Raw genomic sequence first — 71841 nt, forward strand, 5'->3', positions numbered from 1 at the left:
ACTTTAAGTGACAAATTTAAACTTTATTATACAGTAGAGGAATAAAAATTAAACACCCTTAGTATCCATTGATGTTTTCTATGAATTGAATAATTTTGGTAATGAATTGTGTGTTTCGCCTTAATTACATTCTAAGTAAGGCTAAAAAATTCATAATTAGGCATTAATAAACCATTGCTAGAATTGGTGAGTCCTAATAGGGATCGATGCACTGCACATCAAGATCTACACAAGTTTTTGCCAAATACTATATTGCAGTAGTGGAATGGACTAGTTAGTTATAGTAGTTATAGAAGTCGTTTATCATAAAAGTAGCAACTTTACTTGTTTTTACTTCTTCATGTTTGTTACTCTGTGCGCTCACCCGCACCGGAGCATTTCTCGTTGTATACGAATAGCTGGTAGGTTTGTTAATGGCTGTTTTCACCCTCTCCACCTCTTTCATTTTCTTTAGGTTCTAAATTCGTAAATTATAATGCTGTAAAACCCTAATTTTTTCCATTGAATCGATTTCCCAGACTTACTATTCTCTCCAATCCCCCCGATTCTATCTCTCTACATTGACATGCAAACTCACACAATCCCTTTAACTCCACCAAATCATTCATTAGTTTTCCTTTAATTTCGATTGACTTATCCCAGGATCGCTCAATCCCTCCATTGAAATCTCTATTTTTGGTTTCTTAGTAATCGATTCTCATTTTTTTGCGATCTATTGGGGTTTCAGGACGTAAGGCTGGCGATTGGCACCGCGCGTGGGTGATGGCGGGTCCGCCACAAGTCCGCCGAGAAGTGTTGTTTGATTCTTCAATTTACTTTGTTATAGGGTTTGGAAAGACGGCGGAAGCAGAGGGCGAGGCATTGAAGAAGAAGAAGAAAAAGAGGGCAAAATGGTGACTGTGCTTCGGGTGCACTTGCCGTCCGATATACCCATTGTTGGATGCGAATTGACTCCATATGTGCTATTGAAGCGTGCTGATAAGTCTCACATTTCTGATGATATTACTGAGTTCAACCCCATCGACGGCCATTTTTTGAGATATAAATGGTCAGTTTTCCTTTGCATCCAAATATTGATATATGAGCTTCTTGATGGTATATATGAATCTGTGGTTGTAGCTGACTCATTAAAGGTTTAAGCTTTAAATTTTTTGTACTATATTTGAATTTGTGTTTTGATGATTTAACTGTTTGGAAGCTAGTTGTTTTGCTTGGGCTGCTAGTCTGCTACTAACTGCTAGTGGTTGTCGGTACAGTTAAGAACATTAAACAGTGACTTCTAGGGAAACAACTGACCTATTTTGTGAGTCCGAGGTAATTGGTCGACATCTCAACCAGCTTGTCGCCATCTATTTGTCAGCTTGTCGACATCTCAATCAGATTCTTGGTGTCATAAATCATTTGGAAGCGAATTATTTGAAATACTCCTTTAGCTTGTAAATTAGTCAGCATATTCTTCCTTTCAATTTCGGACTTCTATTTTTATCTGAATAAAGGAGGAATCATAAAAATCTTTGCTGCTATCATGTTTGGAGTACCTGTATTCTTCAACTGACTGTCCGATAATAATGTCACACGGCTTCTAATTGCATGCATCAGAATACATTGTGAATGTCTGCACATGCAAATAATTGGGTCTCCTTGCAGGTATCGCATACAAAGTGACAAAAAAGTTGCAGTTTGTAATGTTCACCCAACCGAGCAGGCTACATTACAATGCCTTGGATGTCTTAAGGCAAAACTACCTGTTGCTAAGAGTTACCATTGTTCGCCAAAGTGCTTTGCAGATGCCTGGCAGCATCATCGTCTCCTGCATGAGCGTGCTGCTACTGCTTTGAATGAAAATGCAACCGAGGAGGAGGAAATTTTTGGTCGTTTCAATACTAGTGGTAGTAATGTCAGCTTGTCAACATCTCAATCAAATCCTAATTTATCAAATGCAAGCACTACGGCAGTTACTCAGAGGAATGGTGGTGAAACGTGGGTTGAAGTTGGATACGCTAAGATGTATACACCAACAGCTGATGATGTTGGTCATGTCCTTAAATTCGAGTGTACTGTGGTAGATGCCGAAACGAAATTAACTGTGGGATCTCCCAGTACCTTTTCAACATCACGTGTCATTCCAGCACCGTCGCCCATTCCACGAAGGGTGATTCCTGTTGGAATGGATGCTTCCAGGAATTTAGATTTCGATGGGCGTATTTCATCGGCAGTGACATTTTCAGTGCTTTCATACAATATCCTATCTGATGCATATGCAACAAATGAAGCATACAACTATTGCCCTACTTGGGCTCTATCTTGGCCTTACCGCAGGCAAAATTTATTAAGAGAGATAGTTGGCTACCGTGCAGACATTATTTGTCTCCAAGAGGTACCCAGCAGTGCAGGAATTTCCATTATGTTTCCTGGAAGCCTTAAAAGTAATCTTTTTGTTTACAAATATTTTCTTTATGATTGGTGAAACTAGGAAAAAGGTTATATTTTTTGAAGCTCTTGGTCCTAAGTTGAGCAATTAGCATTTTAGAGGAATTTTGCATGTTGAGAGAATCTTTAAACCTCAGGAGACTTTTAGCACCATATGTTGTTACCCTATACTTCCTTTTCTTGACACTTCACGTTCATTTTTGTATTTGGTATGAAGTGATCAGTTTATAAGCATTTCGTTTGTAAATATATTGAAATTGTGTTACCAATTAATGAGTACTAGTGCAATAGTGTTGACTGAGATATAACTGGTAAATTGAACTTTGCATTTATTAAAGGATGCTATAATTTGAAATACTGCAATAATGTTCATGTTTTTTTGGGTCTGTGACTCTCTGTAACTATACCTCTTTCTTTTTGGTGTCTCAATATCCTGTCAGGTTCAAAACGATCACTTTGAGGAATTCTTCGCACCAGAGCTGGACAAACATGGTTATCAAGCTGTGTTTAAAATGAAAACAGCAGAGGTCGGACTTCTATTTTGAACCTTGATGTCAAAAACATGTTGTTGATGCAATAGACTGTTTTGTTCACAGGTTTTTGTTGGGGCCATGAAGACCATTGATGGATGTGCTACTTTTTTCCGTCGTGATAGATTCTCTCATGTCAAGAAATATGAGGTTACCAAATTGCCATTTCTGTATAACATCTGTGGGAACTTTGCTTATCATTTTGATACTTGGCACCTATGGTTTTAGGTTGAGTTCAACAAAGCTGCACAGTCTTTAACTGAGGCATTGGTACCAAGTGCTCAGAAGAAAAATGCTTTAAACCGGTTGATCAAGGTACTGCACAAGAAAGACCAATTTTGTTTCGGGATTTTAGATTTACTAGTCATTTGTTTCATATTAATGATAAATATATACCATCTGATATCCTTCTATTGTATAGGATAATGTTGCGCTCATCTTGGTTCTAGAAGCCAAGTATGGTAACCAGGGTATTGATAATGCCGGGAAACGCCAGCTTATTTGTGTGGTAAGATACCACATTCGCAACTATGATGCTAATTCCCCAACAAAGCTAAATATGCTAGGATATTTTTCTGTGAGCTTCAAACTTCTCTATATCTAAGAATTTCAACAAAAAAGTCTGAGTTGAAAAGTAATCATTTGTATAGGTCTTGAGACATCAATTAACTTAGGAAGGTATTTGCTCTTAAGTCTGGTGCAGATTAGAATTTGAATGTCTTTTCAGTGACTCGAGCATTAGTTTTGCTAAATTCAAAATGTCATCAAGACCTCAGGCTGCTCAAATGGCACTTGAAGATAGGTATTATAGGATCAGTGTGCTCAGAGTTCTGGCTCATGCTGCCTCCTTCCAGCCACACCCAATGGCTGCCAAAGTTGATTCCTATGATGCATTTTGTAAATGACTTGAATTTAAAAGTAACTAGAGGAAATGATAATGTGTGTTTTGCCTTCAAATGCATCACTTATTATTCTGGTGTAAGCATAACATTAACAACAGCCTTTGAGTACTTCTGTCGGATGATGTTTACTGTTAAATTACTATGTTTTTTTCTTCTTCTTTCGATATGTGTGATTTTTCTCGATACCTTTTGATAGAGTTATTCTGCTTATGTGTATTTGAGGTACTTTGTGGATCATCTTATGACTATTTTATTACAGGCGAACACACATATAAACGTGCAGCAAGAGTTGAAAGATGTCAAGCTTTGGCAGGTTATTATCAGAGTCCCTGTCCTCCTCTAAACATTCATATTCCCTCTTTTTACTGAAGTTCCTTGTTTTCTTCCTTGGTATTAGGTTCATACGCTATTGAAAGGACTAGAAAAAATTGCTGTTAGTGCAGATATTCCAATGCTGATGTGTGGTGATTTCAATTCAGTTCCCGGAAGGTGCTCTCTCTGTTCTATACACTAGTATATGGTTATCTTGGGATGCTTGTAGTTGACCTTTTGTATGTTTAATCTACGATTTGTTTATAATCACTAGTGCCCCTCATGCCCTCCTTGCTATGGGGAAAGTTGATCCACATCATCCGGACTTAGCCATAGACCCCCTCGGAATTCTTCGTCCTGCTAGCAAATTGACGCATCAGCTGCCATTGGTACAAGAAACCTAATGCTACACCACTTCCGAGTGTCGTTTGTGTTGCTGACTAAACTTATATACACATTGCATTGAATTCTTTTCAGGTAAGTGCTTACTCGTCGTTTGCAAGAGTTGGGGCCGGACTGGGTCTGGAGCAGCGAAAGAAAACGGATCCTGCTACTAATGAACCCCTTTTTACAAACTGCACTAGAGATTTTATTGGTACCCACGATTACATATTCTATACAGGTATATATTTGAGCCGTTCAATTTATTCAGCCTGCTTTTTATTTGCTTCGATGCTTCACACCCCAACCCCAAAGAAAGTGGAAGACAAGTACTGATGATATATAAATCTGTGGTAATAGCTGACTCGTTAACGGTGGAGTCTTTGTTGGAGCTCTTGGATGAGAATAGCTTGCGGAAAGATACTGCTCTTCCTTCTGCAGAATGGTCTTCAGACCACATAGCACTGTTTGCTGAATTCCGTTGCAAGCCGAGGTCTAGACGCCCATAAGAAGAGGTAACACGTGCTAAACCTTGCAACGAAAATGTTTTGAAGAGATTCTGACAAGTTTGGGAGTAACACTTGTCTTGTTCCGTGCAGGTCTGTTGTGAAGGAGAATTTCTGATATAGTATAGCTGTAGCTCGTACAATTTCAAAGAGAGAGAAAAAAGATACTGTAACGATAGTTCAATTTATAAGTGTTAACCATCTTTGTACCTTTGTCCTAGAGAAAAAATTATGATAAAAAGCATCATTATGATTATGAATGAATACAGGTGAGTTCAACAATCAAGTTGGGCTTCAAATCTAAGCTCAGTTTTTGTTTTTATTAGTTTTTTTTTTTTTTTGCGGGTGGTGGGGAAGAAATTATGTGTACACATTTAAAATTATTAGCAAATAATATTATGGCATATGTAGATTGTGGATTAATATTTAGTTACATGTTCTATTTAATAATAGATTTATTTTCAGATTAAATAAATATATAATTAATATTTAATATATTGGTTTTATTGGCCAATGAGACAATGTTATGTATCAATAACACCTTGGAGAAGAACCTACTTCTAATCTAACACCAGTCTCAAGTTGAAGGTATGATTAAGTACAAGATGAGTTTTTCAACTAACGAGCACACTATTACAATAAGAACAGTGGGTTTGAAGTGTGCTCGTGGCTAGGCTTTGGATATACAATATGATGCGTAGTACTAAGGGAATGTATGTACTCTTAATTCTGGAAAGACTGAGATTGTAATTTCATATAAGAGTTTATTTACACTGCACACTTCCTTCTTCGGAAATACATTATAATCTTGTTGATGAAAGCTTGAAGGCTTGATCACTTGTGGAATCAAATTGGCAGCGTTTTTGGTAGTCACTCCGTTGAATGCCTTAAGGTATTTATAGACGATGGTTTGAATATTTTCATTGGAGAGAACATCTTCAAATCCTCGATCGTTGACTCCAAAAAATCTTCTTGTTTGATAATACGGAAGACTGTGCTAGGATTCTGTGCATCCGTACGCTGACGACGTAGATGCTTCTGCAAAATTCTTGTACTAGGATGTACTTTCTTCTAGAAAAGCATGATACTCATTTAATGCCAAATCTGTAGCATTAAATGTCTTCTTTACTTTGTCACGCCTCGTAGATTGACTTCCGTTTTTTCCTTCTTCGGACTTTAGGACTTACATAGCATGTTTGTGTTGGGTCCCGGAGGGTCTCTGAACAGGTGTATGGGGGGGATTACACCTGTGGGCTATTTTTCAAAAAACTTTTGTAAATAACTGAAGGAGTATCAACTGATACTGAAAGAGGTTGATAGATGTGAGTAGTTAAAGAGAACTTCAGTTAAACGAAGGTTGTAGGCTGATACTGAAGTAACTTCAGTATTTTGATTTAAGTTAAATTTAGAGCTTTAACTGATATCCACGTAAGGCTTCAGTCTAGATTTTGTAAACAGAGGTGTGTTATGAATCTTACTGATTATCCGAAGATTTATCAGTTAGACTAATAACACTAGCAGCGAAAAATTAAACTTAAGAAATAGCCTTTGTGATTAACACGTTGTCAAAATAAAGTTTCACTTTGCAATTAATCAGTTTCAGTTAAGAAAGCGTTTATGCACAGATAAGAATGTAAAACTGAAAGCGATAAACGACAAAGAATTTTTATGTGGTTCGGAACAAGTTCCTACGTCCACGGTCAATTAAACACACTGACAAACACTTTGGGCTTGTACTTGCGGGTGCACAACAAACCTTCAACTGAAACAAAGTTTCAGTGCCAATACACTAGATTGGACTTCTTGTCTCTTTCTTAACTCGTAAAATCAAATACTACACTTATCTTGCGTGCGGGGGTTAAGAACTCTTGAGTTCAGACACTGGCTCGAACTCTCTATCTCAAACTCTCTTTTTGCTCAGTTGAAAAGGGTTCGAATTACCAACTAAACTACAGATAACAGACTCTCTGTTATCAGGGACTTAGGCTTTGGATTTTACAAAGTATTTGCCTAAGTAACTAAGAGAATGTATGTAATCAGTAAACTGATTTAGGTTTTGAGTATTCTCTTCTTCGATTCAAGCTTTGAAAGCAGTGAGTAGGCTGAGTTGCAATTTTGGCAGAGGTTCAGCTTGTGCGTTTGAATCGGTGAAGATTGTGGTGTTCCTCGAGCTCTATTTATAGGCAAAGTCTTGAATAGATCCGTTGGCTGAGATGGTCTTCAAGAATTCGTTCGTTGTGAGAGTAATTTGAATTTGGCTGAGGCTTCAATCTTCGAGGTTCCTAATTTGGTGAAGAACGGCGTTTCAGGTACAAGGGGTAAGGCGTCTCTGAAAAGTTTGCACCAAAAAGGAATGCTCTGCAGAGAAAGGACGATCTTCAATATCTCTGCATTTAATACGACTGTACTTGAAAGTGCGTGGCTTCCTTTTAACTTAAGAGTTTAGTCCGAGGAAGAATGTCAACTGATACTTGACTTGAGTATCAGTCCGCTAATTCCACGTGGCCAACATTAATACTTCAGTCATAACTGATCCTTCAGTGTCACTCGTCCATTCAATACTTCAGTATATGACTTTGTCTTTTCATAGCTATCTCCAGTCTTCAGAACAGCAGTCTAACTAGAAAACATGAACTCTAACACTTGAGTTCGAAAAGTTCTAGTCTATTAAAAGAAAATCTAAGAGTTTTGGTATCATCAAAACTAGGGTTAGGATATTTTATTAAGTTTCCAACTGTCTGGATTGGGTTAAACCTTTACGTCAGATGTCATCAGCTGGTCTCCTAGTATTTGAATAACTCATTGTTTCTTCAACCGACCTTGTAGACTGCTCGGCTGGTCGATTAACTCACTCACAAAATTGATATCTTGTAAATATAAGAAGCACACTCCCTAACATATGAGTTGCAGTCTACAAGATAAAATTTTGGCATATCATCATGAATTTAAGGGGTTTTGGGATCTTAATCAAAACATCATTTTCCCAACAGAGTGGACCACGAAGATTGGCGTAGCAGACATCCAAAGTTGGAGGAGCTGACAACCAAGATTAGCTATCAGTGGGGATGATCACAAAGGTTGGGATCGACGATGCTGATCACCATGGTTGGCATTTGACGGGATTGATCACAAGGTTGACGTTTGGCAGAGCTGATTATTGTTTTGTGCATTTTTGTGTTGTTTAACTTTGAGTATTTTTCTAGAAAAAAATACTTCCCTCCGTCCCACTAGAATTGGCACACTTGCCTTTTTTGTTTGTCCCACTAGAATTGACACTTTCCTAAAATGGTATGTGGTCCATACATTCTCTACACACATAAAATAAGTGGACCCTACCCACTTTACACTCTTAACCCTTTATTCTTAATCTTCGTGCCCAACTCAAAAGTGCCAATTCTAGTGGGACGGAGGGAGTACATTTTTGGCTCATTTGTTAGATTGTTTGATACTTTTGTAAGGATTGACTTTATTCCTTGGCGTTTCGATTTGCAAGGTTGAAATTTGGCCTGTTGGTGATTTTTCTCTAAGGATGACCCTACGATTGTGCCCTACCAACTCCGAGGTCTTTACCCTACGGCCGCGCCCTCTACCTCGCCGATGCACCCTCTTCAACCGTGGTTGCTCCTTGTTGCCAACTTCGTCCCTCTAAAGTTGGTCCCACGGTCGTGCCTCATCTCCGCAGCCACCGTCAAGTCCTTGGCAACGACCCCTCCTATTTCACATGTCGTCGGCTCACCGCAAGGCTTGGTCTATCCCTATTCAGGGGCCGCGGTCATGCCCTACCCCATGATCGCGGTACGGGACATATTTTGGAGTTTTCTTTGCACATGTGCTGAAGCTTTTAAAAAGGAGTTCTGCTTTTCAGAGGAGGCGGTTCTTCACATAGTAGAATTCACCTTTCACTTTAGTGTTTAGGTTAATTTTCGGAGGCATTCTTTTCCTCCCGTCTTGAACAATTTAGATTCAGTAGATAGAGATTTCTTATTTATTTGCTTTGGATTTATCAGACAAACTCACTGTAAGTTTAATTCTTGTTGCCCTAGACAAAAATAAGGCTTATACTTTACTGCAGAGTTTTGTAGTTCTTTCAAATGCTCTTCTTAGATTAATTCTTGCTTATGAATAGTTTATTGCCTAGACAATTGATGCCTTTATCATTGGTTTATGTTATTTAATTATTGCTTTCTCGAAACCTAACTTAGAACCCTAGTCTATATACTTTCATCAATTGCTTCCTATTTAATTATCGCATAGGTTTAATGCGTTTTTTAAAATATGCATTGGATAATTGGAGATTGAGTGACATACCCAAATTGAGTTTAGAGTGTTTAGGATTTTATTATTTTATGTGCGTTGCGTAAACTTTTGCCCTGTTGAACCTTCCTTAAGAATACGACTTAGGTTGACTTGCCACACTTGAATGACCTCGTACTACTGCGGATGACTTAAGGTGTTGGTTTAGCGAATTAAATTTTGATCAAGATCGATGTTTGGTGTGGCTGATGTCTAGGACTGTGTTGGGCTGAAGTGCTAGCGCTATACTGGGCTGAGGCATCAGTGTCGTGTTGGGCTGAAGCGTTAGGGTTGTGTTGGGCTAAAGCGCTAGGACTATATAGGGCCGAAGCGCTAGGGTTCTGCTGGGCTAAGCTTTAGGGTTGTGGTGGAGTTGAGCAACATGGTCGGTGCAGTGCTGAGCTCCGGGGTTATGGCGGAACTGAGCTGAGCTCTAGGTTTATGGCAGAGGTATGCTGAGCTCTAGGGTTGCGGCGAAGATAAAGCTTTTTTTTTTTTTTTTTTTTTTACTATATGCAATTGTCATTCTTCTTTGATAGTTTTTTCCCACCAAATTTGATTTTTCCCCTTAATCCGTGATTTTTATCCATTACACCTAACTCAAAAGAAAAAAGCATAATATCATCCACATCAACCACTTGCCCTTGTCTGGTGGATATACAGAGTATGTGAATATATGTCAATCATACTAAAGATCGAGAAAAGTTTTCCATGATTTCTTTGAAATAAATTGAGATATGATAACAAGACGATAACATAGAATTGATTTCTTCCCAAACCCATGTGTTCAAGGGTTATGTAGAGCTATTTTTATTAATCCACACCTTTAAGGGCTATGCATGGCTGATTCTTTCAAGCCCGCTTAAAGGTGTGCATGGCTAATTTCGCTTTGGCCATTGCACTTGAGTGTAACGCAAATGTGATTTTTATTACACCTGTCACTTAAGGTTTATTGGCTCATACCGAGCAAGGGTAAATTTCAAGAGTGTTTATTTTATTTTATTTTATTTATTTATTTATTTATTATTTTTTTCTAATTTCACTTCCCATGTGCAGAGGGGTAGAGAGCTTGAAAATCAGGGCTGATTCCCTTGCGCAACAAACTTGAGAGATTTTTTTATTTTCACTCCCGATATACAGCAGTCTTGAGTCATGGCTAAAATTCCCTCTGTGCAATAGGCTTAAGAATTTTTTATTTTTCACTCCCCATGTGCAACAGGTAGGGCTGTGCAGAACCGACCCGAAACCGTCAAACCGGACGCGGTTTTAATCAATTTCGGTCGGTTCCAAAATGATTTTCGGGCCGGGTCGGTCCCAAAAAGAAGGACCGAAATATTTTCGGTTTGATTTCGGTTTTGGGTTGCCGTCGAAAATCGAACTGAACCGGATATATATATATATATATATATATAATTTCATTTATAATTTATGTTTTCTTTCTTACAAACCCTAAGAAACTAATCTAAACCTGCGCCGCTCTCAATTTCTCTCTCCTCTGACTCTCTCAATCTCTGTTCTTGGTTCGGTGTCTCTCCTTCCCTCGATTCCTCCGGCGTCGTCTGTGGCTCGCATCCAGCATCACTCCCTCCCTATGGTGTTGGCAGTCGGGTCCCTCACTCGCGGCTCGCCATCCCCCGCTTGATTTTAATTTTGGAGACTAATAAACAAAAATTCACGAGTTTTTGAGGTTTGATTTAGAAGCGAATGATCGAAGTCTAGTGGTAGAATTTGGTTGGATATTGTACAGAAAACGAGCAATTGTAGTAGGCAAAATGGGGATAGGCTTTTAGCTTTATACTCCCCCGTCCTAACTTTTTGTATCCACTTTTAGTAGTAAATACTACTAAAAGTGGATACAAAAAGCTGGGACGGAGGGAGTATTTTTTTTGTCTCCTTTACCAGGCACCATCCTCATTTTAAAACAAAAGACATAATATCATACACATCATACATTAAGACCATGTGAAGTGATTTTCTCAAGTAATTTTTGTGACATCATCAGAAATAGGAATTATTATGGTCATCAACGTGCAGAATCTAAGGACTGAAAACGATAATCAATTTTTCCTATAAACCCAAGAAGTGGATGTAAAATTTGAGGATCTAAAAAAAATATAGAAAATTACAAAAACTTAAAACCTTTTCCTCGTTCTAAGTCTAGAAAACACACTTAACTCTCAGACTTGATAACTCGGAGAAGCGGTCCGATTTAGATTTGGTGGAATAGTGATGGCGATCATCCAACGGTGAGCGTTTAGGTCGACCCGCGATGAACCAAACTTTATTTTTAATTTATTAATAAAAGTATTTCAAGATTACATAGATATATAATTCATATTTAATACATATTGATTTTATTAGTCAACGTGGGAATGTCACATGTCAATGACACATCAAAGAAGTCACTCAAATTGTGCCACCTATGCACTAGTTGTCACTTAAGTTCTAAGACTACAAATAACAGCAACCTTTAAAACTCCAAACCAACCGCCACCTAAGCACCATGCAATAAACAAAAAAGAAAAATAAAATAAAACTAGTGATGATAGACCAACCGTGGTCTCATGGAGACACAAAAGAGACCATGTGGTCTTCAAAGGTCTCTCCATTCCTTTCATGACAAGTGTCAATATATTATTAGTTTATTAAATTTTATTTTGATTTTAAGTTACACATTGAATATATATAACATATTCTATAAAAATAAAAAATTAACAACACCAATTTTTTATTTTTTTTATTCTCTACAAATAGACATCCATATTGTTATAGTTACACACACAATATAATTCTATTATTTTCTCTTCATATAACGTCAATTTTTTCTATTAATTTTTTTTTTATCATTCTATCTTAATTTATTGTTAATATTTTAATTGGTATTTAATATATTAAAATATTATAATTAAAAATAATAATATAATAATTATATAAAATGTTGTGGTTGGATGATTGAAGTGGTCATTGATAAATCTCTTAAAATGGACGTGGTTAGTTGAAATGAATATTGGTGATGTGGAAGAGAGAGAAATCAATTAAATATTAAAAAGGTTGGATGATTGGGTAGTTGGAATGGTTGCTGATAATGATAGTCTAAAACCCATGACATGGTGGTCTAAAGCCAAACAAGCCCACACTCACCTACGGCTATAAACATGGGTGTTTGGATGAGCATAAGTAACACGTGAAGTTGGCAAAAAATTGAAGAGTTCGGAAGAATTCTCCACAAAATTCTCTCCAACATTCAAGTGCTCTTCAATCCAAATCAATTCAAATTTAGCACTCAATCCGAATACAATGTGAAAATCCTCCGAACTGGCAGTATAAAGTTTAAAGATCTTAAATGCTTCCTTACAAGTTCTAAAAGCATTATCCAAAAATCTAGAAATAAGATGAAAACTCTCTACATTAACATTATAAAGTTCAAAGGATCTTCAAGGCGTTCTTATATGTTCTAAGAGCATTCTTCAACAAATCAAATCAATTTAACACTCAATTCAGAAATAAGACCAAAGCCCTAACGTTACTAAATCCCAACACCCAAGAACATTAGAAGATTGTTCGAGAAGGAAATGGAAGAAAAGGATAAGAGGACTCACACATAAATTTAAATCTATCCATAATTTTGTATCTGTAACACCTTTTGTATAATTGAATACAAAACTTTATGTTTACAATATGTCATCTCTACCAACAAACAAACTTTCACATTACCAGAAAGAAATTGGATACTCGATACAACATCAACGGAATCTTTCTAGGGAAAATTTCAAAAGAATTACATCCAAAACTTCCAAAACATGAAATGGGATTTGAACAGCAGTAAAATTTGAAAGATACTTGTCTCCGAGCTGATGTACTCATGAACTCATCTTTGTCTGTTTCAGCTATGGACTTTAAAGCATATTAACTTGGGAAACAATTGAAGCAATTCGTCACGGCTTCGCCTCTGCAAAATTATGGACACACACTATAAATATTGGTAGTTTTAAACTATTCAAAGTATGAAATTTTATTAAAAGTAGCTGTGCTATAATGAAGGAAGATACGGTACCTTTATGCCAATACAGCCATTGACATCCAGCGTTGTAAGTGTAGTTGAACAGCAGCCTGAGAGGGCCTCCAAGCTCTTGTCTGTAACTCCCACTATTCCAAACAGGCTGCACTAGTAAATCAAATCAGAATCTTAACAGACTAGATTCTGTCAACTTAGTTCAGGGTGTCATAGTTGCAATGTTTTAGCCACAAAACGAAATCTTCAACATGAAAACAATCAGACATGGCTAGAGACCTGCAGAAACTCATAGATTGATCTTCTAAATGCTCACCTCAGAAATTCAAGAGACCTGCAGCCTTCTGAAAGAGCGATGACTCCTTGATCAGTGATGCGCACACACCTGTTTGTATAAAATGTGGGAGTTTGAGTAAGCTATTTTAGTTTCATCAAATGACAATGGGACAACCACATTCCACGTACCATGTCAAATTTAGCGAAGTTAGGTTCTTGCACTTAGCTATACAAGAAAGGCCATCATCAGACAGGTTCTGAAATGTAACTTGGAGTTATGTTTATTGAGCTACAAGTGAATTCTTTAACCAAATTAAAGTAGTTTCCTGAGTGGATTAATGTACCTGAGCACCACAGAGATCTAAAAATTGAAGGTGAGTCAAGAGCGATATCCTCTTGTAGGCAGCATCTGTGAAACTGTAGGGACGTACATACATATCAGATCTATCGTTTCTTAAGATTCTCAGTTTTGCAGATTTTTAGAAACATTTGATTAATTTTACCTGGAAAGTGCATAAAGATTCAAACTCTGAAGTGAGGAGCACTTGACCAGTACCATTTCCAAACTCTTATCCGTTAGCTTGACGCATCTAAAATACCCGTGGACGTCAGGAGACAGGATAAGGTATTACTTTTGAAAGGAAGAGATAAACTCAGCGTATTATCAAAATAATTTATTATGCAGGATATGAATATATTGTTCGATATTTCAGAATATGTCATTAGAGATGCCAGAAGGGATGACTCATTTAATGATCCGACTGAGAAAGACAACAGGAGAAACATGACAATATACTAACTGAATGATCAAAACTTATTACACATCAGAGGTCACCCAGGCCATAATACCTTGTTATGTTCAACAGCTGCAATCCTTGATAATTTTCGGCAATCAATTTTAAGCTTTCATCAGTGACATTCTGTAGTCTCAGATAAAACCACCCTATGTCAAATGATCATTGTAGTCGAAAGGACAGTGTATAGCAGCTCATACAAACAAATATATTCAGCATACCTTACAACCACTCAGGTTCAAATCAATCATGAGTTTGCAGTTATTAACCAAGTTCCTAATGCCAAGATCTGATACCCTGCAACGAAATTCATTTAGTTATCTGTCCAGCTTGGACATTCTCGTGCAAGTATAAAATGAGTCTATACACTCAAGAGGACAGCAAAGGTATCAAGTACCTGACGTTCCAGTAGATCGAGAAACCCTTTAACTTCAGGCAATTGCAGGTTATAAATTCAATTCCCACATCAGATATCTTTTGGCAGCCATTCAAATTAAGAGTCTCTATATTCTTAACAGAATTTCCACACTGCACAGAAAAGCACAGTCACTACTAAATATACATGTTTTAGAGAAGAGGATAAACACGGAAACACTGTCCTAATTTATAGAAACAAAATCATTCTTCATAACATATTTTGCAAGAACCTTATCTATAATCTCATAGTCTCCTCAAATTGTTTCTCTCTGAACTTGGTATTCCTATATTTTCTAGTTCATCAATTTGACATTTTACATGTTACGTGGATATAGTCATTGATAGTTCTAATGTACTGGATTCAGATAAAAAAAAAAGAAAAGGATTTTTCCATCACGATGATCAACTCAGACAAAATGATCAGAGAGTCAAAGAGATATGGAAGCACCCAATAATGACTTCCAATGACCACCTTGTTTTTAAGATTTTCAAGATGCTTGTCTTCAATATCACGGGCGAACTCAAGGTTTACATGCTTCACATTCTGGTATCTCGGCTGCAAAACAATTACAATTTACACATGCAGATTTGTCAAATGCTACTCCAGTAAGTAATGTTGTCACTTCAATAAGGCATTAGATAATGCAGGCCAATACTGGTTTTCTTGATAGATAATTTACATACTTTAGTTGATTGGTTAATGAATCATGGTATTAGAAAATCAAGTTATTCAATGTGTCCAATGCTAAGACTAGTATCTTTCTTCAGCATGTTCTTCCAAATATTTATGATTCAACAAAATTCCCTTGGGAGGCGTTTACTTCGAGTGATAGGATAGATTGATAAAACACAGGATTAAGTATTTGAAGAATAAGAAGGTCAAACAAGTTCAAAATTAATCAATCCATCAAAATAAATGGTAAATTAGCTTGAATTGTTTTATTCTATCTATCTATCCTATCGCTCAAACTAAACACCCCCTTATTGTATTTACATGAGCTGAAATAAATGCCATTAAAGCAGAAAGGAAAATAAAGAAGAAGATACTAACCAGTGAGAGAGCTGCTACAAGACGATTCCCTGCATCACTCATCTCATGAAAATCAAGAACCTGAAAAAAAAAAAAAAAGTGAAACAAACGAAGCTCTTGAACCCACAATGCAAGAATGTGAGCTCAAAGATAACATAACATAAGCTCCAACTAAAAACATTTTAAGGAGTAATATTCCCATAATTATACCATTAACACATCTCCACCAATAACTAGAAACGAGTTGTAATCAAAATATTAGAAACAGAAATCGATTAAAAAACAAAAACCCATCAACCCATTAATCAAACTTTCCAGCTTTGAGAAGAAAGAGACTCTTACATACACGTTGAAGAACTGCAGAGAAAAAGAGGAAGCACTAATTACCAGCCACAGTGAAGGGTGAGAAATCAAATTCCGATTTATCCAGGGGCTGACGAGCAAAAGATTGATCAGGTCACTTTGAGGGAGCCTCACACTCACAATCTTCATCACTTTCGGCACTGTTTCTCGGTTCCATATTTCTACTGCTTCCGCTTTTTCCACTTCCATTTTCGCTTCCGTTTTCTCTCTTTGCACTTTTGATTGCGGCTTAACTGAAACTGGCGATCGTCTGTCAGTTTTTGCACTTTGCCCCCCTCAGCTTTATGTTTATTGCATTTATCCCCCCCTTTTTTACAATAAAAAATGTGCGCATTATTTAAGCAAATTGTATATATATATATAGGGGGCCGCTCCAATGAGACCCTCTAATTTTAGTGAGATCTAGGGCACGATCTGGTGCATTTATTTCATCAATCATATGCCTGATATTGTATTTGGAGGGTGATTTTTTTTTGCAGGGTTCGAATCCTGGAGGGAGCAGAATATTTTAAATTTTGTTATTCATCAGTATATACTGCATTGTTCATCAGTATATACTACCTTGTTCATCAGTATATATGTCTTATTCATTACCAATTTTTTAAATTTTATTTTTCATCAGTATATACATCTTGTTCGTTAGATATACGTCTTATTCATTAGTATTATATGTCTTATTCATTGTACTCATGTTACACGAAAAATAGGGGGTCTCGCTGGAGCGCGCCCCTATATATATATATATATATATATATATATATATATATAGGGTTGAGATCTATGAAGAATGCCTTTAGTATAGAGATTAAAGATTAAATCATAACCGCTCATTTAATGATGATGAACGGTCAGATTTGTAGTTTCTTAAATTTTAAAAAAAATTGAGCATTCAGATTTTATTCCTTTTAAATTCGCATAAGGGTATAATTGTATTTGTCATATATTAAGAAACTACCTATCCTACATTTACGCTTGTAATTATAGAATTTTACTCTATCCACCCACCCACCACAAATTCATTCATTCATTTTCACAAACTTATACCAGTCGACGGCGCATCACCTCTAGGTAAGGGTTTTTGGTTCTGTAAATTACTGAATAATCAGGAGATGTTGCTTGAAATTTTTAGATTTCGATCAAATAGCATTTGTTGGACGGAACAAATTTGAATTGAAATCATTTGTTTTCGCATCTTCTCCGAAACCTCGCTCGTTGTTTCATTTTTCACAGAACTTCGGTGAAAGCAGTGCTCGACGATGGTTGTTTATCACCGAAATACTGATAATCGTGGCGGTTCGAACCGACGAACATCTAAGAACTTTGATTTTTAGGTTTGTCTCGATATGGTTCTTTTATTTATGAGAATAAAGTTTTGATTTTTTTTTTTTCAGATTTATTTTGAATATTCTGTGGATTTCGCTGACCCTATTTCATTCTAAAAAAAATGTTGAATATGTTTCAGACTGGGAAATGCATACTATTTGAGAATTTTGAATCATTTTTGGGTGATTATTGAGTTTAATTAGCTGATTTTCTTTACTAACGTTTATTCAGTATATGTTTCAGGTTATTCAAAAATAGTTGTACTTATTCAGAATACTTGTAAAGTTTATTTAGTATATATCGTGTTGTTGTTCAGTATGTTTGTTGAGTTATTTGTAAGCTATTTTTATTAATTTGGGTATTAGATAATTATTATGTGATCGGTGCATTTGTTAAGTTATTCAGTAAGTAGAAGATATTATTCAGAATATTTGTTAGTTTGTTCAGGAAAGGTATTATTCTGTTCAGTATGTTTGATATGTTATTCAGACACTATCTTATAGTGTTTGGCATCTCAAATCAGATAGTTGAGGCGGCACATGATGCACCAGAAATCTATTCATAAATTTTCTGCGTATATTCTTTAACTTTTTTAGTTTATTCAAATAGATTTGATCTTTGTTCATTAACTTATTCTGTGTTTGAATTCTGTTTTTTCTAATTTGTGATATATTGATTAGGCTGCATTTGGTGTATGGAAGAATTTGAATCCGTGAGCAAGACAAAATGACTGGTTTAGTGAAAGTTATCAGGGTGAGATGGGTGATCGTCCGAGAAAGGGATATGCAAGTAGCTCCAGAATGAGTTGAACAAATATTCAGAGTGTTAAAGTAGATATTCGATTACTTTTGTTCACTTATTTATAATATGCTCATTCATAAAAAATTGTAATATATTAATTTAATTTAACTTATTTTTAAGAACTTATTGTATGATATTCATTATTGAATAATATTTATTCAGAACATATTCATGTTATACAGAAGTGAATAGTAGTTATTTGAAAGGTACCACTAGATTATTCAAAACTTATTCATAACTGAATGGTAGTTATTCGAAAGGTACACTAAATTATTCACAACTTATTCATGTTATTCAGAACTTATGCATGTTTCAATTCGAAGCGTTGACTTAATGAATGTGTTTTGTTAATTTAATGAGTACGTGTTGAATACTGTTTACATTTAATTGAATAAGTAAATGGTTATAATGAATAAATAAATGTAATGAATAGATTCAATTCTTTAGTGAATAAATAATACAAATATAATGAATAAATAAAAAAATTCATTACATATCTAATTGTTTGTTTTTGAAATAATGTCGTAATGGTACATATTTAATCTAAAAAAGAAAAAAATATTAATGAGATGTCATCCATAAAAAAATCAATATGTTTGTAATTTGCTTGTTTCTGAACTAATGTTGAAAATTTTATAGGTGAAAGAAAAACGTAAAAATTAACTAATTATGTGAAATAAAAAATAAAGAAATAAAAGATGCAAACAAAAATAAAATTCATGAAAAAAAGAAACAAAAATAAAAATGAAAATAATTGAAATAAAGAATAATACCTAACCAAACCATCATTGTCGAACAAATCAAAGCAGAGACTAAAGTAAAATTAAAAAAATGAGGAAAATACAAAGAGATAATAAAAATATATTTATGTTATAATATTCGTTGACTAATTGACAATCAAATTATGAGGATATATAGATATGCATGATCTCTTTCCAAAATTCAAATGAATATAATTAGCTTAATTATAGTAGATATCAGTTACCTAAAAATAAGTATATAAGAGTTTTACAATTCTAACCTTTTAGCTATTTAAAAAACGCAGCAATCATATATTTAATTGGCCGTAGGATTGGCAGATTTGAAGGGCCTAGATTCATTCTTTATTCTTCATAAATATAGATTTCTTTTTTGATCCATTCCCTATATATATATATATATATATATATATATTTGAGTTATAACTTACAACTCACCTACGTCCACACTCATCTACTCGAACCTTCAACCTATTAATTTAAGGAAAAACATCTTATTAATTGAATTGGATTTTATTGTCATCTTTTTCTAGTCCTTTCAGTAAGTAAAAAAAGAATTGAAACATGATCATACTTTTTATAGAAGCAATGTCCCATTTATTATAGTTAAATTTTAAAATTATATTTTTTTTAAAGGGTGTTTACTTTGGTGGATAAGTCTTGATTGATAAAAATAGTAAGGTTAATCCCTTGTTTATTTTCATGGATTGCAACTTTGGAATATCCCAAGGCCCTTGATTATTTTTATCCTCCAAGCTAGTTTTGCTTGATTCTTATCCCATCAAAAGAGTGGGATTGGAGTAATCCTACTCTTGCGGATAAAAATACTCAATCATTCATTTTATCAATCATGCAAAGTAAACGCCCCCTTAAAAAAGACTTAATAATATATACTCCTAATAATTAATTAAAGTATACCACAATTTGTATTTGTAGAGTTTTCTTATTAAAAATGTAGTGATATATGCATATGTGCAGTTGTTCATTGATAACTCTTGTATTAAGTGTTATTACTCATTCTTTTAAGCTTTTAAGAAGAGTTTGATGCATGTTTTGTGTAGTTCTTTCGGTTTTCTTTTACGTTTTATTGTCCTTTCGTTCTTTCGTCTTTGTGTATTTGAGAATTGAGATGTATGAAAACTGATGTCAAAAGTTTGCTAATCTCATATAGAAATAGACAAATGAGAGATTTGTTGCTTTTGTGTAGGGACTACAGTCTTGTTGGGATTTTGCTACAGCATTTTGCTCAGTTGACTTGGACGAGATTTTCATGTGCAAAAGAGGGGGGACCACTTGCTAAAAGTGAAAGTTAGCTTATTTGGCATACAAATTGAACTTCTCTCAGCAAAAATCGATGGGAGAAAGAGGAGCACCCGAAGTCTACAACAAAGGAGGGCAACATGGTCTTTTCATGGGCTATTTTGGTGTAACATACCTAGCTGCTACATCTAAGAAGACAGCTGCAATTGAAGAGGGGGAATCCATTACACAGAAAACATCTGGAATTAAGCGAAAAACAGGTGGAGCACCTGATATATATTGAGGGGAGGACCTTATTTTTGGAGGAAGAGAAGAAAGGAGCAGAGCACACCATTAATCCTTACCATTTCTAGCTTTCTTTCTTTCTTTTACTCATAATTTCAATTTGTAGTTCTGTTACATCATGCTCAACTTTGAATTTATTTTCTCTCTCTTTATGCTAAACATGAACTAAACTTTTGAGGCTTGGATTATGATGAACTTTATGTCTTAGTTTTGTAATTTCTTTGCACTTTATTTTAGTGTCTCTCATTTTCCATTCAGCTGTGTTTCATGTTATTTCTTGCTCTTGACTTGCCATCTTTTGCAAGATATTTAGCTACATCTGGATTCTGGAAAGGTTGAGAGTAGTGGACAAGATTGAATGGCATAAGAGCATGTGACATAGGAATATGTTATTTGCCTTGTGTGCGGTTAGAAATTAGAGCTGTGTATCTGTTGTTCTAAGCTTGATTTAGTATATGAATATGCTCGAGAAAGTTGTAGAATGAAAAACCATAGGATTTGGGAAAATTCTATGAATGTTTGTGAGTTTTCGTAACTGTGAGATTTTGTTGAAATATTGCTGCAGCATTCTGTTCAGTGTGAAAGACATAAATGGATTCATTAGTCCAAGTCCGTTTCCCTTATATATTTTCTTCGTTTAGTCTTTTATCTTCTGTCTAGTTAACTTTAGTTAAGATTTTACCAACCTTAGTTTAATTTAAGTTTATTAGAAAACCATCATCTTGATTTGAAGCTTTATTTAATTTTTAGTTTTGAAGTAGTTCTTAAATTGGATGTTTCCTTGTAGCTGAGATAGTTTAAGTTCTATTTTGCATTCGTTGTGGAGACAATCTTGGAATACTTTCTCTTATTACTTGTTGAGACTACGTGCACTTGCGTATTAAATTGTGTTTATCCAATAGATACACAACATTTATCTTATGAACATTTACATAATCTCTCTATTGGAATATACTCCCTCTGCTCACCAATTTTTAACCATTTCATGACATGAATTTTAAGAAATTGATTGAGTATGTTGGTAGCGGAATAATTAAAGATTAAATCTTTACTGTAGTTTAATTAAATTTAAATTGATTAATTTAATTGAGTAAAATAAGGATCCCACCTTTATTATAGTTTTAAATTAATTAATTTGGTCGAGTGGTGGATCCATCAATGTTAAATTTTATAAATGAGATGTAATATTGAGGGTTGAAATTAAGAATAAACTTACTAAAAATATAATAAGTCAAAAATTAATGGACAAATTAAAATAACAAAATGGGCCAAGAATTAGTGAACAGATGGAGTATAATATTTGAACCAAATTAAATCATGTTCACATCCACAAAATAATGAAAAAATAAAATGAAAAAGATTGAATTATGGATCCTAAGTTGGGCCACAACATGTTTGATGTACATGTGTAGGAGATGTCTAAGTCAAGAAGAAAATTGGTCACATCAAGATGAGACAAAAGACTAATAATGAAGATACAAAAACTTGATGGACATAGTAATGTTGAATGAATTAATATTACAAATTTAAACTAGTTGAATTAATTGTTGTTAATTCATGCATTAGAATCTGCGGTTCCAGCTGGTTTAGCATTGAGAAGTGGCTGCAAAGCCTTAACGACGATGGTCATGTTTGGTCGGAAGTCTGCTTCGTATTGCACGCACAATGCTGCCACTGCTGCCATCTTGGCCATGGCCTTTGGGGGATAGTCATCTTTCAGCTTTGGATCTATGCATTGTTTCACTTTATCTTCACTCAACCTTGGAGTTGCCTGTTTCACAATCAAAACTCATATATCATCTATCATACCTCTTTTCTATGGAAATAGAATGAAAAACATATTTTTTCACCATTTTTTCACATTTTCTTTATAATATATATATGAAATAGTTCCAATGAGGTCCTATGACTGATATATTTATCTGGAGGGGGAAAAACTTTATCTATGTTTGAATCCTGCAGTGATAATTTTTTTTACTAATTTTTCGAATATCTTTATTGAACACTATATACTGTCTTATTCATTAGTCTCGCATATATATATATATATATATATATATATATATATATATATAAAGCAACTCATTTTCTCTCATTTTAACTCCCAACTCATATAATATTATGTTGATGTGATAATAGTTTATCATATTTTAGATAAATGTGGTATATGATAAAATTTGAACAAGTCTTGGTGAATATATACTTACCCATGTGACCAAACTTTGTTGGCCTTTGGGCATAGTGTGGTCTACAGGCTTCCTCCCGGTGAGGAGTTCTAACAGCACGACTCCAAAGCTATAAACATCGCTCTTCTGGGTTATTTGGCCCGTCATGGCGTACCTAAATTAAAGACGAAGAAATTAAGCATGGCATTGGCATTGGCATGTGAAATGATATGATGAGAGCTCACTCGGGAGCATGGTAACCGAAGGTTCCAAGAACTCGAGTGGAGTGGAGGCGAGCGGCGGTGTCGGAACACTGGTTGGTCAAGCTGAAATCCGCGATCTTAGCAAGGAAGTCGTCGAACAGAAGCACGTTGCTGGATCTAATATCACGGTGCACAATGGAGGGCTGGCATTTCTCGTGCAGAAACTCAAGCCCTTTGGCGGCGCCGTGCGCGATCTTAACTCTCTGGTTCCACGTCAGCAGCGGCCCCGGCTCCGCCCCCTGCACCCCCTTCCGGCCGTGCAGCACGTCGTGTAATGACCCCATGCCCGCGTATTCATATGCCAGAATCCTGTTGTTCCCTTCCACGCAGTACCCCAGCAGCGACACGAAGTGCTCGTTTCTCAGCCTCGACACCGTCGCTAGCTGCCCCGTGAACTCCTCGTTGTCCGCCTCCGACGAGCTCGTGTCCAGCTTCTTGATGGCCGCCGCCCGCCCCTCGCTCAGCGTCGCGTAGTACACCCGCCCGTACGACCCCTCTCCGATCAGGGCTTTTTGCCCGAAGTTGTCGGTCAGTCTGCTTAGCTCATTCAGCGACAACGCCGGCAGCTCGATTGGCAACGCCTTTTTAGGCGCTCCGCCTCTTCCACCCCCCCTCGGCTCTCCTCCTCGATCTCCTGTGTTGTGTATATATAACACACCAACCAGATTTATCGTATAAAATTTTATCAAACATTATGAATTCAACTTTTTTTTCAGATTCAATTCAAATCCGTGGTAACATTTTCACGACTCATTTTAAATTATATAAAATAATAATCATGCATCAGTTATTTATTTGTACCTCCACCGGTGGCAGAATAGCCGTTAGCCGCCTTAAGCGGGGTGGTGTATTGGTTGGGTGGAGGCGCGGCGGCTTCTTCTTCACCACCTCCACAGCACAACATTTCTCACTTTTGAAACCTACCAATTACGATACAATCAATCGTCAAGATCTGCAGCAACACATAGATATAAATTAAACCCAAAATCCGGCGCCATGAATAATAATTCCATGAAATTAAAATAAATTAATCCAGAAGGAACCTGTGATTTAGGAGACAGAAAGATGGCAAGCAAATCAATCAAGATCCAATATACTTTCTGTCTAATTTTCCTCAGTGCTTTGGGGCAAATTCAAAAAGGCATTTCCTCAGAGTTTGTTGTGTTTTCGCGGGAATATCGCATGCACGACTTTGTACCACACAGTTAAATCTACATGGATCCTCTATTACCAACTGTTTCAACGCCATCAATATTCTCAACCTATATAAAATAACATCAAACTCATCAATATTCTAGTGGACCATACACACATGCCTATAAAGCATCTCTACTTTAATAGTCTTCAGTTCGAATCTAGAATAGAATACAATTTACAAGCCAATTTATTACCACAAAAATACAGTCATATTAAATGCAGTAACTCTATGGGTACGGATGTTATAAGTTTATTTCTACACAATATATATGACAAGCTTGCTTAGCTACGACAAAACATTGAAAATTATCAAGGAATAAAAAATATTCCTCATTATAATTATAATTGATGACATCATATAATTTATTTTAATTCAAAACATACACTACTAAATATGTCATTAATACGTTAAAAAACTGCTAATAAACGACCATAAAAATGAATTTATTAGAGAAACTTAAAATATCAAAACGTACTGTCATAAATGAATAACATTATTCTCGCCTTGTATATATATGTATAGCACTGTATATATAACTAGTGAGCAGCTCGGCGAAATTAATTTCGATGGGAAATCATCACTTCATGTTTGATTGGGGATGCTTTCATCCCCGTATTTGGTCCTTGGGTTTTTTTTGGTCGCATTTTCTTGGTCTGCGAGAATCGGGGCTACTTGGGGGTGATGGTCAGGCCAGAGCTCCTGAAGTAGCCTCTCCACGCTCTCCTACCATTTTTTATAGTTTTTTATTTTTTATATCTAGACGAGACAGAGCCGGTCCTCATAAAAAAGAGGCCTGGGGCGAAACAAAAAAATGGACCCTCTCCCCGCTCTCCTAATCTAGACGAGTCAGGGCCGGTCCTGATAAAAAAGAGGCCCGGGGCCAAACAAAACAATGGACCCTCGACGATACAATATGTATATCATATAAAAATAATTAAAAAAATTTATTATTCATAAAAAATGACTTCTTCTAGCTTTTTTACTTGTAAAATCATTTATAATATCATGTGTCTCAATATTATCTAAAATATCTTTTTCTATACATAAGATTGCCAAACCATTTAGTATTTCTTGTGATATTGACGATCTCAAATATGTTTTCAACAATTTTAATTTTAAATTGATCACTTTCGTACTTTCCATGCTCCTTGGATGGTTCAATTATCAATCTATTTATATTGATGATTTAATGATAAAGAAGGTGAAGAGCCTTGATAATTTTTGGGAAATATAAGGATATCTTCATATTAGCGTTAACTTAGCGAAATTTCAACAGAAATAAAGGAAATTGGAGAAAAGAAGCGGAGATCCTAGTGATACAGATGAATATCTTTTTGGAAATTGAAATAATTTAACAATACAATAAAATAATATATTTTAGGCCCCACAAGTATTGATGGAATAAATTAGACCCTCTTAACCCAAATGGGATCCTCTGTCCCAAAATATAGTGTGTACCACATGTACCACTCTTTATTTCTTTATACTTTTAAATTATTTTTTATTCAATTTTAATTTATTATGCTTTTATATAATATAAAGATAATTAACAAGGGTTCACTCATCCATTTAGGGTTTATAATTATTTTTTTAAATTTATTTGAATCAATAATAGATTATTTGGGTTCATTAATTCAAAGTTAAGGTATATAATTTTTTAAATTTTAGTTTTTCAATGATAAATACTAATTAGAGTTTATAATATAATAATAATTTTTATTTTTATAAAAAACAATTTATAAAACAAAGAAATGAAGAGTGGTACACGTGGTGCACACAATATTGTGGGACATAGGATCCCATATGCTCTTAACCCTTTTCTTTTCGGCCATAAGAATCAGCAAGTTTTGTTTCCTTTTGTATAATATATATATATATATATATATATATATATATATGTAATACAAGGTTTATAAAAATTTTGGGCCCCTTAATTTTCTAGGCCTTGGGCCATCGACCTGAGCCTCCCACCCTCAGGGTCGGCACTGAGACGAGTATTCTTTCTCTTCTTTAAGGTTTCGCCCTTTAGGTTTTCCTTAAAGATGTTTTAATGAGGCTCGACCCTTAGTCTGTTTTTTTGTGCTTTTAAGGGTTTTTATTTTTTTTCTTTATTTTTATTTAAACAATCGCAATTTAATAATAAGTATTCGATGATTCATTGAAGAAAGTATTAAATGATAAAAAGTTATAATAGAAAAATATGTTAAAAAGAGCATGATTATTTGATTTTTTATTTTGGAACTTACATATTCAAAAGCCTGTATACCTGTAACTGTCACATACTCAACCGAAAAGTGATTTTAATTACTACGGAGTTCTAGTTTCAAATACATATAGCTATGCCGGTTAAATAACTTGCTTTATCAATGCAACCACCATACATTGTATTCATGTATATAAAGTAGTATGCATAACAAAATATTTCTAATGTGTTAAAAAAAAAAATATTTCTAATAATCTAATCGAAAATTGCATTGTGCAATAAATGTCATTTCAAAAGAGCATTGATAATATCTATAAGTAAATCAAAAAACAACATTGTGCAACATGTTTATTCCATACTTAAATGAAGTTTGGTTAGATAACTATAATGGCCACATTATTTTACGTGATCTTATTATAATATGCATGCCAAAATTGAGTAAGATTATTGACAGTCGTAGATGCAAGAACAAGCGTATTTGCCCACTAAACCAATAGCTTCAATGCATGATCCAAATCCTTTTGGGTAAAGTTTAAAGCATTGCTCTCTGCATTTTGCGAGTTCGCAAGCATTTCTATCTAGTATTGTTTGGCACCTTTTTTGGGCATCCACAACTTCCAATGCTACTGCAGCAAAGACAAAAAGTCCATCAAAATAACAAAAGACAAAAAATACTACAAGTTTAGAACAAAATAATAGTTTCAAATAAATTTTGAAATGTGAAAAATACATAATAGTACTATGCACACATTAATTACACAAAAAAATAATGACTGCAGAGATTGGATAATAATCCATACAATTCATTTATATTCAAGGAAAAGATAAATTCAGACAAACCAGATAGTGATAGAACGAGGAAAATTAAGCAAAAAAACTTAACGGCCATCTGAGAAGTTAAATTTCTTTTGTTTATTTGTGCTTGTATATTGGTTGATTGGAGAAAATATTGATTTATGTCTAATGAAAGATATGTTACATGTTATATATATAGTGTGAGAATAGCTCCTGAAATTTGGTAAGAAGTTATTCATTTGTAAATGATTTAATATTTAAGGTATCTCTGAAGTATTTATTTATGTGGTTGTTAATTTGCAATTTTTTAAACGTATATATGGCGTATTTATTACAGTGTGTGTTTGGAATGAAAATGAATTATGTGATTTTATTAACAATTAGAACGACGGAACTAATATATGAATTTCACGTTTTCCATGATTACGAATTTCATGTTGTAGCTAGGCATAATTTGCCAAATTGTGTTGAAATAAATTTATAACATGACATATCTACACACATTTAAAGGTAATTTTATCTACAGTCTGGTAGAGTATTAATGAATATATGTATTCTATATGCATTGCTATTATTGATAGCGTCACGATAGGTTATATAGATGATCTCATGTAGATATCAGTTGATAAAAATTGATAACTATTAAAAGGAAAAATAGATACTCCCTGCGTCCACGAAAAAAAGTCCCATTTGGGGTTCAACACGGATTTTAACAAAGTTGTTAAAGTAGGTGTAAGTGAAATAAAATTACAATTTGTAGGGGTAGCATTTGTTGGGTCCCGGAGGGTTAACTGAACAGGTATATGGGGGGAGGGGAATACACATGTAGGCTATTTTTGAACGAAAAACAAACAAACCAAACTTCAGTTGAAAGGTGGTTGTAGACTGATACTGAAATGACTTCAGTATTTTGATTTCAGTCAAGCACAAAGCTTTAACTGATATCCACATAAGGCTTCAGTCTAGAGTTTTTAAAACAGAGTAGAGTTACAAATCTTACAGACTATTAGTTGATTGATCAGTTAGACTAATAACTCAGCAGCGAAAATTTAAACTTAATTCAAATAGCCTTACGAAAGGTTTGTGACTGGGCTCGTTTAGTTTTCAGTAAAGGATTATGAAGGATAATTTGTAACCAGGATATTTAGCGTGAATAATGACAGATTATTAATACTGAGTTGGTATTTGCTATCATGGCTAAATACAGAATATCCTGGTTTAAGTTAATCCTAGGGGGATGTGGTATTATTAATCCTAAGAAATCTGGATTAATAATACTGGGTCATGGGATTAAACCGGGTCATCCGCATTATTACTAAATAATACCAAACACTAGACTGATCTGCACTAAATTAGCTAATACAGTGTATTAGCCAATATCAAACACGCCCTTAATGAAATCCTTAGTTTCTCGTTTTAGTTAAGTAGATTTAGTTGTAAAATAGATTTGGCGTAGATAAAGAATTACTAAAAGCAAATAAAGAACACAATGATTTTTACGTGGTTCGGAACAAGTTCCTACGTCCACGGCCACATGATCAATCAGACAAACACTCAGGGCTAATGCTTACGGTTGCACAGCAAACCTTAAACTGAAAATACAATTTTCAGTACCAACACACTGGGTTGGATTTCTCGCTCACTCTAAGCACGCTAAGGCACACAAGTGCCTTTTCCTGCGGGTGGCTAAGATCTCTTAGTCAGAACACTAGTCTGAACTCTGTTGGTTTGCGGGTGCCAAGGAACCGCACTGTTTAGTTTACTGTTTAGAGTGGAGAGTGCTGGTGAGGAATAACTCCACAAGCTCAATTTGAATTTTAATTGTCTGATGGTCATTGCATTACATTGTTCTTGTTCGAATTTCACTTGTCGAAGTCGCCATGCTCCTTGTGACTTATTTTTCTAGTGTATGCTGACTTTGTGTGTCTTGAGTCTTTGTTTTGTCGTTTTGGGCAAGTTGCGCGTGCATGCTTGAGGACAAGCATGGTTAAAGTGTGTGCGTGTGACAAGCCCAAGTTTTGTGCTCTTTTTTGTGCCGTGTCTTGATCTTGATCGAGTCGTTTTTCTTTCTTTTTTGTGGTTTTGTGTCTGGGAGGACACACTGATGAGGCAGGGCTCGAAGAGGCTGGAATGAGCACAATGAAGCACTTATTAAATTTCTGGGAATGAGCTGGAGCATGGTCGTGATATTAGAGTCTCGTGGTGTGGAATTTACAAGGAAATTTATTACCACAAAAATACAGTTATTTTATAATAGGGCGAAGGTGCAGATTCCCCCTGAACTACACCCCCTAGAGCTTTTAGCCCCCCATTCTCGGTCAAGGCGCGTTGACCTTCCCAAAGTCTCGGAAGAAGGGTGCAATTAGGTCCTAGGGTGAAACGGGCGTTTTAACGCCGTTCACTTAATATTTTTTTAAAATTTCTAGTGGGCTCCATCCCCAACCAGCAACAGAACGGACCGGAGCAGATCTGCAGCGGCGGCTCCTTCTTGGCCGTCCGCTGCCGGAAACGCGAGAGAGGGATGAGGGAGAGGCTAGTAGCGGGGGAGGCGCTCCATCCTTGGTCGTCTGCTATCGGAGATGCGAGAGAGAGAGGAAGGACAGATGGGAGGCAGTGGCGAGAGCGGATGGATGTGAGGGGTACGACGGCTGGCAATTCTCGCCGGAGAAGTGAGCAATGGCGGAGAGAGAGAGAGAGCGGTAAGAAACAGAGAGAGATGAGCGATGAGAGTGGAGAGAATGGGGAGGGGAATCGATTTTGATGATTGAGTGAGAGAGGGAAGGCCTCGACGCAGCACTGCCTCGGTCCGCCGGTTAACACCTCCGATCTCCCACTAGTCGGCAGTCCAAGAACTAGATCCCCACAGAACACCTTCAGAAACCTCCTTCGAGTCCTCCACACCTTGGCCTCAAACCTAACCCTAGAAAGCATCCTCAAATTGAAATTCACATTATCATTCTTCCCTCTCTCGCCAGTAATCTCGTCCACCGCCACCTTCTCCAGAAAACTCCCCGCCGCAGCGAATCTCACCGTCAGAGAGGTCTCATTCTTCGTGCCTTGATAGAAGGGCGCGACGGTGGTCTCGGAGAGGGAATATGATTGGTAGTAAATCGCGGTCTCAATGTGATCGTAGCCGAGCTTCATCTTCTTGTTAGGGTTTTTGGCGGTCAGCTTGATCTCGGAGGTGAAGGAGATGAGCAAGTCGTTGCCGAGCGTGAAATTGGAGATAGACAAGGAGTCGACTCGAAACTCGGGGAGCTGGGGGCGGAGGATGAGCCAGACGATGAAGGTGGCTGTGCCGAAGATGACGATGAGGCCGATCACGAAAGCGAAGATGCGGCGGAGGCAGGTGGCGCGGCGGACGGACTTGGCGTCGTATTGGTAGTTCTGCTGCTGGTTGGGGATGGAGTCCACTAGAAAATTAAAAAAAAAAATTAAGTTAACGGCGTGTAACTGCCGTTTAACGCAGGGGGCAATCTGCACCCTTCTTCCGAGACTTTGGGGAGGTCAACGCGCCTTGACCGAGAATGGGGGGCTAAAAGCTCTAGGGGGTGTAGTTCAGGGGGCAATCTGCACGTTTGCCCTTTATAATATATATTAAATGCAGTAACTCTATAGGTACGTATGTTATAAGTTTATTTCTACACAATATATATGACAAGCTTGCTTAGCTACGACAAAACATTGAAAATTATCAAGGAATAAAAAATATTCCTCATTAGAATTATAATTGATGACATCATATAATTTATTTTAATTCAAAACATACACTACTAAATATGCCATTAATACGTTAAAAAACTGCTAATAAACAACCATAAAAATGAATTTATTAGAGAAACTTAAAATATCAAAACGTACTGTCATAAATGAATAACATTATTCTCGCATTGTACATACATGTATAACACTGTATATATAACTAGTGAGCAGCTCGGCGAAATTAATTTCGACGGGAAATCATCACTTCATGTTTGTTTGGGGATGCTTACGTCACCGTATTTGGTCCTTGGGATTTTTTAAGTCGCGTTTTCTTGGTCGGCGAGAATCAGGGCTACTTGGGGCGATGGTCAGGCCAGAGCTCCTGAAGTAGCCTGATGAGCCCAAGTTTGTGCTCTGTTTTTGTGTTTGTTTTAGGTCTAGATCGAGTCTTTTTCCTTGTATTTGTGTTGTTTGGTCGCCTGGGAAGGCGTAGTTCAGTGGCAGGACCAGCTTGTGGGCAAGAGGTGCTCCAGGGGTCGAGAGTGTTGTCACCTCTCGTGAAAGAGGTATGCGCCGGAAGCAAAGGGGATTTGGAGGCAAAACCATCCCTTATGCCCATAAGTACCGCACGAGAGCTGGCAGGCAAGAGAAGGAAGGCAGGGAAAGAAGACGGAGGCACAACAGGCGGGCGAGGGAGGACTGTAAGTGGGAGTTCGATATGGGCCGAAGGCGGCAGCTATCCAAAAGAGACCGATGAGGCCAAACCACCGCCTTATCCGAAAGGAAACATATCTTCATGAAGATTAGGTCTGAAAAGGGATAAGCATCTCCATGCTTGCATGGATCCGGCCGCAACATCATGGGCTGGGCCTTAGGTTGCCCTAATCACTCCTATAAATACCCGAAGAGCTTCTAAAGCCAAGGGTGCTGAAAAACCGTCCTGTGTGCAGTATTTTGTGAAGTGGAAGCTAGCCCGGGCTGTGGGCATAATCTAGTACTTTTTCGTTTCATGTTTTGCACGACACTGTGGGCATAATCTAGTACATCTATTTTCCTTTAAGCAATTTTAATTTCAGTTATGTTTTCCTTTATTTCTTTTGCTTGTGTTATTTACTTTATGCTCGGCTAAGTTTTATATTCTGATTTGGGCAAGATGATCTAAGCATGAACACTTAACTCGAGAGGTCTAATTTGGGCATAATAACTATATGAGCATATTCCCGATACACTAGGTTTGATTCCAAAAAGGTTGAAACAACTTGGTTAATTAATTGATCACTAGTTAACTAGGGAGTTCTGGCCACAAGTAATACTTTGGGCAAAAGGCGAGTTGCCATCGACCTCCAAAACAGTACAACGAGTGTTGGAGCCGTGACTGCTGTGAAATATCGGCGTAAGAGTCAAGTGGGTCTATCTAGATCTTAAAGCATTCTGGGCAAAGCACAACTAGCGATAGGCCATCGCAGAGAGCGTGGATGTTGCTCGGGGTAGTTGATTTCCATTAGCTGACCCTTCTAAGGGATCATAAACTGAAAGGATAGATTGGGCAAGGGGTTTTTGTGTGCGTGACAAGTGACAATAGGGGCACAACAATTCTTATGCCTATAACCACTGGTATGCGAATATAGTGATTAATCTTTGCACCAATGATCGAGTGTCCAGTTCATGTTTAGTGATTCAAACCCAAGTCAGAATTGTTTTGTTATTTGATTTATCAACATTGTTATTTCAGTTTAGGTTGGATACCCGTTCTGCCCATAAACACGTTTTGGTCAGAGCATTGCAGGATACAAAACCCTTTTTAGTGACACCCTTGCAGGAGAAGTTACTGCTCAGTTCTCTGAGGATTCGACTCTGGACTTACCACTAGCTAGTCTAGTTGTGGGCACATGATATTTTATTTGCGCGAAGCTCAAACGACGGCTTCGTCAAATTGGCGCCATTGCCGGGGAACTGAGAGCGCTAGTAATTTCTTTTGTGATTTTAAGTGTGAGTTTTCCCTTAACGTTTGTGTATGCGTCGTACCATGAGTGCAGGAAACGAAGATCTTTTGTTCAACGCTGAGATCGAGCGACTTGTCCGACTGAACAACGCTAACAGACGCAGGACAGAACAAGAAGCACAGGCAAGAGAAAGGCAGTTAGAAGCGGAGAGAGAGATGGCAGAAAATCCGGAGGCACAGAATGACAACACCAACAGGACTCTTCGGGACATGATTTTCCCGAACAACTTTGGTGGATGTCGTATCCCACCAAAATAATTCCTGCAGAATTATCAAAATATATTAGTATCGTGATAAGCAGGGTCGATCCCACAGAGAGCAAATAAAATCATTCAATTCCCTAAATCTATTAAATTTTTGGTGATGCCACCACGCCTTAACTTTGAGAAAATATTAATTAACTAAGAATGAAGAATTAAATCAAATAAAACACGCTTGAAGTAAATATATGAAAAGGGTAATTCGGCTCAAATAAATCCACTCTAATTCAACTCTGATCCTCGACGCAATAATTAATCAATCCCTATCAACCAACCAGTTATAGGATACCGTGAAACGCAACGGACGTACCCCAATTCCTACTTACTGTGTCGATAAACAGCTGGAGACGCCAGACCTGTTTATTTCCCTTATTAAAATATAACCTAGCTAGAGACGCCAGACCTAAATTTAATATTCTAATAGCATTAAGATAAAGGAACCCAATTTATACCAATTATCCTAGAGACGCTAGTAATAATTAATATACCAATTAATTCCCCCTACGAACATGGTAGTTGTATCACTAATTAGTCCAATTCCAACAATTACGGATTGGCAGGAACTAATTGACTGTAATCCAATTAAACTTAAGTTGATCAGGCTTAAATAAAATCAGAATTATCTTGGAACCTAGGAATTAATCGGAATCAATAGGAATCAATTTTAAACCAATTAGGTCTCACAGATCATTAAATTAGAGTTTCATTATTCTCGCCGAATTAAAAGAATTAGTTACTCATGCTTAAATTAAAAACAATCAAATAAATAAAATAAAACATAATAAAATATGCGAATAAAACTGAGAGAATAAATTGCAAGAAATAAATCAACTTGAAGTAACCCAATACTCGTCTGCCTTCTTCGAATTCCAATCCAGCCGCAAATTGATGAACAAAAATAAACAAGAATTGAACTAACTAAAGCTTGGAAATCAAGAAACTAGTACGTGAGAATTGAATTGCATGAAGAATAAAGAAATTGCATGCATGGAAAATTGAAGGAAAAAGACGTCTGCCTTCAAAAAACAAAAGTGTATCCCCAAACTAAAACTAAGGTCAAACCTCCTAATCAAAGTCTAATGTTGCGGCTGAATATAAAAGTGTGAATATGTAATCTAAAGTTAAACCTAAACTAATATATATATGAGGCCATGCGGCCCCTAACAAAATTAAGGAAATAAATTCCTTCCAAGGCCGCATAAACCAAGACATGGGCTTCGGCCCTAAACTTAATTAATACTCAAAATAAAATAAAACTAAGAGTTTTGGGCTTCCTAAAAAATATAACAAGTAAATTAAAAGCTCAATCTCTACTTTCTTCCATCTTCACGTCAAATCCCATCGCAAATTCTTCTTTCTCCACTTTCTTCCAATTAGCAGCTCTATCTCCAATTCTTCTTATTCCCGCGCCAAAACATAGCAAAACATGTAATATCACATGAAACTACGGCAAAAACGCACACTAAACTAGGTAGCTAAAATATACACACATCAAACTTGAACCTCCGGCCATCAGCCATAGTACTATCGGAGATCACTGGAAATTGGGAATTGAAGCATACCCTCATCCAAATTTTGCCCAAGTACAGTGATATGCCCGGAGAGGACCCTCAAAGACACCTCCAAGACTTTGAGATGTCATGTGGAACAGTGCGCACTGCTAGTCAAGCCCTTGGCGAGTACATCCGACTCCTCACTTTTCCGTTCTCTCTATTAGAAGGAGCGAGGGAGTGGTTGTATGATTTGCCCGAAGGAAGCATTCGGACCTGGCAGGAGTTGCAGAGCAAGTTTTTAGATAAATACTTCCCAGCTGCCCGAATCCAGAATTTGAGGACTCGAATAAGTAACATAAAGATGGGATCAGGAGAAATTCTCTATGAGTACTGGGGAAGATTCAAACAGATGTTGGCCAAATGCCCACAACACCAAATACCGGATCATGACCTTATTCGGTATTTCGTGGGAGGACTCCGAAGGCAAGATAGGCAATGGTTACATGCTGCTTGTGGAGGATCGATCCTAAATAAATCCGCAGCGGAGGCTTTCAAGCTCATAGCCGACATGGCCGAGGAATCGAGAGATGAGGAAGGGACTATAGTCAGAACTACTCCGGCGCAGGCTCCTTCTGCCCAAGATGACAAGTTGGACAAGATGTGCAACATGTTCGAGAAATTCATGACGAACCAGGGAACACCTAATCAAGGGATTCCCAACATTCGGAAGCCTGTGAAGGCATGCCAACTTTGCATGGCAAACTCACATGCAACCGATGAATGTCCACAACTTTTCGAAGAGGAAGAGCTTAATGTTGTTGGGCAACAGCCAGGAGGAAATAACGGTGGGCAACACCAGAAACCCTTTGAGCCTTACATGCAGCAGTATAACAATCAGGGATGGAGACAACACGAGAACCTTAGGTATGGCAACAATAACTTTTTGGGGCCAAACCAAGGGCAGACGAGTAATCCACCACAATACTCGCAACAACCTCAACAGGCAAGAGGATCCTCCCTGTCGGAGCTTGTGCATCAAATGGCCCAACAACAAGCGAAGTTCCAGCAAGAGACCGAGAAGTTCATAATGGAGACAAGAGGAGGAATGCAGAATGTGAATTCCCAACTATCACATCTTGCCCAAGCAGTTGCCAGACTTGAGAGCAAACAAGGAGAACTTCCTTCCCAAGTAGAGGTGAAGAAGGTAAATGCTATGACACTTAGAGGAGGAAAGGAGTTACCCGAGGTTGTCAAAAAGAAAAGCCAAGAAGAGCCAGAGATCAATGAAGAAGTCGGAATGGGATCGGCAGATGAGGAAGAACTTGCCCAAGAGAGAGAGGCCAAGCGAAAGGCGATAGGAAAGGGGAAAGAGAAATCAAGCCAGACTGAGCCCATAATCCCTTTCCCAGGCAGAATGGCCAAGGAACAAGAGAAGGAAGAACTAACCGAACTGGTGAAAATCTTCAAAAAGGTGGAGGTCAATATGCCCCTTTTGGTCGTGCTCCGCTCTATGCCCAGATGCACGAAATTTCTCAAGGAACTCTGCACTCGGAAGGTCAAATACACTGATGATGCGAAATTTCAAGTGGGCGAGTTCGTATCCGCGGTCTTACAACGAGATATGCCCATAAAATGTGGGGATCTCGGCATGTTTTACATCCCATGTGTAATAGGAACCATGAAGGTGGAGAAGGCAATGCTCGACTTAGGAGCATCCATCAACGTTATGCCCTTATCCATGTACCAGGACCTGGAGATAGGACCACTGAAGCCCACCCGAGTGGTAATCCAATTGGCAGATCGATCAAATGTCTACCCAGAGGGGATATTAGAAGACGTTTTGGTCAAAGTGGAGGAACTCATCTTTCCAGCGGACTTCTACATTCTCGACATGGGGAAGTCAAAAGCAAGGGATCCGGTTATGCTTTTGGGCAGACCATTTCTAAAGACTGCCAGGACTCGCATCGATTGTGATACGGGCAAGCTAACATGTCAGTTCGAAGGGGAAAGAGTGACCTTCGACATATACAATGCCATGAAACATCCAGCTGATACAGAAATGGTGAAGAGTGTTGACATGATCGAGAAGGTTGTTGAGGAGTTTTTGCCCAGAACAGCACTCAAGGAGCCATACGATGCAATAATTCAGAATGGCATAACCGAGGAGGACTTGCAAGAAGAGTCATTGCAAGAGGCGGTGAAGGTACTAAATGCATGGAACGAAGGGGTCAACCACACTGAGGCTTTGAAAATCCCAACCCTGAAGGAGGAAGACCGACTTGTGCCCTCGACCCAAAGGGCACCCAAGCTCGAGCTGAAGTCTTTACCCAAACATCTCAAGTATATCTATCTAGGCGATAACGACACTTTGCCCGTAATCATCAATTCAGAATTGACACTCGAAGACGAGAACAAAGTCAAGATGACTTTGGGGAAGTACAAGGAAGCAATTGGATGGACCCTAGCCGATATCAAGGGCATAAGCCCTACCGTATGCATGCACCACATATTACTAGAGGAAGATGCAGTTCCAAGGAAGCTAAATCCAGCCATGAAGGAAGTTGTAATGAAAGAGATACTCAAACTATTGGATTTGGGCATAATATACCCCGTTTCCGATAGCAGGTGGGTAAGCCCAGTGCACGTTGTGCCCAAGAAGTCTGGCATACAAGTGGTGGAGAATGAATTCTGGGAACTGATTGCTACAAGGTTGCAAACTGGCTGGAGGGTGTGTATTGACTACCGCAAGCTCAATCGGAAGACAAGGAAGGATCACTTCCCTTTGCCTTTCATCGATGAGATGCTTGAAAGACTTGCGGGGAATCAATACTTTTACTTTCTGGATGGATACTCGGGATATATGCAGATTTGGGTTGCAGAGGAGGACCAGGGCAAAACGACGTTCACTAGCCCTTTCGGGACGTTCGCCTATCGAAGGATGCCATTTGGGCTATGCAACGCCCCGGGCACTTTCCAAAGATGCATGATGAGCATATTTTCGGATCTCCTTGAGAACTGCATCGAAGTATTCATGGATGACTTCACGGTCTATGGGCAAACCTTCGACTCATACCTAGCCAATCTGGAGAAGGTACTCAAAAGGTGCGTTGACAAGAGCTTGGTGTTGAATTATGAGAAGTGCCACTTTATGGTCAAAGAAGGGATTGTGCTCGGACATGTGATCTCAGGCAGGGGAATAGAAGTGGACAAAGCAAAGATTGAAATCATAGCCAAGCTACCTTACCCAACGAACATCAAGCAGTTACGAGGATTCCTTGGGCATGCTGGATTTTACAGGAGGTTTGTTAAGGACTTTGCAAAAATTGCTCAACCCATTACAAGGTTGCTACAGAATGAAGTGGAGTGGAATTTTGATGAGGATTGCAAGGAGGCTTTCCAGATTTTGAAGAACAATCTGATCTCCGCACCCATAATACAACCCCCTGACTGGGGTATGCCCTTTGAGGTGATGTGCAACGCCAGTGGATATGCCATAGGGGCAGTTCTTGGGCAAAAGCGGGGAAAGGAAAGTCACGTCATCTACTATGCCTCAAAGACACTGAATGGAGCCCAAATCAACTATTCCACGATTGAGAAGGAGATGTTGGCAGTGGTGTTCGCCTTTGAAAAATTCAGGTCTTACCTTCTTGGAGGAAAGACCACGGTTTACATCGATCATGCAGACCTGAAGTACCTTTTAGCCAAAAAGGAGTCTAAGCCCCGATTGATCCGATGGGTCCTACTTCTACAAGAATTCGACGTGGAAATAAAGGACAAGGCTGGAGAACAGAACCAAGTGGCCGATCATCTAAGCAGGATCGTAAGGAAGGAAGAAGGGGAACCAATCAAGGAGATGTTCCCGGATGAACAGCTGTTCTATGCCCAAGGAAGAAGGGAAGACCTATGGTACGCAGACTTGTGCAATTACTTATGTTCTGGATATGTACCCCCTGGATACACTTATGCCCAGAAGAAGAAATTGGCCAAAGACAGCAGGGAATACATTTGGGACGAACCGTATATGTAGAAACAATGCGGGGACCAGGTATTACGAAGATGTATTCCACAAGAAGAGCAAAGAAGCATCCTGGAATTCTGTCAGTCAAAGGAGTGTGGGGGACATTTTGGGCATAAGAGGACTGCAGCCAAGATTTTGGAATGTGGGTTTTATTGGCCGACAATCTTTAAGGACAGCTACACCATCTGCAAGAATTGCCCACAATGCCAACGAGAAGGGAACATAACCAGGAGGAATGAAATGCCCATGATGCCTATTATGCCCGTGGAGATATTTGACATTTGGGGGATGGACTTCATGGGACCCCTTCCCAGTTCAAGAGGGAACTTGTACATCCTATTCTTGGTAGATTATGTCTCCAAGTGGGTGGAGGCAAAAGCATCCCCGACGAATGACTCAAAGGTAGTGGTGAATTTTTTGAAGACTAACATTTTTTGCAGGTTTGGTGTGCCCAGAGCAATCATCAGCGACCAAGGATCTCACTTCTGCAATTTTTCGGTCGAAAACCTGTTCAAAAAATATGGTGTCCAACATCGGGTCTCGACAGTCTACCACCCACAAGCCAATGGACAGGCCGAACTCTCAAATCGCATTATCAAGACGATTTTGCGAAAGACTGTTGGCCCTACAGGGAAGGACTGGAGTCTTAAGTTGGAAGATGCCTTATGGGCATATCGCACTGCATACAAGACTCCATTCGGGATGTCACCATATCGGATGGTGTATGGCAAGAGGTGCCATCTACCGGTGGAATTGGAGCACAAGGCCTTCTGGGCAGTGAACAAAGTGAATTATGACTGGGATAAGGCAGGGCAAGCAAGAAAGCTAGAAATCCAAGAGCTCGAAGAAATCAGAAGAGAGGCATACGACAATGCTGTCCTCTACAAGGAAAGAATGAAGAAAAGCCACGATGCCTTGATCATAAACAAGCAATTCAGTTTTGGGCAAAAGGTTCTCATGTACCAAACAAGGTTCAAATTTGCACAAGGCAAACTGAGTACCAAATGGACCGGCCCATTTGAAGTGCAAACCCAATTCCCAAATGGGGCCGTCGAGATCAAGAATTCAAAGTCTGGAAGAGTGTTCAAGGTGAATGGACAAAGGTTGAAGGCCTATTATGGGCATAAACCCAACGCTGGGGAAGAACTGGATCTCGACCCAGCCACAAACACCCTGGGTTGATCGAAAGGTATCACGTCATGCTCGGGACGATAAATAGGGCACTGGCCAGGAGGTAACCTGGTATTTTCGTTTCGTTTATTTCTTTTAGTTTGTTTCATTTTCTTTTTGTGTGCCTAGGAACTTGGTTATGCCCACAGCAGTGGGCGAGTTTGAGTTTCCCGCCTTCGTAGGAATTTGAATTTGTTTTGTAGATCTAGGGGAAGCAGTTATGGGCATAAGCAGTCGAATGGAGGAGTGTCGATTCCAAGGCAAACAGGGGCTCTCGGGCAAAATACGGCTGAAACCGTCTGTCGCACGTCACATCAAGTGACAGTTGTCATCCCTACACCCCCAAAACCCTAAAACCTCTACCCACGACGTCACTACTCTAACCTTTCAACTTTCCATAATCACCACCCCCTTTCTCGGCCCTTAGCATACAAAACCACCACCCAACCACCATGGTCTCCACCAGACCCAAAAACAAACTCCGAGGTATACCCCAAGGCACAGAAATCGATCTCACCGGAGAAAGCCCCACACCGTCGAAATCCAAAACTTCGAAGAAAACCCCACGTCGGAAACCACTCCCGATGGAAACCACACCAACCCCTTCATCCAAAACCCTGCCGCAAGCCGAGAGCCCCTCGCCGGTGGATGAAAATGTCATCGAGCAACTCACGGCGGAGATAGACGTCCCTACGCTCGGGACTGGCGACCAGCATGCAGCCGAAGGAGAAGGCAAGGCCACACCAAAAATGGCGAAGAAAGGCGAGGAAGAGCCATCCAAGAAGAAGCAGACCCTCACCGCTCCGAAGAGGAAGAAGCCGGCGGCCGAGAAATCGGCCACGCCGGCCGAAGGATCATCCAACCAAAGAAATGAACCCTCGGGTTCAGTGATGCAGAGTGAGCAGGGGGAGTCCGGCGAAGAGCAAGAGGAAACTCCGGCGAAGAGGAGGAGGAAGGTGATGGCCCCAACCCCGATCCGAATGATCAAGGGAGAGCCGACGTCGGCACCGAGGAGCAGGAAGAAGACAGCGAAAGGGATCGCTGTGCCCAAAATCCCAGATATGGACGCACCGGTGCCTTTGGGCATAGTGGATAAGGTGAATGAGTATTTCGAAAATATTGGCTGGAAGGCGTTTCTAAAGTGGCCAGGGCAAGCATATGAGGAGGTGGTCAGAGAAGTGTTCGACTTGGTACAGGTGGACATCAACCCAACCTGCAGGCCTCTGGGCATGAGCTTCTCCATGAAGGGAGAAACCAGGGATATGTCCGTGAATGAGCTCAACCTCAATCTGGGAATGGTGAAGCTGAAGGACCTGCAGAAGAAGGAGTACAAGGACGCGAAGAGAGGAATCCCCACTTTCACTGCACATGAGTGGGATGTTATGTGGGCAGAGATCGGCGATGGAGGACAGTTCAGGACCCAAAAGGTCAAAGGGCATAGGATTCGCGACTCAGCCCTGAGGGTTTGCCACCGCATCCTCTCGTACTCCCTCTTTGGCAAAATTGACAGCGGGAATGCTATGTCCAAGAAGGATCTCTACATCCTTTGGGCAATGCATAGCGGAGTGAAGCTCAACTTTGGAGCTTTTCTGATCGAGCACATCGATTCCATCATCAGCAATCCTAATCAGAGCCTCTCCTGCATCCAGTTCACCACCGCATTTGTCCAAGTGAACGAGATCGAGATCGAGGAGGGAAACACCAAGATTGAAGCAGAGAAGCTGAACATCGAAGCCCTGATCCGCATGAAGGATGTCAGGATGGATCGGGGTGTGCCCAAATTTACCAACCCTGAGGAGAGAGAAGTCTCGGCGGCCGAAGGCCAAAGCCCCGCTGTGGGCAAAGGAAAAGAGAAGGTGGAGGAGCCAGAGTCAGAGGAAGAGAAAAGTCAGCTGGACAGGATTGAGTCCATGATCGTGGAGACCCAGGTTGCACTGGCAGCAACCCAAAAGGCCCTTCTGGCCTTCTTCAAGCACCAAGGGTTCAGGTATCCACCTGCACCTGTCCCTTGAATTTCACCCTCCCTAGGTTGATAGTTTTTATTTTGTTTTGTTTTGTTGTGTCTTTGTGTGTTTGTTCTGTTTGTCTGCTGAGTCTGTCTGGCCAAAGCTGCGGGAAGGGTAACCTTCTTCCTGCACCGGTGTTTTGCCCAAAAGGCAACATACTTGGTGCAGGCGCCCAAATCAATGGCCATTTTCTGTGTTTTCTTTTGTTTGCTTGTCCCGTTTGTTTTGTTTGTGTTTGTTGTTTTCCTTGACCCCCTCCACACACCCACTTTGCCCGAAGCAAAGTGTGTGTGTGGGGGGGGCCAAGGCGTCTGTTGTTGTTATACTGGGTAATCCTTGTTCTCGCACCCTTTGCCTTAAGGCAAAGTGTGTGAGTGGGAGGGAAGACCCGGTATCTTTTTAATGTTTTACAAGTTTTGTGTCAAGCATGCTGTACAATCAAGGTTACTCAGTTTTGATGATTTAAGAGTTCAATTTTGTAAGTAGAAGTCTACAAGCTTTGTGTCGTATGTAGTTGAGGACGATGGATGGGGATTTGGGCATACCATGTGAGGATTTGAGCTTTAAAAAATTGCGGTTTTATGCCCATAACAATTCTTTCTTTCATTGTGTGAATATTGACATCTTGATTTAGTGTAATGCTAGAACTTGCCTTGATTCTTAGTCGAACCCTGAGTACATAGTCTAGGTGTGTTAGATGATTTAGGCAAATTCTTTCTTTAGCCCACAGAGCCAAATCGACCTACCCTACATCTATCACTTGTGAACCCTTTTTGAGCTTAATAATTCGTTTGAACTCACTCATAAATTTGCTTAGAATTGAACCATCCCGGTCAGACTGAACTTAAGGGCAAAAGAAGGGAAGATAGTGTAGTGGACCTTATGGGCAGGACTGATACAAAAAAAATGCAAAAATGGGAAATTTCACCCCACCTTAGGAAAAGTCCATACATAAAAAGAAAGAAAAGAAAAAGAAAAAAAAAAGAGGAAGAATAAGGGGAAGAATGTGCTTAGGCCCGCAAGAATAGGCAAGGGTTTTAAAAATCTGGGAAGTCATGTGCCCAGAACGAAGTTCAGAATGACCTTAGCCTCGTACCAAAAATTTTCACCTTATGCCTTAAGCCACATTACAACCAATGAAAGACCTAATAAGATACACCTAGGGCCTTGACTAAAGGAGACGACAATAGAAGATAGGCAAGCTTATGGTCAGAACCCAATCAAGATGTCCGGAGTGTAAACACGAGCCCAAACACTTGAGAGAAAAAGTGAAAGGGGAGGAACATCCTTATGCCCAGAACCCGATCTTGACTCAACTGATGGCATGTGTGTTTGTTTGATCATACTACTGGTTGCTTCTCTTAATCTTCATTTGCTGATGGACTGAGAAAGTATAGCATGCTGTGTGTTTTCGTTCTTTTTTGTTGTTTTGTGTGTCTGTTTCATCCGTGTCTGTGCTTGGGCAAAATCATGCATGCACGCTTGAGGACAATCGTGTTTAAAGTGTGTGCGTGAAGTTTGTGCTCTATTTTTGTGTTTGTTTTAGGTCTAGATCGAGTCTTTTTCCTTGTGTTTGTGTTGTTTGGTCGCCTGGGAGGGCGTAGTTCAGTGGCAGGACCAGCTTGTGGGCAAGAGGTGCTCCAGGGGTCGAAAGTGCTGTCACCTCTCGTGAAAGAGGTATGCGCCGGAAGCAAATGGGATTTGGAGGCAAAACCATCCCTTATGCCCATAAGTACCGCACGAGAGCTGGCAGGCAAGAGAAGGAAGGCAGGGGAAGAAGACGGAGGCACAACAGGCGGGCGAGGGAGGACTGTAAGTGGGAGTTCGATATGGGCCGAAGGCGGCAGCTATCCAAAAGAGACCGATGAGGCCAAACCACCGCCTTATCCGAAAGGAAACATATCTTCATGAAGATTAGGTCTGAAAAGGGATAAGCATCTCCATGCTTGCATGGATCCGGCCGCAACATCATGGGCTGGGCCTTAGGTTGCCCTAATCACTCCTATAAATACCCGAAGAGCTTCTAAAGCCAAGGGTGCTGAAAAACTGTCCTGTGTGCAGTATTTTGTGAAGTGGAAGCTAGCCCGGGCTGTGGGCATAATCTAGTACTTTTTCGTTTCATGTTTTGCACGACACTTTTGGCCGTAGGTACATCTATTTTCCTTTAAGCAATTTCAATTTCAGTTATGTTTTCCTTTATTTCTTTTGCTTGTGTTATTTACTTTATGCTCGGCTAAGTTTTATATTCTGATTTGGGCAAGATGATCTAAGCATGAACACTTAACTCGAGAGGTCTAATTTGGGCATAATAACTATATGAGCATATTCCCGATACACTAGGTTTGATTCCAAAAAGGTTGAAACAACTTGGTTAATTAATTGATCACTAGTTAACTAGGGAGTTCTGGCCACAAGTAATACTTTGGGCAAAAGGCGAGTTGCCATCGACCTCCAAAACAGTACAACGAGTGTTGGAGCCGTGACTGCTGTGAAATATCGGCGTAAGAGTCAAGTGGGTCTATCTAGATCTTAAAGCATTCTGGGCAAAGCACAACTAGCAATAGGCCATCGCAGAGAGCGTGGATGTTGCTCGGGGTAGTTGATTTTCATTAGCTGACCCTTCTAAGGGATCATAAACTGAAAGGATAGATTGGGCAAGGGTTTTTGTGTGCGTGACAAGTGACAATAGGGGCACAACAATTCTTATGCCTATAACCACTGGTATGCGAATATAGTGATTAATCTTTGCACCAATGATCGAGTGTCCAGTTCATGTTTAGTGATTCAAACCCAAGTCAGAATTGTTTTGTTATTTGATTTATCTACATTGTTATTTCAGTTTAGGTTGGATACCCGTTCTGCCCATAAGCACGTTTTGATCAGAGCATTGCAGGATACAAAACCCTTTTTAGTGACACCCTTGCAGGAGAAGTTACTGCTCAATTCCCTGTGGATTCGACTCTGGACTTACCACTAGCTAGTCTAGTTGTGGGCACAAGATATTTTATTTGCGCGAAGCTCAAACGACGGCTTCGTCATAGCCTCTCTCCGCTCTCCTACCATTTTTTTATAGTTTTTTATTTTTTATATCTAGACGAGTCAAGGCCGGTCCTGATAAAAAAGAGGCTCGAGGCCAAACAAAAAAATGGTACACGTGGTACACGCAATATTGTAGGACAGGATCCCATCTGCTCTTAACCCTTTTTCTTTTCGGCCATAAGAATCAGCAAGATTTGTTTCCTTTTGTACAATATATATATATATATATATATATATATATATATATATATACAAGGTTTATAAAAATTTTGGGCCCCTTAATTTTCTAGGCCCTGGGCCATCGACCTGAGCCGCCCACCCTCAGGGCCGGCACTGAGACGAGTATTCTTTTTTTCTCTTTAAGGTTTCGCCCTTGAGGTTTTCCTTAAAGATGTTTTAAGGAGGCTCGACCATTAGTCTATTTTTTTGTGCTTTTAAGGGTTTTTATTTTTTTTCTTTATTTTTATTTATACAATCGCAATTTAATAATAAGTATTCGATGATTCATTGAAGAAAGTATTAAATGATAAAAAAGTTATAATAGAAAAATATGTTAAAAAGAGCATGATTATTTGATTTTTTATTTTGGAACTTACATATTCAAAAAGCCTGTATACCTGTAACTGTCACATACTCAACCGAAAAGTGATTTTACTACGGAGTTCTAGTTTCAAATACATATAGCAATGCCTGTTAAATAACTTGCTTTATCAATGCAACCACCATACATTGTATTCAAGTATATAAAGTAGTATGCATAACAAAATATTTCTAATGTGTTAAAAAAAATAAAATATTTCTAATAATCTAATCGAAAATTGCATTGTGCAATAAATGTCATTTCAAAAGAGCATTGATAATATCTATAAGTAAATCAAAAAACAACATTGTGCAACATGTTTATTCCATCCTTAAATGAAGTTTGGTTAGATAACTAGAATGGCCACATTATTTTACGTGATCTTATTATAATATGCATGCCAAAATTGAGTAAGATTATTGACAGTCGTAGATGCAAGAACAAGCGTATTTGCCCACTAAACCAATAGCTTCAATGCATGATCCAAATCCTCTTGGGTAAAGTTTAAAGCATTGCTCTCTGCATTTTGCGAGTTCGCAAGCATTTCTATCTAGTATTGTTTGACACCTTTTTTGGGCATCCACAACTTCCAATGCTACTGCAACAAAGACAAAAAAGTCCATCAAAATAACAAAAGACAAAAAATACTACAAGTTTAGAACAAAATAATAGTTTCAAATAAATTTTGAAATGTGAAAAATACATAATAGTACTATGCACACATTAATTACACAAAAAAATAATGACTGCAGAGATTGGATAATAATCCATACAATTCATTTATATTCAAAGAAAAGATAAATTCAGACAAACCAGATAGTGATAGAACGAGGAAAATTAAGCAAAACAACTTAACGGCCATCTGAGAAGTTAAATTTCTTTTGTGTATTTGTGCTTGTATATTGGTTGATTGAAGAAAATATTGATTTATGTCTGATGAAAGATATGTTACATGTTATATATATAGTGTGAGAATAGCTCCTGAAATTTGGTAAGAACTTATTCATTTGTAAATGATTTAATATTTAAGGTATCTCTGAAGCATTTATTTATGTGGTTGTTAATTTGCAATTTTTTAAACGTATATATGGCGTATTTATTACGGTGTATGTTTGGAATGAAAATGAATTATGTGATTTTATTAACAATTAGAACGCCGGAACTAATATATGAATTTCACGTTTTCCATGATTACGAATTTCATGTTGTAGTTTGGCATAATTTGCCAAATTGTGTTGAAATAAATTTATAACATGACATATCTACACACATATAAAGGTAATTTTATGTACGGTCTGGTAAAGTATTAATGAATATATGTATTCTATATGCATTGCTATTATTGATGGCGTCACGATAGGTTATATAGAGGATCTCATGTAGATATAAGTTGATAAAAATTGATAATTATTAAAAGGAAAAACAGATACTCCCTGCGTCCACGAAAAAAGTCCCATTTGGGGTTCAGCACGGGTTTTAACAAAGTTGTTAAAGTAGGTGTAAGTGAAATAAAATTACAATTTGTAGGGTTAGTATTTGTTGGGTCCCGGAGGGTTGACTGACAGGTGTATGGGGGTGAGAGGAATACACATGTAGACTATTTTTGAACGAAAAACAAACAAACCAAACTTCAGTTGAAAGGTGGTTGTAGACTGATACTGAAATGACTTCAGTATTTTGATTTCAGTCAAGCACAAAGCTTTAACTGATATCCACAGAAGGCTTCAGTCTAAAGTTTGTAAAACAGAGTAGAGTTACAAATCTTACTGACTATTAGTTGATAGATCAGTTAGACTAATAACTCAGCAGCGGAAATTTAAACTTAATTCAAATAGCCTTACGAATGGTTTGTAACTGGGTTCGTTTGGTTTTCAGTAAAGGATTATGTAGGATAATTTGTAACCAGGATATTTAGCGTGGATAATGAAATATTATTAATACTGAGTTGGTGTTTGCTATCATGGCTAAATACAGAATATCCTGGTTTAAGTTAATCCTAGGGGGGAGGTGGTACTATTAATCCTAAGAAATATGGATTAATAATACTGGGTCGTGGGATTAAACCGGGTCATCCGCATTATTACTAAATAATACTCCCTCCGTCCCTAAAATAAGTTCATCTTTTTCCTTTTTGGGACGTCCCCTAAATAAGTTCCTCTTTTTTTCTTTCCATTTTTGGACAACTACCCCACCACTAATAATACTTTATTTATTCTTACTTTTCACTTTTTCACCACTCCCAATACTAATTATAACACTTTTTCAACTTTTAATCACTCTCAATACTAATTATAATATATTTTTCTCCACTATCAATACACTTTACCACTTTTTCTTAAAACCCGTGCCGTCCCCAAAGAGGAACTTATTTTGGGGACGGAGGGAGTATCAAACACTAGACTGATCTGCACTAAATTAGCTAATACAGTGTATTAGCCAATATCAAACACGCCCTTAATGAAATCCTTAGTTTCTCTTTTTAGTTAAGTAGATTTAGTTGTAAAACAGATTTGGCGCAGATAAAGAATTACTGAAAGCAAATAAAGAACACAATGATTTTTACGTGGTTCGGACAAGTTCCTACGTCCACGGCCACATGATCAATCAGACAAACACTCTGGGCTAATGCTTATGGCTGCAACAGCAAACCTTAAACTGAAAATACAATTTCAGTACCAACACATTGGGTTGGATTTCTCGCTCACTCTTAGTACGCTAAGACACACAAGTGCATTTTCTAGCGGGTGGCTAAGATCTCTGAGTCAATACACTAGTCTGAACTCCGTTGGTTTGCGGGTGCCAAGGAACCGCACTGTTTAGTTTACTGTTTAGAGTGGAGAGTGCTGGTGAGGAATAACTCCACAAGCTCAATTTGAATTTTAATTGTCTGATGGTCATTGCATTAAATTGTTCTTGTTCGAATTTCACTTGTCGAAGTCGCCATGCTCCTTGTGACTTATTTTTCTAGTGTATGCTGATTTTGTGTGCCTTGAGTCTCTGTTTTTTCGTTTTGGGTAAGTTGCGCGTGCATGCTTGAGGACAAATATGGTTAAAGTGTGTGCGTGTGACGAGCCCAAGTTTTGTGCTCTTTTTTGTGCTGTGTCTTGATCTTGATCGAGTCGTTTTTCTTTCTTTTTTGTTGTTTTGTGTCTGGGAGGACACACTGATGAGGCAGGGCTCGAAGAGGCTGGAATGAGCACAATGAAGCACTTATTAAATTTCTGGGAATGAGCTGGAGCATGGTCGTGATATTAGAGTCTCGTGGAGTGGAATTTACAAGGAAATTTATTACCACAAAAATACAGTTATTTTATAATATATATTAAATGCAGTAACTCTATAGGTACGTATGTTATAAGTTTATTTCTACACAATATATATGACAAGCTTGCTTAGCTACGACAAAACATTGAAAATTATCAAGGAATAAAAAATATTCCTCATTAGAATTATAATTGATGACATCATATAATTTATTTTAATTCAAAACATACACTACTAAATATGCCATTAATACGTTAAAAAACTGCTAATAAACAACCATAAAAATGAATTTATTAGAGAAACTTAAAATATCAAAACGTTTGGTCATAAATGAATAACATTATTCTCGCATTGTATGTACATGTATAGCACTGTATATATAACTAGTGAGCAGCTCGGCGAAATTAATTTCGACGGGAAATCATGACTTCATGTTTGTTTGGGGATGCTTTCGTCACCGTATTTGGTCCTTGGGATTTTTTAAGTCTCATTTTCTTATTCGGCGAGAATCGGGGCTACTTGGGGGGGCGATGGTCAGGCCAGAGCTCCTGAAGTAGCCTCTCCCCGCTCTCCTTCCATTTTTTTATAGTTTTTTATTTTTTATATCTAGACGAGTCAGGGCCGGTCCTGATAAAAAAGAGGCCCGGGGCCAAACAAAAAAATAGACCCTCGACGATACAATGTGTATATCATATTAAAATAATGAAAAAAATTATTATTCATAAAAAATGACTTCTTCTAGCTTTTTTTACTTGCAAAATCATTTGTCTCAATATTATCTAAAATATCTTTTTCTATACATAAGATTGCCAAACCATTTAGTATTTCTTGTGACATTGACGATCTCAAATATGTTTTCAATAATTTTAATTTTAAACTGATCACTTTCGTACTTTCCTTGCTCCTTGGATGGTTCAATTATCAATCTATTTGTATTGATGATTTAACGATAAAGAAGCTGAAGAGCCTTGATAATTTTTGGGAAATATAAGGTTATCTTCATATTAGCGTTAACTTAGAGAATTTTCAACAGAAATAAAGGAAATTGGAGAAAGGAAGCGGTGATCCAATATTTTTCATATTTTGTAGTGATACAATATTTTTCATATTTTGTAGTGATACGAATGATTCACTTTTTGGAAATTGAAATAATTTAACAATACAATAAAATAATATATTTTAGGCCCCACAAGTATTGATGGAATAAATTAGGCCCTCTTAACCCAAATGGGATCCTCTGTCCCAAAACATAGTGTGTACCACGTGTACCACTCTTCATTTCTTTATATTTTTAAATTATTTTTTATTCAATTTTAATTTATTATGCTTTTATAAAATATAAAGATAATTAACAAGGGTTCACTCATCCATTTAGGGTTTATAATTATTTTTTTTGTATTTATTTGAATTAATAATAGATTATTTGGGTTCATTAATTCAAATTTGGGGTATATAATTTTTTAAATTTTAATTTTTCAATGATAAATACTAATTAGAGTTTATAATATAATAATAATTTTTATTTTTATAAAAAACAATTTATAAAACAACGAAATGAATAATGGTACACGTGGTACACACAATATTGTGGGACAGGATCCCATCTGCTCTTAACCCTTTTCTTTTCGGCCATAAGAATCAGCAAGTTTTGTTTCCTTTTGTATAATATATATATATATATATATATATACAAGGTTTATAAAAATTTTGGGCCCTTAATTTTCTAGGCCCTGGGCCATCGACCTGAGCCGCCCACCCTCAGGGCTGGCACTGAGACGAGTATTTTTTTTTCCTCTTTAAGGTTTCGCCCTTGAGGTTTTCCTTAAAGATGTTTTAATGAGGCTCGACCATTAGCCTGTTTTTTTGTGCTTTTAAGGGTTTTTATTTTTTTTCTTTATTTTTATTTATACAATCGCAATTTAATAATACGTATTCGATGATTCATTGAAGAAAGTGTTAAATGATAAAAAAAGTTATAATAGAAAAATATGTTAAGAAGAGCATGATTATTTGATTTTTTATTTTGGAACTTACATATTCAAAAAGCCTGTATACTTGTAACTGTCACATACTCAACCGAAAAGTGATTTTACTACGGAGTTCTAGTTTCAAATACATATAGCAATGCCTGTTAAATAACTTGCTTTATCAATGCAACCACCATACATTGTATTCAAGTATATAAAGTAGTATGCATAACAAAATATTTCTAATGTGTTAAAAAAATAAAATATTTCTAATAATCTAATCAAAAATTGCATTGTGCAATAAATGTCATTTCAAAAGAGCATTGATAATATCTATAAGTAAATCAAAAAACAACATTGTGCAACATGTTTATTCCATCCTTAAATGAAGTTTTGTTAGATAACTAGAATGACCACATTATTTTACTTGATCTTATTATAATATGCATGCCAAAATTGAGTAAGATTATTGACAGTCGTAGATGCAAGAACAAGCGTATTTGCCCACTAAACCAATAGCTTCAATGCATGATCCAAATCCTCTTGGGTAAAGTTTAAAGCATTGCTCTCTGCATTTTGCGAGTTCGCAAGCATTTCTATCTAGTATTGTTTGGCACCTTTTTTGGGCATCCACAACTTCCAATGCTACTGCAACAAAGACAAAAAAGTCCATCAAAATAACAAAAGACAAAAAATACTACAAGTTTAGAACAAAATAATAGTTTCAAATAAATTTTGAAATGTGAAAAATACATAATAGTACTATGCACACATTAATTACACAAAAAAATAATGACTGCGGAGATTGGATAATAAGCCATACAATTCATTTATATTCAAGGAAAAGATAAATTCAGACAAACCAGATAGTGATAGAACGAGGAAAATTAAGCAAAAAAACTTAACGGCCATCTGAGAAGTTAAATTTCTTTTGTGTATTTGTGCTTGTATATTGGTTGATTGAAGAAAATATTGATTTATGTCAGATGAAAGATATGTTACATGTTATATATATAGTGTGAGAATAGCTCCTGAAATTTGGTAAGAACTTATTCATTTGTAAATGATTTAATATTTAAGGTATCTCTGAAGCATTTATTTATGTGGTTGTTAATTTGCAATTTTTTAAACGTATATATGGCGTATTTATTACTGTGTATGTTTGGAATGAAAATGAATTATGTGATTTTATTAACAATTAGAACGCCGGAACTAATATATGAATTTCACGTTTTCCATGATTACGAATTTCATGTTGTAGCTTGGCATAATTTGCCAAATTGTGTTGAAATAAATTTATAACATGACATATCTACACACATATAAAGGTAATTTTATGTACGGTCTGGTAGAGTATTAATGAATATATGTATTCTATATGCATTGCTATTATTGATGGCGTCACGATAGGTTATATAGAGGATCTCATGTAGATATAAGTTGATAAAAATTCATAATTATTAAAAGGAAAAACAGATACTCCCTGCGTCCACAAAAAAAAGTCCCATTTGGGGTTTGATGCGTCTTCGACTTTTGGGCCATTTGGCCCTATTTTTCTCTTTCTTTTGTTTTGTTTGAGTCGTCTTGGGGAGAAAACAGGTATTCTGGAGGAGGAAGCTCGGAAAATGGCATATGCACGAAATGTGGTCAGAATGGGCATTACCAGAATAAAACTATCCAAACTTTCAGAAGTGAAACTTACCAGGAAGAGAGCTCAGCGAAGTACCCCTCAGAACCATTCGAGGCGCGGTAATCTCCGAAGTGGACCCTCGACTATACAATATGTATATCATATAAAAATAATGAAAAAAAAATTATTATTCATAAAAAATGACTTCTTCTAGCTTTTTAACTTTGCAAAATCATTTATAATATCATTTGCCTCAATATTATCTAAAATATCTTTTTCTGTACATAAGATTGCCAAACCATTTAGTATTTCTTGTGACATTGACGATCTCAAATATGTTTTTAATAATTTTAATTTTAAACTGATCACTTTCGTACTTTCCTTGCTCCTTGGATGGTTCAATTATCAATCTATTTATATTGATGATTTAACGATAAAGAAGCTGAAGAGCCTAGATAATTTTTGGGAAATATAAGGATATCTTCATGTTGGGAACCTTGTGGAATATCCTAATCCTTGTTTTGATGATACCAAAATCCATAAGTCTTAATTGTAATAGACTAGAACTGTTTTGAACTCAAGTGTTAGAGTTCGTTTCTAGTTTAGCTTGCGGTTCTGAAGACTGAAGACTGAATACTGAAGGACGAAGGACTGAAGACTGAAGGACGAAGGACTGAAGACTGAAGACTGAAGATACCAACTGAAGTATCAGTTGAAGAATCAGTTCGGAACTGATTACTTAATGCGTGCCGCGTGGACTCAGCGGACTGATACTAAAGTCAAGTATCAGTTAAACATTCTTCCTCGGACTGAACTTCCAACGTTCAAAGGAAGCCACGTACTCACAAAAGTACAGCCGCATTAAATGCAGAGATCTCAGGATCTCCTTATCTCTGCAGAGGTCATTCCTATTTGGTGGCTACTTTATCAGAGACGTCACATCTTCTGTCCTTCAAGAGAGCCGTTTCCACCAAACAAGGAACCTCGAAGATTGAAGCCTCAGCCCAAAATCGAAATGCTCTCCAACGGAAGAAATCTTGAATACGTTCTCCGCCAACGGATCTATTCAAGACCTTTCCAATAAATAGCGTTCGAGGATCACTTCAATCTTCACCGATTCAACGACATAAGCTGAAGCTCTGCCAAAATCGCTACTCAGCCTAAAGCTTAACCTCCCCAAAGCTTGAATCGAATAAGAGAATTCCAAAGCCAAAATCAGTCACTGCTGATTACATACATTCTCTTAGACCTTAGGCGAACCCTCTGTTTACCCAGAAGCCAAGGTCAAACTTGCTCCAAAGAACTTGTTCTTTGCAGTATAGTTGGTAACCGTTCAAACCTCTTTTCAGAAAGAAAGAGTAGAGTGTTTGAGTGATTCGGAGTTCAGGAAGGTACTCTGACTCTGAGAAGTCTTAGCGCGGGTTGTGCTAAGTAAGAAAAATCCGACACGAGTGAAGTTTGGGTACTGAAGAAGTGGTTTCTTCAGTGGTACGGTTGTGTGCTCCCGGCAAGCACACGGTTTGGTTTGCAGTGCACCTGTTAAGCACTTGCGGAGTGGATTGTTGGTCTGATCAACCGACCGTGGATGCAGGAAATGGTTTTTCCGAACCACGTAAAAGTCTATGTGTTATTTACAGCTTTCAGTTTTACATTCCTACTTGTGTTGTTTCAATTGATAAACTGAATACTGAATAACTGCAAAGAGAAACCTAAGACCAACAACGTGCTCAACCGAGGCTATTACGAAACTAAGTTTATTTCCGCTGCGTATGATATCAGTCTGACTGATCTATCCTCTGATAGTCAGGAAGAGTGTTATCATCTCTGTTTTAGCAAACTCGACTGAAGCCCTTACGTGCATCAGTTAAGTTCCAGTAACTTAACTGATAACTCCTTACTGAAGAGTCTTCAGTATCAGTCGTCATCCCTGTTTGGTCAAAACTCATTTCAGTTAACAGGTGTCATAGTTTGCGTGTAAAGTTTCATTTTGATCTCTATCTTGAGATCCCTTAGTTTGAGGAAAGAAAAATAGCCCATAGGTGTATTCCCCCCATACACCTATTCGAGACCCTCCGGACCTAACAATTGGTATCAGGGCAGGTTGTTCGCAAGAACACTCTGTTTCTGATTAGGTTCTAATTGAACTAGATCATTTTTCTCAAAGGTCTCGAAAAAGTTTTCTCTTTCAATTTGTGCTTGCTATTTGCTCTATCTGTTGTTATCTGTTCTCTCTTTTTGATGGAGACTAACCACAGCAGATTATCTTCTCTACCTATGTTTAGTATTGAAAAATACGACATATGGAAGTTTCGACTTGAAAGCAACATTGCCGAATGTGTCATCACCAACGGACCAATCACCATCACCGAAACCGTCAAAAGGGTTCCTGTTGACCCACATCAGGATCCTTACGATGACGTTCGGCCCAATGTTTAATTAATTATTTGAAGAATGATTGCATAATAATATTATTATTATGAGCATATATTAAGTATAATTATTTATTGTAATGAATTGAGCATGAAATAGGTTTGTGTATGCATTTTGCAATTAAAATCACTAATGATTTCATATATCCAATTATCAAAGAAAAGTCGATTAAGAATATTGTGGTGTAAGATTTTAGTTTTCGATATTTATAAGATGAAATTTTGGAAACTCGGCGTGATAAGTCAAGAAGACTTAGAACATCTAATAAGATATTAAGTTAGCTCCACGAGACCTATTAAGTATAGAATTTCTTGTACGCTTTGTGAATCAAAGGGTATTAACATTGCTTTTCCAAGACAAGTTTCTATGATTATGTTCTTCAGGCTTTGCCTATCCGGGTGGGCTTACTTTCCAAATGTATGACTAAATTATTAATCTCTAAAATGTGTCATAAAATGCAATTCTATTTATACAATAAAATGTTTTATGCGCTCTGTTCTGTTTAATGCTCGCAACAATGAATCGTACGAGGTTCTCTCATGATCTAATATGTTGTTTGAGAATTGTGTATACTTGTTAGCTGACTCGGTGGGTTGATCTCCATCCGGCACAAACTAAGATGCGTTATAAGGGTGTTCAACGGGATGTGTTCCGGAGCATGTAATGTAAGGCCTGCCTGGGTAACATTTGGGGTCAAATGAAACTTGTCTGGGTTACGCCCTTAGTTCAAGTAAATGGGAGTAAGTGATCCGACAGTGGCTAAAGGTCCGAGATCGCAGCAAGTAACAGAATTGAGTGTGACAATGGCGCAAAATGAAAGAAATGATTTTGCATGGTTAGAATTACTTTTACTTTAAAACCTTCTAAGTCATATTTTTAAATGATTGGATAAATTGTCTTTACGAAAATATAAAATATTTCAGAAAATGCATGTCCACTGAATACATTAATACTTAGTCCAAATACTTTCAAATATTTTTCAGGTTGACTGGCTGATATTGACGGGACAGAGTTGAGGTTAGGGTTCAACTTCTTATTTAGACTTCCATTGTAGTACTAGCTAGTATATTGTCTTTCGTTTTGCTAACTTAAGACTTTCATGTTATATTTCGAATGACATATTTGATCCAGCTTAAATATTTAACTCTTAGTTTTATGCTAATGGATGTTGATTATCAGAAGTATGAAAATTGTGATTCAAAGGAGCGTAGCCCGACTTGTTATCCTATTATTCGGTGTCACAGCCCGCAACCCTTAATGACGATTTAGCCGGGATTATGACTTGGAATGAGAATTAATGAGTGGGAACGGATATGGACAATTACTTAACATTAGAGTATATGGAAATGTCACTCATAGATAAAATGCTAGGATCATATATGATCATTTGGATACTTATAAAACATACACATAAAGGAGAACTGATTAAGGTGCGTTACCCAATAACACATGTCACAACTTCATAACATAGAGTAATTCTAATCAAAGTGTTTTGCAGCGGAAAACGTGTGAGATATACATATGAAGATGTATACTCAAGGTTACATTTCTTAAAATGTCAAAGGAACACCCGCTCAACATCATTCCATTCCATCAGCTGCTCAACCTGCACATTTAGAAATACATGCAGGACTGAGTATAAAAATACTCAGTGGGCACATATGCCTACTATGAAATATAACATGCTTCGTAAAGATTTAAATTGTCATGCCATCATAAACAGTACAGCAAGGGGTTTTTCGCTAAAAAGGCCCAAGCTTACTAAATTCTTTTGTCATTCTTAAAGTTTGTCTGCAGACTAAGTTCTCTTGTAATCTATCATATCTGGAACTGTGTGCCGGAGAGGTGGCCACCTCTCACAGTCACTTGACCGGCCAACCCGCTAGATGACTCACGGTCACTGGTGTACACTAGTCCTGGCAGGATAGCTATCAACTGCTCAAGACCCGAATTCGATTACATAACTGGCAAAGCCACATCAGATAGATATCATACTAAAATTGAAACATTTATGGCAAGACAACAGTTGTAATATTTTCCAGTTCAAAGATTTGTAACGAAATAACTTGTTCAAAGGTAGCATTAAACTCGTTTGATAAATATATAAAACGGAAATTAACAGTTAAATCATCTCATGCATTCATTCGTATAAGAGGCCTACGACACGCAGGGGATCTCTATATACGTATAGTAAAAGTAATGCCCACCTGATTAGGCAAAGCCTGAAGATCATAATCACATAACCTGTCTTGGGAAAGTAGCGCTAATCCCCTTGGTCCACAAAGCCTACAAAAATTTTATTCTTAATAGGTCTCGTGAAGCTAACTTAAAGTCTTAGTGGGTGCACTTAACTACTATGATTCATCACGCCGGGTTTTCAAAAATTTAATGAATAAATAATTGAAAACTAAACTTCTTGAGTTAAGGACACCAACAATATCCTTACTCAATTTTCTTTAATAATTGGAATTATAATTAAAACCAATTAAATCATAAATACTTTTATTGCAAAATATAATGCAATTTCATGTCATGCTTAGCATATAATAACTAATTTACTTAAAATATGCACATAATAATAATTTAATATTAATATGTAAATCATTCTTTAAATTAATTAATCAAACTAATTTTAAGTCTAATTAATAATTAAGGCAACCCAATTTAAAAATAATAAGAGGCCTTTCTTTTTTATATATAAAAAAAAATCGCAGCCCATATAAAATAGGGCAATTCATGCTTCCAAAAATAATTCAGTGGCCCATCTCATTATTAAAAGAGCCCAAGCAAAATAAAATTTGACTCAGCCCAACTCCTCTAAACCTAAAGCCCAATTCTTCATCTCTTTAAACACACACACACACTCAAACACACGCACCACACAGCTGCGCCATCATCCCCCCCATTTCGTCTCTCTCACACTCACAGTCACTCCCCACGCACACACACACACGCTGCAGCAGCGACCGCCGGCGATACCGCGCCGCCGCTGCCGCCTGACACCCCCGCAGAACTCTCCCTCTCCCTCAAAGCTCACGACTGCTCGCCTCTCTCCTCGAAACTGCTCGGACTTCACGGCCGCTGGAGCTCGCCGGAGCAAGCGGCGACAGGCTCCAGCTCCCTTCTCTCTTCTCCCTTCTCGGCGACTGCAACAACAAAAGCTGCCGCCGACGTGACTCGGACTCCCTCTCTCAGATCTCCGGCGACGAAAACAGCGATGAGCTGCTGCAGCGCCTGAACCATAGTGACCTCAATCCGGTCGCCCTCAGCCTCCTCCAGTGACTGCACGGCTCCTCCTCCGGCGACGAACGCCGCCGGCCACCCCTCTCTCTCTCTGAATCAGTCCGGCGACCACAGGACAGCCATGGCCGCCGCCGTTCTCAGATCCAGAGCAACGGCAGCAAAGCCGCCGCCTCGGATCCCCTCGACTTCCTCTCTTTCAGTTCAACCACCTGCACACAGTGGCAGCGCCGCTCCCTCCACAGGAAAGAGCAGCCGCCGACCTCCCTCAGCTCTCTCTCAAATCAGTCCGGCGATAGCAGCCAAGCCACCATCGCCGACACCCTCAGCTGTACCCAACCCATCTCTCCCTCTCTGAAACTTCCGGCCGACAGCAGTAGGAGAACCACCGCCGCCGATCACATCCCTCCTCTCGACTCATACAGCCAACAACCACATCAAGGTTCGAAATCAAAGCAAGACAAAGCTTCAAGTATGTATATATATATATAAATGAATGTATGCATATGTGTTTCTCTGTGAATGAACGAAAGGAAACATTACAATTTATAGAGTAGAATTAGGAAGTGAAACCTTTATAAGGATTCAGCTGTGTTGCTGAATCTCAGTGGATTAAGAGCTCTTGCATTTTGAGTTGCTTGCTAGCTATAGTTATTAGTGTGTGATGGAAGGAGGACTTTTGGCTGATGAGATAAAGAGTGAACCTTCTACTTCTTGCGAGAATGGGGTGAGTGAAATTGTGGAAGAGGTGGTGATTAATGAAATGTTGCTGTGTCACGACCGGTCCTAATTAAGGATAATTAAGCCGGGAAATCGTGGCTAATGGAGGGAGATTAGAAGCGGGGTAGAAAGGGAAATAATCAAACAAGAAAGGATCGTATTTCATCATTGTTAACAACATGGATATCTATAATATAACAGAGTTTTTGTCGTATAGACTCAAATAACTAACAAGTTCGGATAACTCCGACTTATCCAAAATAACATAAAACTTCTGAGTACGCAGCGGAATAAGGTTCTGATTACATGTATGAAGACATGTAACCCTAGAGTTCATTAATACATAATAAGACAAAAGAATCCCGCTCGTCACTTCATCACCATCGGCAGCTGCTCAACCTGCACATTTAGAAATATATGCAGGGCTTGAGTACAAAAGTACTCAGTGGACACGTATGCCTAATTATAAAAATACATGCTTCAAAACTGTAAATTGTCATGCCATCATAAACAGTACAGCAAGGGAGTTTTTCGCTAAAAGGCCCAAGCTTACTAAATTCATTTGTGATTCTTAAAGTTCGTCTGCAGACTAAGTTCTCTTGTAATCTATCATATCTGGAACTTTGTGCCGGAGAGGTGGCCACCTCTCACGGTCACTTGACCGGCCAACCCGCTAGATGACTCACGGTCACTGGTGTACACTAGCCCTGGCAGGATAGCTATCAACTGCTCAAGACCCGAATTCGATTACATGATTAAAGTCACATCAGATAGATATCATACTGAAATTTAAACATTTTATGGCAAGACAATATTTGAAATAACTTCAATTAATTTAGTCACGAAATAACTTGCTTGAACGTAACATTTAAACTCATTTGATATATATGAAAGTAATGCCCACCTGATAGAAATTTTCTGTGGTACAGTAGCTCCTTGACTGATTATTAATCTCGTGTTTGACCTTTATTACGAGAATATAAATAAGATACTGCTCGAATAAAATCCTCAATTAATGAGAATGCGTAATTTAACTATGCATGACTCATATTCCGATAATTATTATTCTGAGATAATAATCTGGGAAATTCCATTATAAATCCTAATTGTCGAAATAAAATAATTTAAATAAGGCTCGTCACATGAGGTCGGATAGATTATCATAATCAATCCGTTCTCATCGGGTGTTCTAATCCGTCAATTAAATAAACCCCGTTCCTCGTAGTCAATAGAAAATAAATACTTCAACTTATTCGCTTTATAATCTCATAATTAATCGGGCTTAATAAATAAGAACAAGTAATGTTATAAAATTAAAAAAAAATAAAATAAAATAAAAAGGCTCAACATAAGGCACATAAGAATCACAATCAAACATCATCAAAACATGCTCTGCTTTTACACTGACTCAACTTCAAAATTTAATCTGTTCTGACTCCGACATCTCCTGGACTCGAGACTCATACCGAAAGAAAGATCTTCGAGTCTAGTTTCATATAAAAAAAATAGAGTCGAAAACTCCAAGTGGTTTGAGAGATATGACGTTTTTACCACGATCTACCATGTTCGGCAGTTTTGAACAATAGAAAACTTGTATTTTTGAAAAATAGTAAACGTTGTCAAACTGGGCTCAACTTTGGTGGATATCTAAATAACACAATAAGGTTAATACCATAAAAATTTGGAAATCTAGATCACCCAGGAAGCTACTGAAATAAATGACTCTTTTCTCTGTTCTCTGAAATTCTCAGTAGTAATGTGCAGTTTAGGTTTTGCATTTTAAAGAAGTATCATACGAAGTTGGAATGGCTTGAAATTTTACCAGGGTACTCAAGACTCATGTAGGGACTTGCTATAAAATTTTCAAAGCTGTTAGACATCGACAAACCGTCGATCACAGTAGGTCAGTAGGCCTACGAAATTCATATTTATAAGTCCTTAAAAATAATTTATATAAATCAAGAAATAATAGTTTAATCCCAAAAATATTCATTAAAAGTCCATCCTAATTTAAATAAAGAACGGAACTCATTTAAAATAAATAGTCCCAAACTTGTTACGCACATATACTAAATCTTTCACGAAACATCCTTTAAAATAAACTTTGATACATAGAGAATAATTCAACAACTTGAGCTCTTAAGGGGTTGTTTTACAACAGACACCAAATCTACCTCGGATCTCCAAATGAGGCTCCAAAAGACATTCTGGAAACTAGACATTTCAAGGATCATTCTCCAATTTGAATCGAATGAAAAACAATTCAAACGAGCAAGATATGCCCTCTCAAAGATGGGTATTTAACAAGCAAAAATCTGTAAATTTCATATTTCCAGATTACAACCAAGTCAGTGGGCTTTCTTTAAAAATTCATATCTCCCTTTACAAAACTCCACTGGGAACCCCAAAGGTCAATCTGGAAACTAGGGAGAGATCATAACACTCTCCAGTTGGATTTACTCTAAGAACCTTCATGGTTTAGAAGATATGACTATCTAAAGTTCAGTGCACAAAAAGAGTTCAAGTTTGGCAGATTCAGAACATAAATCGGAAAAACCACTTTAAGCTTCACCAAAAATTCTAAAACTGAACAAGTAAGTTCCCAACATGTCAGTGAATATTCAGTAGAAAGATAGCCTTGAGAATCAAATATTTAAGTCGGCCTTTTCCACCTCAAAGTCGTAGGTTTGTAAAATCTACTGGATGGTACATGGAATAAGAACTAGATTTCAAGAATTTATACCGGTTGTTTCCCTTACTCAAAAATGGTGAGGCCGATGTCAAAAGAAAGATACGGGAGTCTAGAGTGACATATTCAAGTTTCAAAGGTTTTCACCGATTGAAACTTTACTTATGATCTCCCAAAGATTATTTACCAAAAATGTATTCCAGATGGGCAGTGATGTTTACAAATTCATAAATAAATCATGCGAGCTCTAAATATTCTGAAATTTTACCAAAATATAGAAAATGTATGAAATATGATACAAAATTAATTTGAGAATTTTTGGGAACCGTTTGGATGATATGCAACTGAATTCAAAATAAAGAAGCTTAGTATATACCTCTTCAAGTTACAATTTGGAGTTGGAGGAAACTCTCTCTCCCTTTCTCAACTTCTTCTACACGTTTTGGTGAGGGAAGAAAAGACTTGATGGCTGGAACAATATGTGTTGTTGCATAATTGAGTTGGTGGTGAAAGTGGTGGGGAAAATGGTGGTGAAAGTCAAAAAGTAGATTTAGTGGTAAAATGGAGTGGGGAACAAAATTAATGGAAAGAAAAAGAGAAGAAAAAGAAAGGAAAAAAAAATGTAGAGGAGAATTATTGATGTATTTTCTCTGTCTCGGTGATTCTGTAACTGTAAGATGGATCGTGTGCTCGTATATGCTTGATACTGTTTATTTAAATAAATCTCGTATTTCGACATGTGATTTCTCGCTTAAATCGATAAATTATAAAATGAATCTAAATTAAATCCGTAGATTTAATTCGTTTGTTGTTCTAATATTTAAATTAAATCCGCAGATTTAATTAACTCACGAGTCAGAAATAAATCACGACTTGAATAAAGATAAAATCTAATTTCATCTTGCTTAAATAAATAACGTGACTTTGCTAAGTCAGTTATAACTCTGAAATAATATCATTAACTGCTTTAACAATATAAATTCAGGATCATAAGCTGAATTCATATTAGGATAAAAACCGTTTTCATTCACTGATGAACAAAAATAAACACTCATTACTAGATTTAAAATATATAAAAGAGCGGGTCACTACATACTACCCCTCTTAACAAAAATTTCGTCCCGAAATTTGCATATTTCTTCTAAAATAGTTCGGGGTATTTCTCCTTCATTTTGTCTTCAAGCTCCCACGTGGCTTCCTCTTGTCCGTGGTGTCTCCATAAGACTTTCACTGATGTGATTGCCTTATTCCTGAGTTGTTGTACTTTTCGATCTAGAATGGCCTCTGGTCTTTCTTCATAGCTCAAGTCTGGACAAAGGATCATCTCTTCTTGGTGGATTATGTGCTTTGGATCGAAAACGTATTTCCTGAGTTGTGATACGTGGAAAACATTGTGAACGTTTCCAAAGCTTGGCGGTAACGCCAACCTATAGGCTACTGGGCCTATTCTCTCCAAAATCTCATAAGGTCCTACGAATCGGGGCCTAAGTTTTCCCTTGACACCAAACCTAGTTATCCCCTTGGTAGGAGATACCTTTAGGAAGACCTTGTCTCCTATTTCAAAACATAACTCAGTTCGACGTGCATCAGCGTAAGATTTCTGTCTATCTTGTGCCTCTTTTATTCGCCCTCTGATCTGGCGGACTATCTCAACCATCTCATTGACCATGTCTGGTCCTAAAACTTTTCTCTCACCCACTTCATCCCAATAAAGCGGTGATCTACATTTTCTTCCATATAATGCCTCATATGGTGCCATATCGATAGTTGCATGGTAACTGTTATTATAGGCAAATTCAATCAACGGCAGCACTGCTTCCCAACTTCCACCTCTGTCTAACACCACTGTTCTCAACATATCTTCAAGGGTCTGAATTGTCCTTTCAGACTGCCCATCTGTCTGCGGGTGGAAGGCGGTGCTGAAATTTAGCCTCGTGCCTAACTCCTTCTGTAAGCTCATCCAAAATCTAGATGTCAACTTCGAGTCTCGATCTGATGTGATTGACACGGGTACACCGTGTAAGCGTACAATCTCTCGAACATACAACTGAGCTAGCTTGTCTGACCCGTGTGTGATCGGTATTGGTATAAAATGAGCACATTTTGTGAGTCGATCCACTATTACCCAAATGGCAGTGTTTCCTCTCTTTGTTTTGGGCAAACTGGTCACAAAATCCATTGCGATGTGCTCCCACTTCCATTCTGGAATTTCCAACGATTGTAGTTTTCCATATGGCCTTTGGTGTAAGGCCTTCACCTGTTGGCATGCCAGGCATTTCTCCACAAATGACGCTATGTCTCTCTTCATGCCTTCCCACTAAAAGTGTTTCTTTAGGTCCTGATACATCTTAGTACTCCCTGGGTGGGCAGTATAAGGGTATCGTGAGCCTCACTCATGATTTTATCCTTAAGCTCATCATCGTGGGGGATGCATATCCTTCCCTCAAAGAGGATAGCATTATCTGATGCTTCTTGATAATTCTTGACGCCTCCTTTCCTTACTGTTTCCCGTAGTTTTTCCATCTTCCCGTCTTTTCTTTGTGCTTCTACGATCGTCTTCCTCAAGTTAGGTACCGTTGCCACAACGCTTGCTATCGTCCCTGGTGGTTTAACCACTTCTATGCTCATTTTGCTAAATTTCCTTATGAGCACCGTCTCTCGAGTGATGAGAGCTCCCAATTTAGATTGAGTCTTACGACTCAATGCATCAGCCACTACGTTGGCCTTGCCTGGGTGGTAGTTAATACCACAGTCATAATCTTTCACTAGTTCGAGCCATCTCCTTTGTCTCATATTAAGGTCCTTTTGCTCGAAAAAGTATTTCAGACTTTTGTGGTCTGTGAATATTTCACACCTAACTCCATATAGGTGGTGTCTCCAAATCTTCAGCGCATGCACCACTGCAGCTAACTCCAGATCATGAGTCGGGTAATTCAGTTAATGTGGCCTAAGCTATCGTGACGCATATGCTATCACTCTTCCTTCTTGCATCAGCACGCAACCAAGTCCATTTTTGGACTCGTCTGTGTAGATCACGTATTCCTTATCAGCTGTTGGGACGGCTAACACTGGTGCCGTAGTCAACTTTTCCTTGAGTTCTTGGAAGCTCTTCTCGCACTCCTCTGTCCAAGAAAATTTTATTCCCTTCCTGAGTAGTTGCGTCATTGGCCTTACAATTTTGGAAAATCCTTCCATAAACCTCCGATAGTAACCTGCCAATCCTAAGAAACTTCTTATCTCATTAGGGTTAGTAGACGATCTCCATTCACGCACCGCTTGCACTTTTTCAGGGTCCACTTTAATCCCTTCTGATGATACAATATGTCCTAAAAACGTGACTTCGCTGAGCCAAAACTCACACTTGCTGAATTTGGCATAAAGGCGCTCCGTCCTCAACGTTTCTAGGACAATTCTCAGATGTTCCTCATGGTCTTTCTCGTTCTTCGAGTAGATCAGGATGTCATCTATAAACACCAAGACAAATTTGTCTAAGTATGGATGAAACACTCGATTCATGAGGTCCATGAACACAGCTGGCGCATTGGTTAGCCCGAATGGCACAACTACAAATTCGTAGTGGCCATACCTAGTTCGAAATGCCGTCTTAGGTACGTCTTCTGGTCGAATCTTCAGCTGGTGATAACCAGATCGCAAATCAATCTTCGAGAACACGCTTGCTCCCTTGAGCTGGTCGAAGAGGTCATCTATCCTTGGTAAAGGATATTTGTTCTTCAGTGTCACTTTGTTCAGTTCTCTATAGTCTATACACATTCGCAATGTGCCATCCTTTTTCTTCACAAAAAGTACGGGTGCACCCCAAGGTGATACACTTGGCCTAATGAATCCAAGTTCTAAAAGTTCTTGCAGTTGTATCTTGAGTTCTTCCAACTCTTTAGGAGCCATTCGGTATGGTGCCTTCGAAATGGGAGCTGCCCCGGGCTCCAAATCAATGGTAAACTCAATTGGTCTGTCCGGTGGTGGTCCTGGCAGAATCTCTGGAAATACATCTGAAAAGTCCCGTACAATTTCTACATCTTCTATACTCTTTTCAGTACCCAATTCTCCGTGCAAGTATACGAGGTAAGCTGGGTATCCCTTCTTCATCATTTTCGTTGCTTGCAGGGCGGAGATGATCATTTTTCTTCTTCCCATACTAATTCTGTGGAAATGTGACGGCTCCCTTCCTGGGGGTCGAAACGATATCCGTCTTTCGTTACAAAGGATGGTGGCATAGTTCTCGACTAGCCAGTCCATTCCTAGGATTATGTCCACATCTCCCATCGGTATAACATAGGAGTTGTTCACTACAATCTTGAGTGACCCTATGTTCAGTTCTAGGTTCAAGCACACATGATCTACTGTCTTCATCCCTCCTATAGGTGATGATATACTCAACTTCTGGTCAGCTCTTTCCATTTTAAATTTTAATGTGTCAACACATGTACTTGAAATGAAAGTATGCGATGCGCCCGTATCAAATAGAAGTACAACAGGAGTATTGAGTAGCATGCCCATACCTGCCAGGTTTCCCTGGTTGTTCTCGGGCTGTTTCTGCCTCATAGCATAGACTCTAGCTTGACGAGGCTTTTCATGTTGTTTCTGTTGTCGCTGATGTTGTTGGCGGGCCTGTTGCTGATACGGTTGTTGAGGTTGTGGTTGGTACTGTAGCTGTTGGTGCTGCTGTGGCTGCTGATACTGTGGTTGCTGCCTTGGGTATGGTTGGGGCAGAGCTTGGATTGCTCGCAGATGCGGAGCCTGGATAGGTGGGTTTGGCCTTAAACTCATTCCATGTTGCTTATTCGGGCACCGATTTGCATAGTGCCCCTTCTGGTTGCAGATATAGCAACTATCACTGCCGGCCTTACAAATTCCCATATGACTTTTGTTACATTTGGGACAATGTGGGGCTCTTTGTTGGTTATTTCCCATCTGTTTCGGTGCGCCCTGGCTTCCATAACCTTGTGACTGGAAGACCCGTCCCTGCCATGGCCTCTTCTCGCCTTGGTTCGGGTTACTGTTGTCCCATCTCCTCTTTCCTTTGAAATTCTGATTATGATTTTGATCATGTGGAGGTGCTGGCGCAGGTATAATTGCAAGTCTTTCTCCTGGCATGGCTGCCTCAATGTCTAACGCTCGGCTGAGCGACTCAGTGTAAGACAATCCTCCGTGGCTTGCCAAAGCCATCCTAATCTCGTGCCTCAGACCGGCACAAAACTTTTCAGCCATCTTCTCATCTGTGTCAACTTGTTCCGGCGCATATCTAGACATATCGCAGAACATCCTGTCGTATTGAGTTACCGACATCTTTCCTTGTTTCAGATTGTAAAATTCAGCCTCCTTTTTCTTGCGGTAGCTCTTGGGTATATACTTGTCATATATACCGGCTTTGAATTGTTCCCAAGTCAGGTTTTCTAACTGCTCTGCTGTCATCGTTTTCATCCTTGCTTCCCACCAGAAATCAGCTGACCCAGTCAACTGAAATGACATACAAGTCAGGCGTTCTTGGTCGGTGCAACGCAGGAAGTTGAAAATACGTTCAATAGCGCGAACCCAAGTCTCAGCTTCTGCCGGGTCTCCTGTCCCGTTGAAGGTAGGTGGGTTCTGTCGCAAGAATAATTCCTCAATCCGCCGTTCTGGCTGAACAGGTGGTTGAACTAATTCAGGTTCTGGCCCTGCTTCTGGGCCTCTCTCATCATTACGGGGAATCCTTCCCCCTCCTCTCGGACGCCCTCGTCTTGGTGGCATTCTAATGAGTAAAAACACAAGTTATCAGCGCATTAAAATGCAATAAGGACATACTATCGTTTCTATAGTTACTCCTTAACTCATCGAGTTCTGCTCCTGCTAAAACTTAAGCGAACATATAAATAAAACATAGCGGTTCGACTTGCCGCGAAAGACTGATAGGGTCGCTACATAGACATGGGAAATTAGTATCAATGAGGACTATTTCATCAACATTTGAATCTAAATATGGTGATCTATTCAAGCATTATACATGATGAACTGGCTATCTTGCAAATTCATCATGAAAGATCTCAGTTCCAAAATGCCCTATTAACCAGCGTTTCCGTACTAATACTAGTCAAAATAACTAAGCCAACATAGGGGCATACAAAAGCATCGAAATGATCATCGTTTTTGAAATACACAAATAAGGTCCTACTAAATGCACAAGAGATTGTCTGTATGCATTACGTGCTTGACCCTTGGGTTGAAGCATATGTGTTTGACTGATTTAATCAGATAAGTATCTGTTTGTCCTTGGGTCACAGAAAATCTACCAACAACTAGTAGATCGCAATGATTCAAATAACAAATGGCAATTAGGCAAAGTGTTTCAATAATTTGCCAAACAATTGAAAATGAATAACCTATAGGGTAGAAATGAATTGACTGAAAGGTCGAAACGAAATGACCTAATAGTCTGAACCCGTTTGGCTTTTCAGATGAAGGTTTAAAATATATAGGTTTAAAGACCCATATATGACGACTACTGAGATTTTGGCCATGTGGACTGGCCAGGTCCGACACAACTACTTCTCAGTCATTCGGAAATACTTTTCCGAACTTGGCAATTCTTGTTCCTTGGCTGCAAAAGGTATATTTGGTCTAAAATCACCACTTTCTTCTTAATATCTTGAACATGTCCTTGAGAATATTCTAGAGCTTCTCAAACTTGGAGTCTGCCTCCTAGTTTAATGCAATCCTTAAACATTTTCTATAGGCGAAATAAGGTAGGCTCGACCTTACTCAATAATGTTCCTCTATATGATCTTAATGTAGTACTTCTAGTACTTAGTGTTCCTTCACATAGCGCTTGAAATGCAACCATATAATTTGAAGCACTCTTCCGTGTTATTGCAAAAGACCTTCTGAATCATCACAGCATTCAATAAGGAAATAGCTTTTGCTCATCTGAGCACCTTATAGGGTATGTGTCTCCATGTGTAATACTAAGTCATGGAATGACCTTAGTCAATGCTCTCATTACGGCTACCAGACTAAATGCATAATCCATGACGTTCTAACTGAGACGATGTCCTCGATAGGTTAAGGTATATATACTTATCTGGAGTATATCCTTAGGGTCTAATTAGAATCTTAATTCATTTGTTCCAGCATTGATCCACTGTCGGCGCTTCTAGCTATTATTAAACTCTAAACCATCTTCGAGAACTTCTCTCGTCTTATACACTTGCGTAAACTTTTATGATCAATCATAATGGTTGATAACTGCTAGTACCCATATCACATCTCGTCTTTCCAATTCGTAGTAGGTGATCGTAATCAATAGGGATTCTCAGTCATGTCCTTATCTATTGCGATAGGTACTGTAAGTAGAATGGTTCCGAATATCTGAAACTATAAGCTGATAGCTTTAATCGTAATATTATAACATCATATACAAAGCATTTTGACCCCTCGTAAGTCTAACTCTGAAGTTCATACATGAATCATGAAGGTTATCCTCAAGCCATAGCTAGTGATAATCGAGGCTAGAAGCGAGTCTCAGCTTATTAGGGATTAGCTAACTGATTACATCAGTTGCACTCATCACTTATAAGCAATATTGTACTTAAACTATCATCGAAGGCAATAGTCGATTAGGTGCTCCGTCTTGCGTGAACACCCTGAATGAAGAACTATGCCTGCTTCAGTGATTCGTGCGTGGCACTCTGCTTGCACTGCTTTCATTGGATTCTCTTCCTCTTTCTTAGCTCTTCACCATGGCTATAGTGAAATATGACTGAGTTCCTAGCTTCTATTGTTCTTTTCGTAACAGTGATCATGCATTCTTAACGCATCTAAGTTCATTGAGATATCTAATCAATCAATAATGCATAAACTTGAATGTAAGCATCAGTACATTCATATAAAACGTGAACTTCTCAATGTTTTAAAATCATTACCACATTCTTTCTTGCTGAGCATGACGATGTGATGAAGTGCTGAGCTTTTGTCGACTGACTCTTTCATACTAGTGATCATACTAGAAAAATTGGTTAACTCTAGGGTTCAGAGCAAATAAACTGCTCTGATACCACTCTGTCACGACCGATCCTAATTAAGGATAATTAAGCCGGGAAATCGTGGCTAATGGAGGGAGATTAGAAGCGGGGTAGAAAGGGAAATAATCAAACAAGAAAGGATCGTATTTCATCATTGTTAACAACATGGATATCTATAATATAACAGAGTTTTTGTCGTATAGACTCAAATAACTAACAAGTTCGGATAACTCCGACTTATCCAAAATAACATAAAACTTCTGAGTACGCAGCGGAATAAGGTTCTGATTACATGTATGAAGACATGTAACCCTAGAGTTCATTAATACATAATAAGACAAAAGAATCCCGCTCGTCACTTCATCACCATCGGCAGCTGCTCAACCTGCACATTTAGAAATATATGCAGGGCTTGAGTACAAAAGTACTCAGTGGACACGTATGCCTAATTATAAAAATACATGCTTCAAAACTGTAAATTGTCATGCCATCATAAACAGTACAGCAAGGGAGTTTTTCGCTAAAAGGCCCAAGCTTACTAAATTCATTTGTGATTCTTAAAGTTCGTCTGCAGACTAAGTTCTCTTGTAATCTATCATATCTGGAACTTTGTGCCGGAGAGGTGGCCACCTCTCACGGTCACTTGACCGGCCAACCCGCTAGATGACTCACGGTCACTGGTGTACACTAGCCCTGGCAGGATAGCTATCAACTGCTCAAGACCCGAATTCGATTACATGATTAAAGTCACATCAGATAGATATCATACTGAAATTTAAACATTTTATGGCAAGACAATATTTGAAATAACTTCAATTAATTTAGTCACGAAATAACTTGCTTGAACGTAACATTTAAACTCATTTGATATATATGAAAGTAATGCCCACCTGATAGAAATTTTCTGTGGTACAGTAGCTCCTTGACTGATTATTAATCTCGTGTTTGACCTTTATTACGAGAATATAAATAAGATACTGCTCGAATAAAATCCTCAATTAATGAGAATGCGTAATTTAACTATGCATGACTCATATTCCGATAATTATTATTCTGAGATAATAATCTGGGAAATTCCTATTATAAATCCTAATTGTCGAAATAAAATAATTTAAATAAGGCTCGTCACATGAGGTCGGATAGATTATCATAATCAATCCGTTCTCATCGGGTGTTCTAATCCGTCAATTAAATAAACCCCGTTCCTCGTAGTCAATAGAAAATAAATACTTCAACTTATTCGCTTTATAATCTCATAATTAATCGGGCTTAATAAATAAGAACAAGTAATGTTATAAAATTAAAAAAAAATAAAATAAAATAAAAAGGCTCAACATAAGGCACATAAGAATCACAATCAAACATCATCAAAACATGCTCTGCTTTTACACTGACTCAACTTCAAAATTTAATCTGTTCTGACTCCGACATCTCCTGGACTCGAGACTCATACCGAAAGAAAGATCTTCGAGTCTAGTTTCATATAAAAAAAAATAGAGTCGAAAACTCCAAGTGGTTTGAGAGATATGACGTTTTTACCACGATCTACCATGTTCGGCAGTTTTGAACAATAGAAAACTTGTATTTTTGAAAAATAGTAAACGTTGTCAAACTGGGCTCAACTTTGGTGGATATCTAAATAACACAATAAGGTTAATACCATAAAAATTTGGAAAGCTAGATCACCCAGGAAGCTACTGAAATAAATGACTCTTTTCTCTGTTCTCTGAAATTCTCAGTAGTAATGTGCAGTTTAGGTTTTGCATTTTAAAGAAGTATCATACGAAGTTGGAATGGCTTGAAATTTACCAGGGTACTCAAGACTCATGTAGGGACTTGCTATAAAATTTTCAAAGCTGTTAGACATCGACAAACCGTCGATCACAGTAGGTCAGTAGGCCTACGAAATTCATATTTATAAGTCCTTAAAAATAATTTATATAAATCAAGAAATAATAGTTTAATCCCAAAAATATTCATTAAAAGTCCATCCTAATTTAAATAAAGAACGGACCTCATTTAAAATAAATAGTCCCAAACTTGTTACGCACATATACTAAATCTTTCACGAAACATCCTTTAAAATAAACTTTGATACATAGAGAATAATTCAACAACTTGAGCTCTTAAGGGGTTGTTTTACAACAAACACCAAATCTACCTCGGATCTCCAAATGAGGCTCCAAAAGACATTCTGGAAACTAGACATTTCAAGGATCATTCTCCAATTTGAATCGAATGAAAAACAATTCAAACGAGCAAGATATGCCCTCTCAAAGATGGGTATTTAACAAGCAAAAATCTGTAAATTTCATATTTCCA

At 38.0% G+C, this 71841-nt stretch overlaps 4 protein-coding genes and 2 long non-coding RNA genes across 7 annotated transcripts in view; 2 read left to right on the plus strand and 4 right to left on the minus strand.

Moving 5' to 3' along the window:
* The first annotated feature begins 372 nt into the window (after positions 1–372).
* Positions 373–5383, plus strand: LOC130988763 (carbon catabolite repressor protein 4 homolog 1-like). The gene is made up of 12 exons (XM_057912719.1): positions 373–1048; positions 1648–2377; positions 2871–2957; positions 3027–3110; positions 3189–3275; positions 3382–3468; positions 4122–4175; positions 4260–4351; positions 4449–4563; positions 4652–4796; positions 4916–5070; positions 5155–5383. The coding sequence occupies exons 1-11, from the start codon at positions 891–893 to the stop codon at positions 5062–5064; spliced, it is 1788 nt and encodes a 595-aa protein (XP_057768702.1). The 5' UTR covers positions 373–890; the 3' UTR covers positions 5065–5070; positions 5155–5383.
* Positions 5384–12977: 7594 nt separating this feature from the next.
* Positions 12978–16521, minus strand: LOC130988789 (F-box protein At3g58530). The gene is made up of 12 exons (XM_057912750.1): positions 16271–16521; positions 15905–15964; positions 15326–15409; positions 14834–14964; positions 14658–14733; positions 14492–14562; positions 14146–14232; positions 13987–14059; positions 13832–13899; positions 13683–13751; positions 13409–13514; positions 12978–13303 (listed from the first exon to the last, which is right to left on the minus strand). Exons 1-12 carry the CDS (start codon positions 16433–16435, stop codon positions 13238–13240), a joined length of 1056 nt encoding a protein of 351 aa, XP_057768733.1. The 5' UTR covers positions 16436–16521; the 3' UTR covers positions 12978–13237.
* Positions 16522–17219: 698 nt separating this feature from the next.
* On the plus strand, positions 17220–18529 carry LOC130988831 (uncharacterized). Its single transcript, XR_009090212.1, has 3 exons — positions 17220–17314; positions 17477–17577; positions 18250–18529. It is a non-coding gene; the product is annotated as an uncharacterized LOC130988831 (long non-coding RNA).
* A 3419-nt stretch (positions 18530–21948) lies between these two features.
* Positions 21949–24290, minus strand: LOC130988784 (probable protein kinase At2g41970). Its single transcript, XM_057912743.1, has 5 exons — positions 24145–24290; positions 23903–24053; positions 23084–23735; positions 22881–23013; positions 21949–22444 (listed from the first exon to the last, which is right to left on the minus strand). Exons 2-5 carry the CDS (start codon positions 24003–24005, stop codon positions 22229–22231), a joined length of 1104 nt encoding a protein of 367 aa, XP_057768726.1. The 5' UTR covers positions 24006–24053; positions 24145–24290; the 3' UTR covers positions 21949–22228.
* A 4545-nt stretch (positions 24291–28835) lies between these two features.
* Positions 28836–34781, minus strand: LOC130990531 (NDR1/HIN1-like protein 10). The gene is made up of 5 exons (XM_057914759.1): positions 34752–34781; positions 33180–33262; positions 33025–33092; positions 30088–30710; positions 28836–28889 (listed from the first exon to the last, which is right to left on the minus strand). Exons 1-5 carry the CDS (start codon positions 34779–34781, stop codon positions 28836–28838), a joined length of 858 nt encoding a protein of 285 aa, XP_057770742.1.
* A 34861-nt stretch (positions 34782–69642) lies between these two features.
* The window catches only part of LOC130988833 (uncharacterized), a 3631-nt gene continuing 1432 nt past the window's right edge, over positions 69643–71841 (minus strand). Inside the window, exons 2-3 of one of the 2 annotated variants that reach the window (XR_009090215.1) lie at positions 70410–70469; positions 69643–69904 (exon numbers count right to left, since the gene is read on the minus strand). This is a non-coding gene — a long non-coding RNA (uncharacterized LOC130988833). The remainder of the gene's footprint in view (positions 69905–70409; positions 70470–71841) is intronic. The other variant, XR_009090214.1, reaches the window with a different exon arrangement.

The sequence above is a fragment of the Salvia miltiorrhiza genome, chromosome 6 (genome assembly GCF_028751815.1).
Source record: "Salvia miltiorrhiza cultivar Shanhuang (shh) chromosome 6, IMPLAD_Smil_shh, whole genome shotgun sequence".
In the NCBI taxonomy this organism is placed as follows: Eukaryota; Viridiplantae; Streptophyta; class Magnoliopsida; order Lamiales; family Lamiaceae; genus Salvia; species Salvia miltiorrhiza.

Excerpts from the sequence above, each read along its gene's own strand:
- LOC130988763 (XM_057912719.1), top strand. The coding sequence starts at position 891 with ATGGTGACTGTGCTTCGGGTGCACTTGCCGTCCGATATACCCATTGTT. Across the intron at positions 3,111-3,188 it reads CTCATGTCAAGAAATATGAG|GTTGAGTTCAACAAAGCTGC; the intron begins GTTACCAAATTG and ends CTATGGTTTTAG. Across the intron at positions 4,352-4,448 it reads TTCAATTCAGTTCCCGGAAG|TGCCCCTCATGCCCTCCTTG; the intron begins GTGCTCTCTCTG and ends TATAATCACTAG.
- LOC130988789 (XM_057912750.1), bottom strand. The coding sequence starts at position 16,435 with ATGGAAGTGGAAAAAGCGGAAGCAGTAGAAATATGGAACCGAGAAACA. Across the intron at positions 15,965-16,270 it reads CTCACCCTTCACTGTGGCTG|GTTCTTGATTTTCATGAGAT; the intron begins GTAATTAGTGCT and ends TTTTTTTTTCAG. Across the intron at positions 13,304-13,408 it reads ATGGCTGTATTGGCATAAAG|AGGCGAAGCCGTGACGAATT; the intron begins GTACCGTATCTT and ends ATAATTTTGCAG.
- LOC130988784 (XM_057912743.1), bottom strand. The coding sequence starts at position 24,005 with ATGTTGTGCTGTGGAGGTGGTGAAGAAGAAGCCGCCGCGCCTCCACCC. Across the intron at positions 23,736-23,902 it reads CTATTCTGCCACCGGTGGAG|GAGATCGAGGAGGAGAGCCG; the intron begins GTACAAATAAAT and ends TACACAACACAG. Across the intron at positions 23,014-23,083 it reads TTCGGTTACCATGCTCCCGA|GTACGCCATGACGGGCCAAA; the intron begins GTGAGCTCTCAT and ends TCTTTAATTTAG.
- LOC130990531 (XM_057914759.1), bottom strand. The coding sequence starts at position 34,781 with ATGGCTGATGGCCGGAGGTTCAAGTTTGAT. Across the intron at positions 33,093-33,179 it reads CCTGTTGGTGTTGTCATTCT|CGTTGTTCAGTCGGACAAGT; the intron begins GTGCCTCCGGAT and ends TGCGTCTGTTAG. Across the intron at positions 30,711-33,024 it reads CTTCGTTTCCTGCACTCATG|TGGACTCCATCCCCAACCAG; the intron begins GTACGACGCATA and ends TTAATTTTCTAG.